Source organism: Leptodactylus fuscus, chromosome 7, assembly GCF_031893055.1.
Source record: "Leptodactylus fuscus isolate aLepFus1 chromosome 7, aLepFus1.hap2, whole genome shotgun sequence".
NCBI lineage: Eukaryota > Metazoa > Chordata > Amphibia > Anura > Leptodactylidae > Leptodactylus > Leptodactylus fuscus.
Window position 1 is genome coordinate 112,628,745 of NC_134271.1, and position 64,593 is coordinate 112,693,337.

The following is a 64,593-nucleotide window of genomic DNA, read 5'->3' on the forward strand; positions in this document are numbered from 1 at the left end:
AGTAATTTATTTTAAGTACTACCCAATCATCCAGTTTAGTCTCTATTGTTCCAGGTGGAATTGTACTGTATGTATGAACGATCCTACCGATAATGGTTTGGTCAATCTCTTATGTGTATGGTAGCTTTACTTGTGAGTCATTTTGGATGTGCAAGAACATTGGAAAAACATACACTAGGTTCACACTTGCGTTCAGCTTTCTGTTCTTTGGGTCCACTTGGGAACCCCAAAAATGGAAACCACCCACTCAAAAAGTAATTACCCCCAGAAACCTGGTGACCCCATGGCCTATTATAAGGTTAGGGGTTTCCATTCAGGACTTTTCTCAACGCATTTTTCAGGCAGAAACCTGGTGGATACCGTTATAGCCTATGGGGTCTGCAGGATTCCAAGAGTAAATGCTTTTTAAGCAGATTAGGTTTCCGTTATTTGGATACCTAAGTGGATTTTATACATCTGTGAAGGAGCCACTGTGGGACTTTATATTGTGAGCCCTATGGGACAATAGCCTTAAAGGGTCGGTACAGGAATTGGACAACCACTGGCTGTACCTGAGGCAGGAGGTGGCCTAACATGACTAGCATTTATGGGGGCCTGTAAAGGGGACACTGAGTGAATGGGGGTACTATACTATGTGGGAGATAAAAAAAAAAAATAAAAAAAATAGACAATTACTGTGTTGAGTCTATTAAAAGAAACAGCAAAATGTACAGGGGCCAATAAGGAGGCAATATACAGTGTTGGGGTAATAGGAGTTTATGCGATGTGGAGCAAAAAAGGGGATGTTGTATCATATGGGGACAAGTAAATGGGGTGTTATACCATGTAGGGACAAGTAAAGGGAGCATTTTAGCATGTAGAGGCTACTAAAGAGAGCGTTTTAGTGTATGGGCGACTATGCCATGTAGGGGTGGGGGTCCTGTCTTTGCTAGTTACATCTCTGGTCTCTGATTGTAATCGTTTACATTTATTTTCTCTTCCATCTGGACTGCCATGCTTACCTTCTTCCAGGTGGCTTGTCTCCATAAAGTTTGCGACACCACAACATCTTTGGCTCCTCACTTTTCGAGACACCAATATAATTGAAAGTACTCTATGTGTGCTTCTGGTGGCTCCGGGATGGGCCACTTTGCCCCCTGCCCAGCTACCTACACCTCTGAAAACAAGGTTTCTGGTTGCTGCAGAATTTAGGACAAGTCTCAAAAGCTTGGGGACTTTTGGGTACCTCCTTTTCTGTGGGATTCAGACTATGGCTAGGAAATATTTCTTCCTCTGGCATTGGGAGAACCACCTGCCAGTAAGAAAGAAATACACGGATACATAGGTGTGGTCAATGAAGATGGTGTCTATGGGACAGGAGACCTTGACATGCTTTATTTATAGTAAAGTTCTTGTCCCTTTAAGAGTATAGTTTTTGATCAACCAATCACATTCATACTTCATTGGAAATTAAAGGAATTCTAAATAACATACAGTGTTGGCCAAAAGTATTGGCACCCCTGCAATTCTGTCAGATAATACTCATTTTGTTCCTGAAAATGATTGCAATCACAAATTCTTTGGTATTATTATCTTCATTTAATTTGGCATCAATGGAAAATCACAAAAAGAATTGTCAAAAAGCCAAATTGGATATAATTCCACACCAAACATAAAAAAGGGGGTGGACAAAAATATTGGCAAAGTTTGAAAAATCTTGTGATGCTTCTCTAATTTGTGTAATTAACAGCACCTGTTACTTACCTGAGGCACCTAACAGGTGGTGACAATAACTAAATCACACTTGCAGCCAGTTGAAATGGATTAAAGTTGACTCAACCTCTGTCCTGTGTCCTTGTGTGCACCACATTGAGCATGGAGAAAAGAAAGAAGACCAAAGAACTGTCTGAGGACTTGAGAAGCAAAATTGTGAGGAAGCATGAGCAATCTCAAGGCTACAAGTCCATCTCCAATGACCTGAATGTTCCTGTGTCTACCGTGCGCAGTGTCATCAAGAAGTTTAAAGCCCATGGCACTGTGGCTAACCTCCCTAGATGTGGACGGAAAAGAAAAATTGATGAGAGATTTCAATGCAAGATTGTGCGGATGGTAGATAAAGAACGTCAACTAACATCCAAACAAGTTCAAGCTGCCCTGCAGTCCACGGGTACAAGAGTGTAAACCCGTACTATCCGTCGGCGTCTGAATGAAAAGGGACTGTATGGTAGGATACCCAGGAAGACCCCACTTCTTACCCAGAGACATAAAAAAGCCAGGCTGGAGTTTGCCAAAACTTACTTGAGAAAGCCAAAAACGTTTTGGAAGAATGTTCTCTGGCCAGATGAGACAAAAGTAGAGCTTTTTGGGAAAAGGCATCAACATAGAGTTTACAGGAGACAAAAAAGAGGCCTTCAAAGAAAAGAACACAGTCTCTACAGTCAAACATGGCGGAGGTTCCCTGATGTTTTGGGGTTGCTTTGCTGCCTCTGGCACTGGACTGCTTGACTGTGTGCATGGCATTATGAAGTCTGAAGACTACCAACAAATTTTGCAGCATAATGTAGGGCCCAGTGTGAGAAAGCTGGGTCTCCTTCAGAGGTCATGGGTCTTCCAGCAGGACAATGACCCAAAACACACTTCAAAAAGCACTAGAAAATGGTTTGAGAGAAAGCACTGGAGACTTCTAAAGTGGCCAGCAATGAGTCCAGACCTGAATCCCATAGAACACCTGTGGAGAGATCTCAACATGGCAGTTTGGAGAAGGCCCCCTTCACATCTCAGGGACCTGGAGCAGTTTGTCAAAGAAGAATGGTCTAAAATTCCAGCAGAGCATTGTAAGAAACTCATTGATGGTTACCTGAAGCGGTTGGTCGCAGTTATTGTGTCTAAAGGTTGTGCTACCAAGTATAAGGCTGAGGGTGCCAATACTTTTGTCCGGTCCATTTTTGGAGTTTTGTGTAAAATGATCAATGATTTGACTTTTTTTTTCATTCTCTTTTGTGTTTTTTTTCATTGCAAGCAAAATAAATGAAGATATTAATACCAAAGAGTTTGTGCTTGCAATCATTTTCTGGAAGAACATGAGTATTATCTGACAGTGGCCAACACTGTATTCTAAAGGAATGTTCTTCACACTAGTGCATAGGACTATGGGATCCTTTTTATCTAAAACATATCCTGCTTATTTATTGAGTTCCCCATTCAGTTTCAGCCAGACAGGATCATGAGTTACAAAGTTGTTCTATTGGGGAACTTAAATCTGACTTATTCATCAGTTTTAAAATCAAAGTCTAGACATAAGATATTTTTATATTGACACACAGTTGACATATCAAAAATATCACAATATAATAGATTAGATATCGTAAAATGATCTCCAGTCAATATCCATTCAATCAACCCTAAAACATGATTTCTCACACAGTTACTACCTACGTTAGGCTGGGAATCATAAATTTCATAACAATAACACTACTAAACAAATTTAGAAATCAGCACCAAAGTTGTATGAAATGTTGATTTTCATTGTGTAATTGCATTAATTAAATATGCGCAAATATCTGCAACATGTGTCATATTTTAGGCAGGCATGCAGAATTTCTGCCACCAAAATTTCATTTTTAAATGTAGATTGTGAGCCCCACATAGAGCTCACAATGTACATTTTTTTCCCTATTAGTATGTCTTTGGAATATGGGATGGAAATCCATGCAAAACACGGGGAGAGTATACAAACTCCTTGCAGATGGTTTTTTGCCCTTGGCGGGATTTGAACAGCAGGACTCCAGCACTGCAAGGCTGCAGTGCTAACCACTGAGCCACCGTGTCAGAGCCTAAGATTTATCCTAGCTGACATCATGCTTCCAACCATCATCGTAACCCGCACTTCCTTCTTTATCCCTCATACTTTGCAGAGATATGGCTGACTGAATATGGGCCCAGCAGTTCTATTGTACAAAGCTCAGAGCAGTGCATTCTAGAATTTACTTACTGAGATACTGGTTCCATAAATCTACATCAATGATCTTTTATCAATTTGGATGCTACACACATAAAATAATGCATGTGAGCTGTTATACAATAACAAATGAATAGAACATGGCCAGTGGGCAGGCTTGACATTGTAGTTCAGCTGAAGACAGTGATGTAGAAAGTTACTGTGGGGAGAGGATTTAGGCTCTGGGTTTAGAGTTTTCTATAAATAGCTAAGTGCACATTAGAGAACACATTATATAAAAAATTAAGCTTATGACAAGTCTAAATCCAGCCAACAGCTCTTTATCCTGTGTACACCATATTTTATCATGGAATATGCAGAATTATTAATGGGAGAGGAGAATACGTTGTTTCCAGACCCATCTGGCAGTGGTTTATCTTCTGTGGGACAAAGCCACTTTTCCCTGCCATCATAGGAAATCTCTAAAACACATAAGATAATATATTTGACCACATTAAAATAATTCCCAACATTATCTCAAAGTTAACATATACATTTCTCTAGTGTCTTGATTTTTTTCTATTCTATGTTATCTATGTAGATCAATATTATGCAATTCATGTGGCTTTTCAGGCATTTTTGACATTTCTTGCTGAATTACAATTTAGTAATTCCCCATTCTTAAACTATACAAAAGTAGCTTTGTTTGAAATGAAAAACACAATTTAAGACATAATTTTAATCACACAGTATAATATAAGCCATGATTTGGGTGTAATGACAATGAGAAATGAAGATTATAGGAAAAAACCTTTGTAAAAAAGAAAATGGATATATAAAATAAAAATGCGGTAATGGATAAAAATGTCTGTCCAAATTAACTCTCCCAGGAAGACCAAAAACTACTTAGACAAAGGGGACGGTCATTATGAATAGAAGACAAATCTAGATTTCTAGTAGTAAGCATCAGTGGACAAAGCTTAGTCGTTTCGTCTTTAGAGAGCACCATTTGCGTTAAACTGACAGTCATGAAAATTCATTAATCTTTGCTCATGTTCAGATGTCTCAGTAGTTGAAATTCTGACACCTATAAAAGTGTCCCAGGTCATGAAGTCATTGTGCAGTTCTTCAGCACTACCAAAGGTATAATCAAGCCTTTCTGTGGGATATGGGATAGACTTCTAGCTCACCCACCATCCACTGTCCATTCATAAAAGGGATTCAAAAAAACCTTGCATCCAGACTAGAATATTTCACATTTCATGGAATGGAAGGGTTAGCTATAAGCAGAACTGGACCATAATCATGTTGCATTCTTCTCATCTTCAGCCACTTCACAGACCCTTAAATTCACCCCAGGGACATCCACTTACTTATTAACATTGGGGTAATTACCATCTTGTAGGTATTTTAGTTCCTTAGAGCTGTCTGCTTAGTTTCTGAGCTTGCCTCTCCTTGGCCTCAAAGGCAAACTTGGTGTCTTGAAGTTGACCAATAGCTTCCTTGGCCTCCTGCATGTCTTGAATAATTTGAGTGTATTTCTGAGCCATCTCCTTGTTCTCCCTCCGAATTTCTTGCACCAGTTGGTTGACCTCTTCTGTTTGCTTGGTACACTGAACCTTTAGCTGCTCGACCTCAGACAGCATGGCTTCCATGGTCTTCACCAGCGAATCTAGCTTCTCTTTAGACATGGTGTTTTAACAGTTTCAGCAGCTACTGTTGTGCAAGGAACCTGGTGAGCTTGCAGAGTGATGTAAGTCTGACTATTAAATGTCTGTTAAATCCATAATTTATACAGTCTGTGCTCCCTGCGCTTTACATCATCACTAAGCTGCTTTCCTTAGATAATCTCTGTCCTCTACTCACAGTGGAATAATCCATTAAGATTTGAGCCTTATGCTGACTGCTACACATGTAGTTCAGTATGGAGATGCAAAAGACATAACATTAGTAATCTTCGCACTATAATAATTATTCTTTTAAGATGTATGAGGCCAAACAACACAAATCCTAAAATATTATATTTCAGGACTACTCTTGAAATACCATCAAAAGTCAAGACCATACAAGATCGTTGAAGGAATATTTCTTTAATCAGCATCATTTATAATCAAACCATAGAACCTTGGGGTTATGTTTGACTCAGATCTTTCCTTTACACCCCATATCCAATAACTTGCATACTTACGTCACCTGTACCTCAATAACATCTCGAGAATCTACCCATTCTTTACCATGGAAACATCAAACACACTTATTGTAGCATCCTCGCCTTGACTACTGTAACTCCTTACTAATCGGTCTTCCCCTTACCAAACTCTCCCCTCTACAATCTATTCTGAATAGAGCGGCAGCCAGGATCATCTATCAGTCTAAATGCTATATTAATGCCTTTGTTCTGTGCCAGTGACTTAAATGGCAGTGTATTCAATATAGAATACAATATAAACTTTTCATCCACACCACAAAGCTCTCCATGGCTCTGCACCATCCTAATTTTCCTTCCTCGTCTCTAACATTCAACCACGTTTGGCCAATAACCTAAAGGCTAATATTATTACCAGAACTTCCCACTCCAGTCTCCAAGATTTCTCTTTGGTTGCACCACTTCTTTGGAGTGTACTACCCTGTAAGTTAACTCTTCACATCTCTTCGGGCAAGTATATCACATTTCCCAATCTAAACACTGCAGTTATTCTCCCTCCTCTGTTCATGCCTCCCTCCCCACATTACCCAATACAACATGATGCCTATATCCAAGTGTAACCCTAAATGCACAAGTACTTGGATCTGTTTATAAAGGGATGATAGTTGGTGATGGCTCATACAGATTTATTTGTATAATTATAATAACCTTTTTCCATAAAAATAAATGGCTGGTGCACTGTATAAGCACTTCTACCTTTCGTGTTACTCTGGTCTATACATCGTAAGCTCTTGTGAGAAGGACCCTCACTCCTATTTGATGAATTGACTTGTTAACCTGTAATGTCTCACTTTGTCTGTACATGAAACCGATGATTTGTAAAATGCTGCAGAATATGTTGATGATATTTAGTTAAAATGTATTATTATTGCTGATAAATGTAACACTTGGTCTGGCTGCAATATTAATATCAGTCAAGTACTGCCCTCAAAACACAGACAAACCACATACACATGCCCAGTCCCCAGGCGGTGACATTAAAAAGCAAGATAGTGGGAATCAGTGTGATTTACAAAGACAGCACAGAGCGTAAAAGGCCTCAGACCATAGACCAGTAAGAGCACATATTTCCAGAATATAAGAAAGAGAAGACCCCTAAATACGCCACAATAATTTGGAGACCTTGGAGTCAGGAGACAAAGTTTGTTGCAAGTATTTAAAGGGGTGGAGAGACAGTGTGCAATGGTCAACTATGTCTACAAAGTGAAAGAGTGGACAAGGGATATACCACTGTCGCCAAGAGATTGTCTGGGATAAACAAGTGATAAAGAAACAAAATCCTGGATGATCAGGGGGATGTAAATGGAAGAAGCCACTGGCAGTGGATCCAAATAATTTTGGTGAATTGCGCTGGACCTAGCAAGGGCTGAGACAGAGGGGGTGGACAGGGGCCATCCATGGCTTTTTAATAACGTTTCATTTACCGTAAATTTTGTGTGGCAACCACACTGGTAAATATTGATGAGTAGCCCAATAATAGTTTAGTAAGTTAGGAACAGCCGAGCCCGCCTTGTACCCTGCAAACCATCAGGGTAGATTTTGCCACCCTGTCACTTATAAAGCAATATAAATGTTATTATCGCTGCCTGTGGGGACCTTCATTCACTCAGGACAGGGAAGACCTTAAAGTGATATAGCAGCTTTAGCAAAAATGACATCCTGACTGTAGATGTACGACCAAGAAAAAAAATAGCGTGGGAACCCCATTTATTCAGTATAGTCTTCAGTTCTCTAAGGGTCCATTCACACAGAGTTTTTTGGCTCTGATCTTGACGCTGAATCCGTGCCAGAATTCAAGTGGAAAAAAAAAAGCCTCCCATTGACTTCAATGAAGTCAATGTGAGGCTTTTTTTCAATATGGATTCTGACGCAGACTCAGCATCAAGATCAGAGCCAAAAAACTCTTTGTGAATGGACCGGGGGTAACATGAAGGTAGAATGGAAAGCATACAAGCTGTTCCATTGTGACCACTAGGATCAACTTCTGTCCTCTCGGAGACCAGATCCTGGCCATAATTCTAGGAATTTACATAGTCTCCAACACAAAGAATTCAATTCTCTAAAGATCAATTCTTGTGCCAGTTCCCACCACTTCAATTGAGTACATGGTAATGTATTAAGCTCTCAAATTCGACTTGTGGTCTATTACTTCCATAATCCTAGTTCCCTCTCTGCACAGGATCAACTCTGCTGACATGCTCCATTTTCTGTGTGTTACAATTACAATCTTGGAGCTGCAATATCTAGCATATTCATATGTATGCTCCACTTACTGCTAAGGTCTAAAAGAAGGATTCCTTATTTCTTCAGACATGTACTACATCACAGGGTACAGCCTTATGGGATGTTCACACTACTGTTGGTGTCAGACAGCTATTGTCCGATGCTAATGTCTGCGCAAAATCTTGCGCAGACATTACCATCGGACACTAGCTGTGCCCGTTATATTTTGCATTGATTTAATGGGACATCGGGTGCGTTTTTTTTTTTTTTTTTTTTTTTACAGTCAGTGTCTGTCCTTAAGTGTCCATTCACAAAGATGTCCGATTTTTCAACGGACAATTAAGGACAGACACAGACTGTAAAAGAACGCACCCGATGTCCCATTAAATCAAAGCAAAATGTAACAGACACAGCTAGTGTCCGATGCTAATGTCCGCGCAAGATTTTGTGCGGACATTAGCATTGGACACTAGCTGCCGGACACCGACGGTAGTGTGAACGCACCCTTACAAGTGTGAGAAGGTGACAGGTAGAATGCTGGAGTCCAGATATATCATCAGCAGGTTTCGTGTGGTGTATCTGGAGTAGGCCTCAGCCCAGGTGTAGATCCTGGGCTCATTACTGGGCTAGAAAAGGCTGCAGATCCTGCAGTGCAGTGCAGTTCCATGATGTGAAAGGAGGTGTATGGTTCTGTCCTGTAACCCTGAGTCCGGTGAGACTATATTGCTCCTGCTTTGTTCATGTGGCTGGAAGTAAGCCACAAGTATAGTTAGGTTATCTGTTCTATTTAGTGGCTCAGACAAGCAGGTATTTATTTTGTTTTTGCCGAAGTTAAGGCTGTGTTTTGTTTTATCTATTTTGAGCCTGAAGTTAAGGTTTATTCTGGGTTTTTTTTTTTTGTTGGTTTTTTTTTTTTCATATACCAGTTTGCTGAACATTTTGTGTACCCGTCTTGACTGTTTGGGTCCGTACCACTGATTCTTCCAAGCTAACTTCCCCATACAGTAAAGAGTAATATCTAAAATTAAATTTCCTTTGTGTATCTCTGTGATACAGAGGAAAGGTAGGCTTGCCCTTGTGTAATACAGATGTCAGGGAGAATTGAATATGGTGACTGTGGGCTGGGACTGTTCTGAAGAATGGTCGTATAGCTACCAGCTTTCCTTTTCTTATTATCAACTGCTTTAGGTATATTTTGTATACGGCAAAGACTCTCTTGAAATGGGCTACATAATTCAACCATTTCCTATACAGAAGTATCTTGTAGAGAAAACTCCAAAAACATTTTGTGAGATCAAGTACCGATTTTCCATCTAAACTAGACAGGCTATTCCACATTACCTGAGATACAATAAACACTTTCATGTTCTTCTATTAGAGACTGTCCCTATATCAGAATTGAATTGAATTAACAATTTGTGACTATCAAGATCGCATGAAATGCAACTCCACCTTTGAATGAAGCATGTATCTTTCTAAGAAGCAGCTCAGTTCCCAGAATACCCTCAAAACTTAACTTTTGGTCTCAGAAAGCTTAAAGCTTTATCACTCAGGCAGGGCCATTTTAACACATTGCTTTCATAAGTGGGACCTGAGGATGCCAATGAGTTGAAGTTGGGGAATGCTGGACCCACTGTCTGGAACAGCAGGACAGAAATGCAGGACTGTACCGCTATCCCAATAGGGTCCCCGCTACCATAAGTCCTGGGGCAAATGCACTGTTGGACCTGTAGTTAAAGTGGACCTGCATTCAGGACTGGCTTTACTGTGTTGACCGTTTCACATTGCTGTGTGAATCAGTAGGACAATCTACCAATCATGTGAACCATTCGGAGGGTCCATTAAAAGTGGTGCGAGTGACGTGAGTGTCCTGTAATAGTGTACAATACAACAAACACTGGGGACTATCCAGGTACTGGAGGGTAAGGTAAGAGTGTAAGAGGTAAAGAGAAGTTACAGCGCAAGTTAAACATTCATTGTATAATAAAAATACTTTTCATTTTCATACATTACCATAAAGACTTCTGATTGAAGTCAGAGAAAACATCCTTGTCGTATAGAGTATAAGGGCACCTTACAAGAGCTCTTTCATTCCTTGGTCTGACAAAGGATACTAGATTATTGCATTTTACTGTAAATCACTTTTAATAAATTTGAACAAATATACTGTATAACAAAATGGCATCGAACACATACAACAAAAAAAACAAAAAACATCAGTTTTGGAGTTAAATGTATGTACTGCTTGAAGTTTAAATGTCCTCTCCAGAGTTAAGATGTTCACGACCACTTGGTCCTTTGCATTTGACTTCAATCTACAGCTAGTGACATCCCAAGGAGGAAGGGACGACTTGGTAAGTATTACACAATTTTTAGGTAGGCAGCCATGCTGGTCAATAGTTCTTTCCCAGAAACTCATTAAATTACGGTCCAGACCAGGGTTTCTAAATAACCAATAATTCAAGTACCCCCTGCTTGAATTACATCAAATCACCCCAAAAGGCTATAATTATATTGAAACTTGACAAACTGGTATTATAGCATTATTTTGGGGATAGGATATGTCTGTGTTATCATTAATGCAGGTGTTATAGTGCAGCAGGAGCACTTGGTTATAAAAGAGCGCTCGTGTGATGAACCGCACAGGGAGGGTCCAAGCCATATGTGGCTCCTGGGCCACTGGCTGTGGATCACTTGCCCAACACATGACATGCATTTCGTGGGGTAAATGTAAAACAGGGCAATATCTTAGGCCGTTAATAAAACTAAAGGGGTTAGAAAACCTCTTTAGGCTGAGGCCCCACGTTGCGGAAACGCAGCTTTTCATTTTCATACATTACCGTAAAGACTTCTGATTGATGTCAGAGAAAACATTCTTGTCGTATAGAATTTAAGGGCACATTACAAGATCTCCTTAGTTCCTTGGTCTGACAAAGGATACTAGATTATTGTATTTTACTGTAAGGGCCACTTCACATGGAGTTTACGCTCCATGTATTCTGTACATTTTACACGTGTAAAATGTAGTTAGCCGTTGAGTTCAATGGCTTTTTCGTATAACGCGTGTCTTTTTGCATGTGCGCAAAAAGATGCGCGTTATACGAACATGCCATTGAACTCAATGGCTAACTACATTTTACACATGTATTTTTACATGTGTAAAATGTACAGAATACACAGCGCGTAGACAGAATACAGTTAGCGTAAACTCCGTGTGAAGGGGCCCTAAATCACTTTTTTGTTGCAGATTTCGTTGCGTTTTTTGAGCTAAAGCCAAGAGTGGCTACAAAAGGAATGGGTAATATATAGGAAGCTCTTATACTTCTCCCTTCAGTTCAATCCACTCCTAGATTTGGTTCAAAAAAACGCAACAAAAAAAAAAAAGCTGCGTTTCCACAACATGGGGCTTTAGCCTTAGGGTTTTTTTTTTTTTTAGATTACTGCTCTGCTACCCCCAATTTTTTAAATTTGTTTTGTTAGCAGCCCCTATTCCAAAGGTATCCGTATTCTTGGCTACCAAAGCAATTGTAGAGGACATGACAGATCCTATTTATATCAACCACCAAACTCAAATACATTAGGGCTGTTAGGTAAAGGGGCTGTAAATGTCACTTGCTTTTGAGTAATGGGGTGAGGGGAGTTTTGAGCTAGTAGGAATAACAAGACTTAGCAGACCAGTAAGAATACTGGTGGATTTTTCTCCGTTTAACTCTTTAATACTGTAACCTGAACTTTTTACAGTGAATCTCATGAAAACAGACCAAAAATCTTTTTTTATCAACGTATTCCCTTTATAAAAATCATATTTAATGGCAGTCATTCATAGTTTCCAGTGTGACACTTAAAGCAAGCAAATATAAAAAAAACAAAAAAAAAACCCAACTAAAAAGACACAAAAACCAACAGTAGTTTTGGGAGGCTAGAGAGTGAAGTAAGCATGGCATCATCCTCCTCAGTCTGCATAAGAACAGTAGGCATCTGCGATAGGATGGGATGATCTGAGATTTGGGTCAACATTTACAGACTCCATCTTTATCATCCTATGTATAGAGTTCAGCATAACCTCTGTCAAAAATTTTCAGTAGTGCCTATGAGCCAAAGAATAGTAATAACCCCCCCCCCCCCAAAAAAAAAACCCCAAAAGATTCAAAACTTGTAGTTATAGCATAGAAAAGAAAGCAAGATTATACAATTACCCCCTGCTGTGCTGTAGGGTATCTCCCTTTTAGGAAAGGAGGATAAAGTCTATTTCTACAGTATCTTACTGTAGGCAGTCAGTATATTGATATTTTGTGAAAAAATGGCAAGAGTTAACATTAAAGCCTTGGTGTTTTCCAATAGTGTTTTATTATAGGAAGATCATATTTGTTCTAAAGAGTATTGCTTTAAATGAAAGTATCTGCACCACAAAGTTTTTGGGAATTCCAGCCACAAATGCTCACTCCTATTGACCCTTTGTAGTTGCGATTGAAAAAAAGGAAAATACTCCTAATGGTATTCACACCATTTTAGCATCCTTTGGTCTTCCCTTTTAATCTTGCTGCTGAAGTTTCTCAGTTTTTTGCAAACGGCACACATTTTATGGGAAAGGATTTTTTGTGTCACCTTTGAAAACGTGTTGAAAACTTTTATTTTTTTTTGCGCTGGTAAAAAGGAATGCCATCGTTCTGAAAACCTTTGGCCATCAAAAGATCTAGGTTGGATAACTGCATGGAAACTGTCCAGAAGCAACTTATACAAACAGTACACAGGTTTAATGTCTTCTCAGCACTAAGGGAGTAATTACTCAAACCTTTCGACTTGGGAAAAGAAAATCAGAAGAGTAAAATACTCCTCTTCTCTGCGTCCATAAACAGTCACGTTTAAGGAAATTGTCCAAAACATACAAGTCCAGAAGTTAAACATAAAACTGATGGAATGCCAACTGATCCATAAAAGGCCGCACTAAGTTGTCTGTAGCAAAGTAGAATACAAGTCCAAATGTGATGGAGATGGGAAGTGCTGGCAATGCCTTCTTGAAGATAGCAAGAAGTAAGAGGGTAAGGCACAGGCCCTGCGAAAACAGCCAATTAAACAGTTATATAAACCAAACATTAATAGTCATCTACATCATCTAGTGAATATATTTAGCGGTGTCCTGCAGTTCAGAGTGGAGTAATCTGGAGCACAGAAGTATGAAATGAATTAAAGAGGAGTTTTCATGTCCTCTAACAGTATGAACCCAATTCGGTTTTGCCTGTTACCTTCCCCAGTTGCAGTGATATCGGTACCAAACCCCTGTAACTGGGGTAGAAACTGAAGTCACACGCACAATGTTCGAGAATATGAAAAGTTCTCTTTAAGTTGTTGGATAGGGAGGAGTATTGGCCATATAATAATATGCGACTATATGTCCAATCATTATACACTATAAATTTAAAGGGAGACTGTCAGCTTTAAATACACTTTCCTTGAGCTGCCCTCTATGCTTTAGATTTCAGGGAAAAACAGTTTTCCCATCATTTTCTTATGAATATAATGGCATTTTTCCAGGGAATTTATAGCGGAGATAGAATGGGCTGCAAAGCTTAACAATAGCAGTAATTTGGAAACGGAAGAAATACCTGTACAAGGTACTGCGATTAGGTTTATAACCAATTTACTGCTGACAGACTCCCTTTAAATTCCCATGCTATCTGACGTCCTCCAAAAAGCTTCCCAAAATTTAAAGGGGTCTGCTCTGCCATTTCTATATCTCCCACTTGTGCAGACCCTTTCCATTAATTTTACAAAACAGATAGTGCTGCTATTTTCAAGAAATATGTAGATCCTATAGCTAGGGCCTGCATCCATCATTTATAGCATACTAGCTTTTACCCGCGACTTCATCTGCGGTGATTTGAGAATTGGGCGGACACAGACGTGTGAAACTGGAAAAGTGCTTTAAAAAGTTTGGTGGGCTAGCAAATGTGATGTGTTATATTGTGTATGTAGTGATATAGACAATGATGTGTTGTATTGTGTATGTCGTGATACAGACAATGTGATCTGTTATATTGTGTATGTAGTGATACAGACAATGTGATGTGTTGTATTGTGTATGTAGTGATACAGACAATGTGATGTGTTGTACTGTGTATGTAGTGATACAGACAATGTGATGTGTTGTACTGTGTATGTAGTGATACAGACAATGTGATGTGTTGTATTGTGTATGTAGTGATACAGACAATGTGATCTGTTGGGACAATGTGATCTGTTGTATTGTGGGTAGTGATACAGACAATGTGATCTGTTGTATTGTGTAAGTAGTGATACAGACAATGTGATCTGTTATGTGAGTGAGTAGAGTGAGGGCTACTCCTGAGGTGACAGTAAGGAGTGTGCAGGCAGGTTGAGGCAGGAAATGCCAGGCAGTGTGTGTGAGTCTATAGCTGGGGCTAGGAGTCCTGCTTTTGTGAGTCTCCTGCTAGGAAGTCATGTTGTTTAGTGGCACCAAAAGTAGCCTGTGACTCAATCCTAAGGGAAAACTATGTTTGTGGAAAATTGCACGCAAATCCGTCCAAGTGTTTTAGCGTGATTGAGGAACAAACTCACAAACATCCAAACACACAAACTTTCACACTTATAATATTAGTAGGATTCTATGGGCATAAACACAAATACTGAGATGGGAGTACCCTTTTTAAAGGGTATTTTAAAAGAAAACATGGAAACATAGTAGAATATGTCTCATAGCAAACCAGGTTCCCATGATCATATCACACCATGGAGACTGAAGACTGAGACTTACCTAATACTACATACTGTGGAGCAGAGGCATAATGTCAAGCTCCTGGGCGCCTATGCAAAATCTATTTCTTTCCCCCTGCATCTACTATTACTACTTTCTAATATAGTATATAATATATAACCAAAAGACGTTTAGAGCTACTCCCCTTTCTGTTTGCAATCACTGTGGTCCCTGATGAAGCACAGCACTACACAAGGTAATTTCACAGATGGAGAAGTGGGACAGGACCAGCCCGAGTTAGGACTTGATACTCTATGGGTCCCTTAAAACACAAAACAGCTTTGAGAATTGGAGGGGATAGGACTTATACGAGTTACTCACAATCAGTATGGCAACAAAACAAGCCAGGGTCGTATTCCAGTCTCCACTGGCTGTGGCTGAAGCTTTTCCTACAAGGACACTGTAGAAGATAAAGTCACCAAGTCCAAGTTTTACTCCCCCTACAGAAGAAATAAAGAAAAAGTGGAATATTTATCAACTTTGTGGTTTTAAAAAGCACTTTCATAGAAAACATTGTAACGGTAAAGAAAAGCAGTGTAAAAAAAATTCCCTCTTACAGTATTTGCTTTATATTTCCTAAGAAAACATTTTACATTCACAAATGTCCTTTATTACAACAATGCCAAGTAAATCTACAGCTGCACATTCACACCAAACTCAGAAATTGTAGAAAGACAGTCCACATTAAGCAGATGTCACTGTATGACCCGCCAGAAAACAGAGGTAAGCATGAAGCCAAGAGCATTCGAAGGTCAAGAGACAAGGATAAAGTAAAGTATTGGAGGACCCACAGGTGAAACTACTAAGGCTTGGTTCACATCTGTGTTCTGTATTCCGTTCGGGGAGTCCACTTGTGACCCCCCCCCCCCAACAGAATACCGAACGTATTAACAAGCGTTGAGCTTATGAAAGCACACGGACCCTATAGACTATAATGGGGTCCGTGTGTTTTCCGTACAAATCATACTTCATGAGCTACTTTCCTCTCCGCATGACTCATGCAGACACTGCACGGAAAACACACGGACCCCATTACAGTCTATGGGGTCCGTGTGCTTTCGTTGCTCTTGGCTTGTCAATGCGTTTAGTATTCTGTTTGGGGACCTCCTGAACGGAATACCGAATGCAGATGTGAGCCAGGCCTAAGTTTTATGAGGACAAGGGACATCACTAGAGCAAAAGAACATTTTTTGCCTGATGGAAGAGTCTTCAGATTTGCGGCAAAACCGTAGTAGGAATCTAACCTGGCGCCGCCCCCTGAGTGGCTGGCTGCCTGATACAGGGCTCCAAGCTGGGAGCAACCTTTATCTTTCCTTTTTCACTCTTTTTCTCTGTATCTTCAAGAATCCTGTAACCAAGCAAACTAGCACTATGAATTAGCAACTATAAATCGAATGGAAGATCCTGTGGAGTATTTTGTTCCTTTTGTTTCTATTGTTAAGCATGGACAATGACTCAAGACCTGGACATGTGCCTGCTACCATCCCCCCCACGAGCTAAGGACAGCATGGACACCATGAGGCAGAGAAAGCTGGAGGAGAGACCTGCAGTAAAGTATGGACTTCTTCTTTCAAGGAGATGATTTTTGGAGTCTATTGCTGATGTGTGAAGATGCTACAGCTGACTGGTATTTCCTTCTTTTACTGCGGACACGAGGGAATCTGTTACAACGTGGGAACCTACCATCACCCACCTACCCATGTGTTTATGGAAGCTTGGCAAGAGAGCAGCACCCTGTCTACCTGGATGGCTTCAGACCTCTCTGGGCAGTAGAACACAGTGGTAAGAAGAAAGGAAGAGGAGGGCTTGTGATGAGGGTTATTTGGGGGCATTTTTATTGTGGTTAATGGACAATAGCGCTGATGCAAGATACCGAACTATCAGCTGTGAGCATGAGATCTCACCACCTACCAAAGGAACTGCCACATGTTATCATGATAGCTGCATATGTCCCCCACCTCTGCAAAAAAACGGGGTTTTTTTGCCTGTTATATCTACATGCTGTGACCCCCCCCCTCATGTCCTCCAACCACGGTCGGGCTGTATTATTAACATCACTTCACACAGAGAACTAAATGATTTCTTTTTAGTTGCTATGATTCCTAGGATTTCTCTATCTGCCATGAGCTTGTATGTGTTTCTCTCTTATTATATACTACTGTACCATCTATGAAACTGTATCACTGAAATTTCCCCATTGTGGGACTATTAAAGGATTATCTTAATGTACTAAATTCTACTTGCATTTGATCTACTTTTGTGTCATACTATAATATCCTTCATATCATTACTAACATAACATTTTAAATGTAAGTTATAATTCAGGAAGTTTTGATCCTTCTGGAACTTAGTGAACAGCATTGAAACACTGGCTCGAGCTCAACCTACAATAGTGCTGACTAAGGTCCAGGAGGCTCAAAACATCAAGAGGTACAATACTAGAAGTTACCAAAAGGGTTAACAATCATTTCAGGAATTTGCAGAGTGTCAGGTATATATTCATGTAGAAATAAGAGTAAGAAGACAGGTGTATTTCCTTCAGTTCCCTCTCTATCTTCAGATAAAGAATGACTAAGAGGCAGGATTTAGCTTGTTGGGCCTATACTGGGAAAGTGTCTACAATGAGTTGTCTCACAAGCAGATACATAGTAGCCTCAAGTCATTCCATTTCATCACATATATTGTTTTACAAGCACATGCATTATGAAGGCCGATTTAGGGGAACATTAGATGAATGCCAGACTGAATAAATATACAGGGCAGACGTTTTGCACTATAAGGCAGAACAGTCTGGAGGGACTCTTCGTAATAATGCTAGAATGTCTTTAAGGGGGTCTCCTGAACCTTTTATATTCAGCATAAGTCATCAATATCAGAATGGTGGGGGTGCCAGGAATCGGACCCCATTTACTTTATAGGGAGAGAGCTGCAGAACTATGCTTTACTACTACATAGTGGACAGAGCCTTGCCACAGCCCCTTCAGTCAGCTGACAGCTTGTGGTATGAGGTCTCAGACACCTATCATTCTGATACCAATGACCTTGGGCTGGGCAATTAACTTAAAAAAAAAAAAAAAAAAAAGCAAAGTCAGCTCAATTAACCGTTTAATTAACTTACTGGCATTGACTATTTCAATTATTTTGGATCCATACCATCCCTGCATTAGCTAAAGGACAAGTCACTAACTGTAAACTATCCAATAGGGATTGCTGATACATGAAGAACCAAAACCAAAATTCTGTGGCATAGCATATAAATAGGGGATGTGGCAAGTAAATCAAGGTAAAATGCTCAATTAATCGTGACTTTGATTTGGGTCATAATCTCTCAGCCCTCCTAGAAGTTTAGTTTCTTTACACTTAAAAGGGAATCTGTCAGCAATAAATCCTACTAATATTATAAATGTGAAAGTATGGATGTTTGTTAGGGAGCATTCACATGATGTTACGCTCTGCTCATTCTGAACGTAAAATTCATTCAGAATGAGTGCGTAACAAGCAGCTCCCATTGATTTGAATGGGTGCCGGCATACGCGCGATACCCATTGAAATCAATGGGAGGCTTTCTTCCCTATTGCTTTCAATGTAATACGCGCGTATTACAACAGAGCTACCGAAACACCGGAGCAGGCGGATAATTGATGGCAGTAATTTACTGAATATAGGTGGATCATCAACACCAACAACACGCAGAAGTAGTTACGGGCAGAGGCTAGTTGATTATAAACCTAATCCCAGTACCTTATAAAAGTGATTCTACAGTTTCTAACTATGTGTCTGATATTCAACTTAGAGACTTTTGATTTTTACAACTCTCAAATATGGTCTTTAAAATGGCTCCGTAACTGGTGCTTAAACTCCTCAGCTGTATGTACATGTGTCTACATTAAGATTTAGAATGATAAGGGTTATGCAGGGAAAAATAACGCTTAGCAGTGCATTCTCTGTACTAGATGAGCTTTATTACTAACACAGCCCTGCGGCAGTGAGGATTACATTGGCAGTGTAATCCATCTGGGAAGGCCAGAGGTCTTGTTCCTATGCCTCTCCTGATGACACTCTGTCCTCCGATTATATGACAGACTCTGCTCTATTCTATGTACTTGGAGTAGGAATGCAGCAGAGTAAGGGATGTCACACAAAGTCATAGCGGCACATGGGCAGCACGCACTGATTTCTGGTAACCCCGCTGCACTATGAATAGGTAGTCACTGGTGCTCCAGAGGACCAGCTTATACGTTAGTAATAAAACTTATCCAGTATAGGGATTGAATTTGCAAGTTTTATTTTTCCCTGCATAACCCCTTTAAGGTCATAGCCCCTGGAAAAAATTGCCACATAAGTGCAGCCTAGGGAAAACAGACAATATACTGAATACACTGGGCGTAATACTGGAGAATTTATGCAGTATAGCCCTTAAGCTGTTCTTCAGTCATAAAGTCATAAGACATCTGCACAGTAACATAGAATAGGTATGTGTCTATCCTTCTCATGAAGAGTTGCGCTGCGTTCACTCAGACCTTCTACACATTCCTGTGAAATGAGCTGGGGGTCATGAGACAGCCCATAAAGAATCTCATTACATGGCCTATAGGGAAAAGTTGTGATAAAAATGTGTCCTGTAACAGCAGCACACGCCTGGGAGCACTAATCATATTAGACAGTTCTGCTTCGTAGCAAAGTTGAGTGTGGGATACTTGTCTGAAGACATGCTATATAAGCAATTCCCACAGCGCTTGACCCAGCAATATTACCACTTTGATAGTATAACATAGTTACAATATCTAACAGGAAGATAAAGTATTGCATTTCTTTGTATAACAGACTATAGAAACAGTTAGATTTCTAATATACCATCATGATTTCTCAATGACGTTCTATGACAAAACTGATAATGATGATGTCGCCTATAACAGATCCCATACAACACAACCTACCATTTCTGCTGTCTCTCTGCACAACGATGCCCTGACAGGAAAGCTCCATGTACAGTATATGTGACTTAAATCCAGTTTCCTACACAGTTGGGTGGACAGGACCACCACTGTGCAGGAAAAAGGAAACCGTGAATGGGCTGCAGGTCTGAGTCAATTGCTGGGTGTCCTAGAGGATAGCCCTCTATCGATCATAAAGTAAAGGTATATTCTAGCAATTTACCGTCTTAAGGGGGAATAACTAAACTATTAATAACTAAATTATTAAGCATATAAATATATACTCTCACTATATATGCATTATATATTTTCCCCATGGTGGGACTATTATAGCATTATCTTATCTTATAGGTGTGATTCCAAACTCAAGGACCACCACACCTATTTGAAGACTGAGGCCAAAGAAACCTGTGGGTAAAGCAGGTTAGTATTATTTACATAGAGCGCTACATCCCAGAGAAGACTTCTGAGCTATATATTCATGAAGAAACCACAGTTTGCATTGCCATGTCAATGCGAAAGGGGAAAGTCAGAGAAACAAACAGGCTAGACCACAGAGATGGAAGAAAAAGAAAGAATATACTCCATACAGAATGCCCATTGAGATCTGAAACTGCAACTCCACAAGCACAGGCATGTCCAAGAAGGCAGGTCTTAAGAATAAAATAAGCAATACAGAAGTCTAACTGACAATGTATTGCAACATAAGGCAAACAGATACGGATTTTTACAACCTATACTTTATTATGGAGTGTTACGTAATGCTTTTGGCTTTTTTTTTTTAATTTCTCAATGATTTTCACTGATAACACAGCTAAACACTTACGTTCTTCAGGGTCTTCACTCGGAGGTGCGTTACTAGGCAGAGCTTGCACAGCTGCTCGTGACTCAGCAGTAGAGTTTATTGGGCCAATTCTGTTATCTCTTTGTTCTTCCCAATCAGCATCAAAACCTCCATTATCATCTGGCGTAGCGGCATTACCACCCGACTCTACTGGCACTTTATGGGGAAGAGAAAAAAAAATTGCTATGGACACCAGCTACTAAAATAGCTATAATGCAAAAATAGACACAGTTTACAATAAAATTACAGCCTGTGTAGGAACCAGACCTCTATCCATGGGAAATATAATTAAAATTAAGCTTTACCTATCACCTTTATGACATGAATGCTTTAATGCATACGTGTCTATATATTTATCTGGAAATAAGTGTGTATCTATTAATGTCTAATGACAAATAAGACCACAGACCTGGTTAAACCCAAATAGATTCTGTCAAACCAATTTTCTTCTCCAATATCTTTAGGATAAGGCCCCACAGGGCGTCCCGCAGCAAGAAAAAAGCTGCAGGAAAAACCACGGCGGCAATGCTGCTTTAGACAGAAAGTTCGCAGAGGTTTCCTATACCTATGGCGAAACCGCCAGCATGTCTGTAGGTATAATTGACATACTGCGATTTCCAAAAATGTAGTGATGTGACAATTCTGGAAACTAGGAAATGGATCGTCCCCAGATAATCAGAAAATGTCCCTGGGGTGGTCAAATGACCTCCCCAGGGATATGGGTAAATATGCATTTTCACTTACCGTATATACTCGAGTATAAGCCGAGTGCGCCTCGGCTTATACTCGCGTCAATACGTTAATTGAAAACGTCACATGACTGGTCCGCAGTGAAAGACATCTGTGGGAGGCCATTGGAGCAGCAATAGGTGAGTGGTGAGGCAGCGCTGCCACACCCCAAGATGTTTCCAGAGCATCTTCTCCGCCTTGGAAACATCTTAAGGCAGCCCTGGAGACAGCCCTGCCTCACCGACCACCTATCAGCAGTAGCGCTGTTCCAGCGGCCTCCCACAGATGTCTTTTACTGCGGACCAGTGAAATTACCACTTGAGTCAATACGGTAATTGACTCGACCGTATTGACTCGCTGCAGCAGGCCTCCGCTCCAGTCCCGGCCCCCTCATCCGGCTACAACACATGCCGGGTGACGTGGCTACGTTAGCTCAGGCCCGCATCCGGCGCGTCAATGACGTCTTACTGCGTATCAGCACAGGCGGCGTCATCACGCCCCCTACGCTGAGACGCAGGAGCAGCTGTGGGAGAAGATGAGCAGTGGCGGCAGTGGGAGCAGCAGCGCGAGGTCGGTAAGTATGAGAACTTAATGTTTGTTTGTTCCCGGGCCTGCTCACTGCCGACCCCCGCGTCACCTTATACTATAGGCCGCAGAGGCCGGCAGTGAGTAGGCCCGAGCCCCAGCCGCGATCCCACTGCCGCTATTATTATACTCGGGGGTCTTTTCAGACCCCGAGTATAATAATCGGAGCCCCAGGGGAGGTGAGAGAAAATAATAAACTGTTTTACTCACCTCTCCGGGATCCGATGCTAATCCTAGCCGGCTTCAGGCCTATATGGTAAAATCCCAGACCACGTGACATGTGGGATATTACCATATAGGCCTGAAGCTGGCTAGGATTAACATGAGCACAAACAGAATGTCATACATTTAACCCCCTCGGCTTATACTCCAGTCAATAAGTTTTCCCAGTTTTTTGTGGTAAAATAAGGAGGGGGGGGTCGGCTTATATTCGGGTCGACTTATACTCGAGTATATACGGTACTTGTGTAATTTAGAAAGTAGAAGTAGGAATTCAATTTTATTTCGGATAACCTCCAAGTCTATGGACAGCTTTTTATAATACATCAGTACAGAAAGTGGTCACTGCATCCAGTATTTTTTTTTTTTTTTTTAGATTTTATATAAAGCATTCTATGACTACAGGCTAATTCCTTTCAAAGGAGAGAACTTAAAAAAAAAAAAAAAAAAAATCAATTGATAATTCTTAGAAAATGCAAATAGTAAGGAGTGTATTTCATTGACAGGTATGTAAGACAAGTAACTGTTTACATGTTCTTGCCTTTCTGAATCATAATGAGTCTTTGTTTGTACTGCTAGAGGCTGCTGATATATCTACATATTTGGCGTTCAATAGAGGTGGTGTGTGTGTGTATCTATATATATCTATATATGTTATTTGCAAGCTTACACTAAATGCCAGATTTATCACAGTAGCTGATGTTGGATGATAGATCTGGCTATTTATACTCCCAAGTAGTTGGCTATTGCACCCGAATTTTTGATATGTTGGGGCAGATTTATTAAGAATGGTGCATCATACACCAGTTTTAATATAGGCCCGACTGGTGGAGGCCACACTGACATCTTAACTCATGCTAGAAAACTAGTGTGAGTTAGTGCTTACATTCGCTTGCTTACATTAGTGCTTAATGTCGCAAACAAAGAGCAAAATGGGGGCTGTGGCGCACAAAAGGGCATTGTGCTAGATGCACATCCCAATATCATTACAAAACCAAGCCTCCCTACCTTGTGAATTAAATGATGGTTTCTTTGACCCACTCTGTGCAAATCCTGGATCTCCATCTGCCATCTTCACTAGCCAGATCATTGTAGCTGAAGGCAACATAAAAAACAAAACAAAACAAAATAAACACACAATTAATTAGCAGACTAATGCATTCTGAAGCTTATAAAAAAGTAAATTAAATCACTAAATACTTCCCACTCCTCTAACTTTACCTATAAACTCACAAAACATGACAAACTGACAGTAGGGGTGCATAAAGCATATAAAGGTTACGCTCTAAACACATACACAAATGTATATATGCCAGGACTGTGGCGTCAGCAGGCCAAACCTCCAATTACAATTTTTCCTCCTATTTTTCCACTGCCTGACTCCTTCATAAGTGTCTAACATCCATAGCCAAACACTTTTTTTAATTCATGAAAAAAAAAAAAAAAAGTAATGACGGAATTCCAATGAAAGTAAATGTTAAACTACTTATACCAATAATTGTAAAATTAAAAATGAATGATTTTATTTTGAAGAGGAGTCTAACTTTGTCACATTTAAAGCGGCAATGTTTGTGTTTCAAGTGCCAGTGGAGGCATTATTTGGGGTTTATGCGTATATACTAACCATTCCTAGTAGAGATGAGTGAATACTATTCGAAACAGCTGTTTCGAATAGCACGCACCCATAGGAATGCACGCAGACTTTGTCGGCGGCCGGCCGCTTAACCCCCTGCGTCCATTTATTCCTATGGGTGCGTGCTATTCGAAACGGGAGTTTCAAATAGTACTCGCTCATCTCTAATTCCTAGGCAATACTACTACACACTAATGCAGAATGCCAATTGTTGCACCTCTAAAGTCTTGGCACATTGTTAAAAATAACGCTTGCATTATAAGATGTGAGATTTCATATTAAAAAAACGTTAATGGCAGTCGTAGGGGTTATAATGCCCCTTCCATAGGCCTTGAACGGCAGAAAAGTAAGAGTAATTTGTCATATGAGCTAAATACATGGTGTAGTACATTGTTCTGTGAAGAGCTACACAGTATCATCATCTATAAGCAATGATACAGTCAGAATCATTGTCTGACACAAAGATGACCACAAAATGATTTTCTTCCAGACTTGTAAGTAAGGATTTTTTTTTTTTTTTTTTTTACAGCAGGAAATAACCAGTGTAATCCTTGTTAATACAGCATACATACAAGAGTAGATTAAGGCTGGGAAGAGGGTTTCATTTCTCTCTTGAGCAGTTTCCACAAGCATACGGAGGGGTCCCTTCGGACACAAAACAGCTATAAGATCTAAAAAGAAAATAAGATAAGATTTTGTAAAAATTAAGATGTTCAAATATTTTACAATTTTTTGTATAAATGTGATCACTTTACTCAGCCCTGACGGACGCTACTGTACCTCTTGGCCTTTTAAGGTGCCATTAATATAGCTATATAGACATGATTGGCCATTTAGACACCACTGTATTGATAGTTACAGGATATATTATTGAGAAAGTTATTAACCTCCAGATATAAAAAAAAGTTTTCAGAAATGAATACATGTGAATATAAGAAACCAATATATCTTTAAGGATATTTGTTCCTTTCACTACTTATAAAAGGTGGTCTCCATCTCCTTATCTACAATCTGACTGGTGGTTTACATAGAGATCCATCTCTGTATTCAGAATCACACACAGACCTCTATGGAGAAGAAAGAGTTGGAGTAGGAGGATGCTGGCTTGTTAAGTTATTTTTTTGCCTCATTTTGTGCACTGGTAGCCTCTCATCTACAAACCTAGCAGTGTTAAAGAGCACAGAATAGAAGAGTAACAGCAGCAATCATATATATGTGTTCTCCCAGCCAGAAAAAAGGGGAGAAGAAAATATATTAATTTAATAAAATATATTACAAACTTTCTTGTAATACTGTGTAATTACTTGTAACACAGTTGTTTATAACAGAAGATACACTTTAAGGACAAAGGGAGAGCACGCTATGGACTGTAGTGAAAACCACAGTTTAGTGAAGTATTGGAGGCTATCCCTAAATTGCCCCTTAGTGAGGGCCACAGATTATCACATTTATATCTGGTCTATCATGCATATCAGACATCACAGTTCCTCTTTAAAATTGTGATGTGCAACTTACCACTCTGTACTCACAGACAGAGCAGAGCTTCTGATGTGCTACGATCTAAACGGTTACATTACTGGAAAGATGTCCATCCATAATATAGCTCACCATGTTTTGGTTTGTTCATTACGTTATTTAGAGGATTGAGTGACCAACCTATATAATCAGACAAATGCTCTATATGGCAAGAAAGTCCATTTTCTGACATTGGTTCATTAATTCCCAGTGATTATTACAGACTGCATTTCTAAAATAACCAGTTGGCCACTATTTAGTATGGTATTTATATTAAAAGTGTCAAGATATGTAGGCTATGTGGCTGGATGGGGTTGGCACAGGTTTCCTCAGAGGATAAGCTGTTTACGATAAACAATTGGCATACTCCATGTAGGCACTGTGAATGGGGCTATCCAAACTCTACTTGCAGAAACTCTTTGGATTCTATATATTTATAACGATTTTCTATGTAATGCAAAAAAACCCCCCCAAAACTAATAGTACACCATGGTGCTGAAATGGAATTTTTATACTAAACTTACCATAAACTGATATAACAGCAAGAATAAGCCAGGCTGTCCATTCTGGAAGGTATTTAATAAACACCAAAGCCATCAATGCACTGATCATAATGAGATAAGCCTGCTGTAGAAGGAGCGGTCCCTTCCAATGAATGCAGATCATACCGACTACTCCAAAATTCCAGATCATCAGGGCAAGAGTGATGTAATCCATAGCCACATTGTACGTCTTGAATACTTCACTGGAAAGTAGATTATTAAAAGTTATGGAATTTAATTGAAGTGTAACTTCACCCAAGGTTTAAAATTAATCTTTGATCAAAGCCAAGTTCACCATCTTGCTAAGAGTTCATCAAAGGTCAAAAAAGCAGAGATTTGGGCTCTTGTATGTAGGGTCCTGCTACTAATGGACTGATGGGACCTGTCATTTTAACATTGTGTCTGATCTTTAGGCAACAGGTTATAGAACAGGTTACAGAAATTATTGCTCAGGAATAGTGGGGGCTAGGCAAAAAATTCCACCTGTTGAATTTAATGGAGTGTTGTCAATGAACGATGCCAAGAGTTGGAGGAGGTGGTGAAATGTCCTCTGTAAATCTCTACTTATTCTGGGCTTGAGAGTTCTATACGCATTTTTAAATAGTGACTGACATCCTTCCCAATCCCCAAATAGGACCACCTACTCAACTGTTTACTGTGTTGTTCACAGACAAAACAGTTGTCCCGTCAAGATGGCGCTTGGTATAAGATTCCAACTACAAGCTGCTCACATCTATAATATGGCTGCAAATGGAAGGGTATGTTATAGGACGTATCAATCTGTATTCTCCATTAAAAGAAAAGTAATAGTTCCCTGGATATCATAGATGTGGAGTGGCCATGTTATGGATAGAAGCAGTGTGCAGTTGGGAAATATAGCTTTCATAACAAAAGGGTGTAGCTTCACAAGGAGAGAAAATTGTGCCAAAGCAAAGATATTAGTTTTAGACAAAATTCATATTTCAAAAACATTTTTTTAGGTTTTCCTAAAGTTGCCAAAATCATTATGTCTTCATTCAAATTATTAAAATTTTCAATTTATTTTTTCTATATTCTATTTATTTCAGTCACTGGTCACCAAAAATGATCATTAACGGCTGCTGCAAGTATTATAGTAAGCAGTTGCCTCCTCACAACTACCTATTGATATAGGTAGTGTGAGAAGGTGACAGGCAGAATGCTAGAGTCACAGTCTATCTCCCCCAGATTCCTGACATATGTGTGGTCCAGGGCAGATTTTGAATAAGCTGCAGCCCAGATGTGGGTCCTGAGGCGCATTACTGGCCCATAGTTCCCAGTTCATCGGGGAGAGATATGTAGGCTATGTGGCTGGATGGGGTTGGCACAGGTTTCCTCAAACACCCAACACCCTGTTATCTGGTCAGAGATTGATCATAGCCTCAGTTTTCTTTTGACCATGTGGCTGGTAGTAAGCCACACGTACAGTTAGAGTACCTTTATTTAGTTAGCGCTCAGATGAGCAGGTTTTGTTATGTTTTTACCTGAAGTTAAGGTTGTATTTTGTTTTGCTCATTTTGCGCCTGAAGTCAAGGTTTAATTATTTTCTTATTTTTTTTTCTTTTCTAAATAAACCATTTGCTGCATATTTTGTGTCCCTGTCTTGACTGTTTGGGTCTTTACCACTGCTTCTTCCAAACTACATTCCCCACAGTAGGTAAATATATTGCTGAAAAACTACCAAAAATTACCATTAAGGGGGGATAAGAAAGCACAGTGAGGACCTGTCATACCACTAGTACTGCTTCTATAGGGGTTGTCATCCCGATAATACAGAGATTTTAGAGAGTTGATTTTCAACTTCTCTACAGAATACTACTCAAGAGATGATGATGTTAATCCATGTCACTTTGTGGTCTTCTTCAATCATCAGGACATTTAAGTCCAATAACACTAGGAATGATATAATGCAAGACAAGGTGACAAGGTCATTGCAACTGAGTAATATCTACTTACCCCAAGTAGATGAAAGAGAAGAAAAAGAGTAGCAGCAAGGAGGAAATGATGAGCCAGCCATGAATGACCTGCACAGACAAAACGCATGTATAAGTAAGCCACATAAACTGCATAGTGAGAATTAGCCCTGTAAAAAAGATCAAGGTACTAACACATATTAGCTAAGTGGAAGAAAGGGCATATAGCTACAGATGAGCGAGTACTATTCGAAGCGGTAGTTTTGAATAGCACGCTCCCTTAGGAATGAATGGGAGTGGCCAACACGCAAGGGGTTAAGCGGCAGGATGCCGGCTCCAGCTGCGTCCATTCATTCCTATGGGAGCGTGCTGTTCGAAACTACTGTTTCAAATAGTACTCGCTCATCTGTACATATGGCAGTTTTCTCATAAGACGTTTTCCACCATTACAGCATAACTAAATGTTATAAGGTGAAAAGAGTGCTGTCCCTTCCATTCTCAGGAGTGGCGGGGGTCCCAGAGGTTAAATCCCTTCCCCACCAATCTTGTTAGGTCATATCCTAGCAATCTGCTGTATCACTGAAAATTTGGAATTCCCCATTTAAATACCCTGTAATACAGACCCTGGTTGTTTTGACATAATTGAAATTCTACTTTAAGCAATTTCTGTGTTTTTTTTTTTTTTTTTAAAGAGAAGTCAGCAAGGTGAGAAATTGAACTTATCAGGCACTTAGGTATATCTATTCCAAGTTCAAAGCCTATTCCATAAACCTCAATTGTGGGCCTATTGTATCCAATCTTATTTGCAGCACTAAAGGCTTCGGTGCCTAAATACCCAGTTTAACAATGCTTGGGCCTACAGCGTCATCCGCGTGTAATAGCTGTCAGCTCCTCCCAACTCCTCTATGCCTATGCATGCTTGGATTGGGTAAGTAGATGTGTTCTGCATAGTGAAAGGAAAAAAACACTGTAGACAACTTGGAGACAGCTTATCTCCTGTAAGAAACAAAGAATTAGATGAGATCAGGACACCAATATACACTGGACTTAAGTTCAGATCTTTGCTAGAGTCTGCTTTGGAAACTCTGCCAGAGAAACTGCCAGAAATCAGTGAAGAAAAAAGTCCTGCACAGAGGATTTTTCTCTCCGCCATTTTCATTCTGAAATCAGCAGACCCCATTATAGTAAATGGGATCCACGGGTAACCCCTATTTTAGTGATCTGGCTCTCCTTCATATGGGTCCACTGGCAGACCTAAATGATGGAGAGTCCAGTGCAGTTGTGAACTTAGCCTGAGATAGTTTGGACAGTCCTGCCAAAAATTGGCAAGTTCGATCAATGCCGCCCCTTTGGGCATCTTATCACAATCAGTTCTTGTCCCTTTTCTTCAGTATAACAATGGTTATCAGGTATATGACTAGTAAACATGGCTTCTAAGCATATTCGGCGCTATGCTACGTGACATTACTAATTGTTACACAAGAGCATATTTGTGATGATTGTTGAATAAAGTATCTGGAACATCTGATGTTCAATACCTGGAGTAACAGGTGTCCAAGGTCTAACAAATTACAAAAAACAAACAAGAGGATGCTTGGCATTTTTACCGTGAGCTCTGTCAGGTTTTTCACATGTCAAAATTAAATTATTGGCAGATTTCAGAGATACAGATAAGACCTCTGAAATGTAAGCGAAAATCCAAAAAATGTCTATTGCTGGGGTCACATGTGGGACACATTATATCCCAATATATGATCAGACCTTTCTTCCATGCTCAGAGTCGTAGACATTTCTTTCTGGTAGGATCCAAACATAAATTTGTCAAAACTCCTAAGGGTGTCTGGCAGCAGGGCTAGTGCCAAACTGTGACATCTTTGGTCATGTTGCCAGGCCATAATTTCTTTTTACAATATTCCCATTGGAATCTTAGTAGAGGAAACATGGTGGGATGTATCTACTTAGTAGTTAGGACTCTAGCACCAGGTTCTGTCCTCATATGGACAACCAAGGACAGACCTGATCCAGTGTGTCTATAGTGATAACATTTCAGGATTGGAGTATCCTGCGTCTTTCCTTTTTTAGGATAACATGGATTAGAGACAGATTTGTACAGGGATTGGAAGGCTTATAGAAACCTTAGTGGCCTAGTCCATCTTTTCACAACAGGGGGTGGGGAGATGTTTATTACACTGTATTCTAAGCATACTACCTGTGAAGCCTTCCTATACACATACCAATTATAATAGAGTTGGTCATAGTACTGCCACCACTTGTTGGCTATGGCTATCCTCATAGTGGACCATACCTTTATCACAGAATACCCTGTATAGGAGATTTATGTCATCTTTTTTAAGGGGGACAGGTAGCTACACTGTACCTTAGACATACCACCTGTGTAGGTCTCCTAAATCCATACTAATTTAAAGGAGTTGGCCACATTCAAACCAATGTTATGCTTTTTGGCTTTTTTTTTTTTTTTCCAATAATAAAAAGTTGTACAGTTTTCCCATATACTTTCTGTCTCAATCCCTCATGGTTTCCTAGATCTGCTTGCATTCATTCATTCTGCTTACTCCCAGTGGCTACAAATCAGTTCATGGACATGTGTCAACCCGTTCAATTGAAGTGACCACAGCAGGACTACCACGTGTTACCGTTGGTTAGGCTCACAGTGCGTTGGTGAACTATACTCTTCTTACATAATACCCTGTATAGCGTGACAATTTTGGGCTAGGAGCTCCCTCCTTAGATTTCAAATAGATTTAGTCCATGGTGGGACTTAGGGTGCTGAGTCACAATTTGGCCCTTTTGTCTTTTTCCCCATTTATTAGTATGGACTAAATGTTTTAGTAAGCCATCTTTTTTTGCTGTGAATCAATGTTTGATCTTGGATTTTTTTTTTTATTGGTTAGGGGGTAACCCATTTTGCTCTTAGAACTATAAACGACACCCTAATCCAGTGAATTCACAAACAAGATATGCCTGTGCCCAAAGGGTTTGATGTGCACAGGGCCTTTTTTGGGTTAATATGTTCTACACCCGTCACACACTAGGCCTATGTGTAAATGTGACAAAGTACGCCAAAAGTTGTACAGTTATGTCTAGGAACTATCCCCATCTTACACATCTATGGCATGCGTGAAGGTCTGTGAGATATAGGTTCCATCTCAGAGTTCATTTCCCATTTCCAGAACAGGGATCCACTGTCCAATATCCTGACAGGTGCTACAGCAACTGAGAACGGACAGGTGGTCGTGCATGCACAACTCTTTCTGTTCATTTATTTGGGAGTTCCAATAACACATGTGTGCCCTTGTTCGGCTGTATTTGAAACCGAGCGAGATGAACATGTGCAGCCACCTCAACATTCACAGCAGGAGTGGCACCTTTAGGGATCTATCTGGAGATGGGTACAGCTTACAGGAAGTGAAAACCAAATCTTTCAGACATTTACAACAGATCTTATGGATATGCCATAAAGATGGGAAAATACTCAACAGCTTTATCCTTCCCCAAAAACAGGCATGCTTAGATTCGCCTACTGTGTATGGTTATTTCAATTAGTAGTATAGAGTCAGTAGGCCATACCCTCAACTCAGACTCCTATTTTTCCACAGCCTGACTTTTACTGCTGCTTTAAAGGGGTTGTCCAGACAAAAATGGACAACCCTTTTAGATTTTAAATCAGCTGCGGGCATTGGAAAAAAAAAAAATGCATACTTACTTGTCCCCGATGCTCTGGGTCTCTTCTGGAGTTCCACTGAAGCCACTGATTGGCCTCAGTGGTCACATGACCGTTGAGGCCAGGCCAATCAGCGGAACTCCGGAAGAAACCCGGGAGAAGCTGCCGGAGCAGAAGAACAGGGATACTTTTTTTTTTTTTTTTTTAATGCCCCCGACTGATTCAAATGTTAAAAGGGTGGTCTATTTTTGCCTGGACAACTCCGTTAAAGCAGCAGTAAAAGTCAGGTAGATTCCATCATAAAAGGTTAACAGCTGTGGTTAGACAGAAGCAGTAATGATTTTACAATATGATTAAAAATTTTGTAGTCTGAGTCAGTAACTTTATTCCGTCTCAAACAAAACTTTGCTCCGACCCCCACTGCCTTGACTTCTATAAGAAGATAGGGTGTTAGCTAGAGATGAGCGAGTACTGTTCGGATCAGCCGATCCAAACAGCACGCTCCATAGAAATGAATGGATGCACCTGGTACTTCCGCTTTGACGGCGGCCGGCCGCTTAACCCCCCGCGTGCCGGCTACGTCCATTCATTTCTATGCGAGCATGCTGTTCAGATCGGCTGATCCGAACAGTACTCACTCATCTCTAGTTGCTAGCCTGACACTGGCTCATCTCCTGCAGAAACAAGGAATTGGGAATATTTAAATCCAACAAGCCTGATCCTTGAACTGTCAGGGGACACTAACCCTTATTCATACTAGAATAAGTGACAGTCTACAGTAGCTGGCAGGTTCAGATATTTGAGGCTGTACAGTGATGTATGAAAGGACCAGCAAACCAATTATTGCATAGCAACAGAAATAGCAAACCCCAACCCACAACGCCACATTAGATCATTACAACTGACTAAAAAGAGGAAAATGAATGGAAATTCATAAAAGGTGACCTGGGTCATTCTTGGACTTTATATTAACTTGTTGTCACTGTCATTTCCAAGCACAGAGATAGACTGCTCCGAGCCAGCGCCCTACTCAGCACCCCACATGGCAGTCTAAGGCCGAGCACACACTGCATTTTTCCTGTAGGCTCATTTCTGTGTGCTCACATTTGTTATATGCTGCATTCAACTTTGAAAAAGGGTTTTTCCTCCATAAAGTGGTTTTACAGCATTTTTACATAACAAGTCTTTAAGATCTTGTGAAGCCCTAAGGGGGAAGGCAGGACTCCAAATTTTTGATGAAAATGCTGTAAGGTTTCAAGATAATTTATATGCAGCTATACTCCACTAAGCCTGCTACAACCTGAAAATGCTAAATACTTAGTACAAAATTCCTGTTCAATTAAAATTATGGAGACCCCTTACAAGCGTACCCGCATAGTGGTACACAGGGCAGCTCTAGATCCAGAAATCTGATACTAGGTTGTTCAGATATAAATATTTCCATAACTGTCCCACTTTCCCCCCAAAGCCCACCTTAATGCCTATACAAAGCAGTAGGGCTGCAGTCAGTGAATAGTTTCCTTCACCGATTACCATTGGACAAAGATTTGTCCTGGTCATGTGAGGACAGTACGGTCACCATCACATGGCCAGGATAGATTTCTAACCCTTAGAAGTATTCAAAGGTTTCCAATCAAGGAATGCCAGTGGAGATCTTGGAAACTATGAGGAATGCAGAGAGAAACATTTATACCCATTTATATCTGTACTACTAAGACAGAAACACATGGATTAAATGGCTTGCTCATTTTCTAGATAAAATTCCAGGAAGGCCATGCATGGTCATATTATAAGATAAGGAGCCGGTTAGTGACTTCAGTGCTTACCTTTGCACAGAGTCCATGGGTCTCGGCACAGACACAGAAAGTCTATAGCTCCCTTGAATCTCATGTTTGCGCCTGTGCAGTAGACAGTAGTAGGACATAGCTGTTAACTCAGGAAGCAATGAACGCCACCGCTTGTTTACATTGGTACCCATGGAACCCAAGGGAAGCACTGAAGTGATCTAGTGGTTTCTTCTCATTACATGGCAGTGTATGGCTTACCCAGGGGATTGGTAGGAAAGGGAGTACTTGTAGACTAAGACGCACCACCGATGCACTAAAATTTTGGTGCAGTTTTTGGCAGAATCTAAACCAACTCATGGGTGGTGTAAACTTAGTTTAGACTTGGTCTGATGATTGGTCAATTTAAAAAAAAAAAAAAAAAGCATGAGTTGCTGACAAATCTGCCACAGTTTAACCCTTTCCTGCCATAGCCACCATGGACGCCACCTTACGTCATGTTTATTTACTTTTGTAATGGAAGGTAAAGTTGTGCATTCCGTCATGTTGTTTACATTGCTCTCAATGGGAATGGAAACAGAAACAGTCTGTGACAGTTTGATGTCCGTTGCTGTCATCATATGATGGAAGACAGTAACAGACCTTAGTAACAGTTCTCAAACCAGTGTGCAACCTTTAAACGCCATTTGTAGAAAATTTCAGTGCCATTCACTCCCTTGTCAACACTTTCTGAAACGTGTCATGGCATGGCAGTAATGTGGGCAGTTCCATTGGCCATTTATTTATATTTAAAGATAACCTACAGTACTACCATGTTTTCCCCAAAAAAATTTTTTATTTTTTGCTCCGAAAGATGGGTTAGGGCTTATTTTCCGGGGAATATAATATATATATATATATATATTTATATATATATATATATATATATATATATATATATATATATATATATATATATATATATATTTTTTACATGAACAAACCACTCACCAGACTCCCCAAAAAACTAGAGTTGGCAAATATCAATGGTGAATGGGCTCTCCCACACAGATCTGAGTCACTCCTGTTAAAGGTGTATCATTTTCAAGTCCTTTGCTTTTGCACCAGCATTTCACTGCAGACAAGTGTAGCAGTTGGCTCTACTGAGTAACTGGAAAACTGGAAACAGCCACAATGCTTGGGCGTGGAGTGATGCCAGCAGCCAAATCTGTGTGTGAGAGCCCACCACTACCAGTAGTCAATCCTTATGGTTGTGGAGAACTCTCTCACTAGTGCCATCTTGCACAGATAACTCCCTTAAGGACTACGTCCGATTCTTTTCGGGGGAGTCTGCTTTCCTTGATGAAGGTTCTATTGTATTTGTCCTGCTGTATTCCATTTACTTTTTTACATGTATAGCTGTCGGGACCCTTTTAATGAACTGTAAATAGGGCATTATATGCAGACACAGTACATATCATGCGGCTGCATCACTAACACTATTAATATTCTGTTTTATAATATAGAATATTTTTCTACACCACTACTTATTACCAGTACATGACCCTACAATGCCAATTTGCATTCTGTAGCTAACAAGCAAATAACAGAACTGGGAATGGAATGTATTCATAGCTGCAACCTGTATTCTGTGGATGCTATACCCGGTAAATAAAATAGAGGGACCTTACTGTACATTCAAGTAGCTGCAACAGAGAACATACATGTACACAGTAGCAAATGGCGGCCAGTCACCTTATAACATCTGTACTTGTAAAGTACCACCAGCAGGATGGTCATGACAATGATAACGCTGATCATAATCGCAGTATTGAGGATAGAGTTCAGGGCTCTTTGTCCAACTGTTTCTGTATCTTCTGTAAAGGGGGTGTAGATACTGGAAGAAAATAAGCAGAAAGTTTGAAAAAAATGACATATCAATGTGTCAAAATGACAGCAAAGACCGACCACACCCAAAATTCTAGAAATGTTCATGTTTGAAACCATTGCGTAACATAAATGCAACATACATAGCACTGCTCATTATTAAAAAAACATTGCAACATGTCTGAAGGGTCAAACACTATGTAATCGCTTAGTCTTGTATAACTGCTGGCAATTGTTAATCCCTTTAAAGGACCTGGCCAATTCTCGTTTCCATTGACATACCTTCATAGGGCTTACATGTTTTAATGACACCATTTAATGTTTTTTGGGGGTTTTTTTAGTTGTAGTGTCCCACTGCAAAGCACTACAAAAGGGTTACATACATGATAGTCATCATGTTGACAAGCATGTATGCCTCTTAATGGTGCAAGCCATTAAAGAATGGGTATTGAGTTGATGGTATGACCATAAATTCAGAGCTCTAGGTGGAGAAGGGGAGGAGGCAATTGGTCTCTTCCTTCCTCAACTGCAAGTAGTGTGTGTGAAGTAGAAGCTGGGAGACTGAGCTACAGCGCTGTATTAGGTTTGAATATACCAGCTATAACAGCGTTCTGCAGTCAGGAGATGGGATATATCCTTGCTCACCTTGTGATCAGTACATGATGATAAAGTTATATGGGCCTCAAAGCTACGACCCTGCTTGTAGCCTCAAATCAGAAAAGAAAACCCTCAGACTCTACACCCTGCAGTTTGGAAACTGTAGAAAAGTTGTGCAGTAGGAAGAGTATAGCACACTATATAAAGAGGAAGACTGCTACAGCAAGTGAGATTCTGTCCATCATCGGGAAGTGACATCAACCAGTTTCATTACCTCTATTTTTCAATAACCAATGAGCTACTTTGCTCTACAAACTTCTGCACAACCACCATGGGTACACAACCGCCATCAAGCTAGAGAGGTTTACAACTACTTGGATATGCCCCAGTAAAAAGAAACCCTACCATCATTACCAGGTACCCTGCAGGCCACCTCAGAACTGTACCAGCCTACAGAGGTGAAGGATGTTGTATAAATCGGTGCCAATGTAATGACTACTACTCCCAACTTCCTTAGCGCCCCCAACTGGCTGCTCTATATATAAATCTAGTATCAGTGATGGGGGAAGGGGAGGATTCTGCACACCTCTCCACCAAACTGGCAGGACAGCGGACCATCTGTCCTACCAAGTTTTCATTAAATTATGGTGAAAAACTAAAAGGATCTGCCAACAAAGCACTAATGTATGTGGATAACTTTATACTTTTCCAGCTACTCGGATTATACAGTTGCGTCTAAACATACATCTTGCTAAGTAGATCCACCTTAAAAGCTTGACATGAGAAGATGTAAATCAAAGAAATCCTCAGCTTGTAAATCACTCTAGATACATTAAAAGCTATATCAGCATGTAACAGAGAGATTAATGTGTTATTTGGCACAAGCCCATGAGAACACATACTGTACTTTGTATAACCAAATCTTGACAAGGAAGTCATATAGCTGTCAAACTGAACATATAGATACTGTATATAACTTTGTTTAACCACCTCATGTGCTCTGTGCATGGAGAGGAAAGGTTTCTTTGCAAACAAACCCAAAACACTGGTACGTCCCACCCGGATGTCTCCCTAGTGACACTAGTTGTGGTAACCATACTATCAGAGTTACCAATCACCAATGCAAAAGGAGGGGGGGGGGGGTTCTCCACTTGTACATCGCCATACGTATACAGTACTCTAGTAACAAGCTCAGCAAAACAGGTTTGAGCGAGGCCCTAAAGAGGTAAATGCTGGGATCAGTTTTCCCTGAAGTCGCACAGTCTTGCAGATGTGCAGTACAACTGTGATCCATTTGGTTGCCACTTGGGCACCATTATAGAGCCAGCATGAACTTGTCCTTTCCTTTACATATTAGTTCCTTGTTGTCATTTGAAGGTACTCAAGGGGAGGATTAAGTGTCTTCTTTAGCAAAAGACAGATTTAGCAACTAAGTCTAGGAGGTTACGTACAACAAATACATGCAGGGACAGCACAAAGAATTTTCTAATGGTCTTTTTACTCCTAGGCCAGTGACAGTGATAAGAGGACATCCTCTACGTCTGGAGGAGAGAAAGTTTCAGAAGCAACAGTAAAGATCAACGAGGCTATGGGACTGTCTGCCCCAGGAAGAGGTGATGGTGGATTCACTGTGCCAGTAGAAAGAGGTCCTGGATGCCTTTCTCAAACAGAAAAACATTATGGGTTCTAGATGTTTTTCTTAAGGATACATTGATGCAGGGTTTTATATTGATTGCCAGATTGGAGTCTGAAAGTAATTTTTTCCCGACATGGGGAATTTGGTATAAGCCTAAAAGGTTTTTTTTGCCTTCCTCTGGATTAACACTGAAGGGTTATAGGTTGCGCTTGATGAATCTGTGTTTTCATCCAACCTCATCTACTATGTAACATGGGTATACTGTTTATGGTGTGCTAGTAAATAAAATCTGACTATCTGCGACATCTAGTGGCAAAAGTGAGAACTACATAGATTTCATACATCACAGAGAGAGTGGTTAAAGAGGACCTTTAAAGTCCTCATTAATGCAGTATAATATACAGCTAAAAAGCTGACTGAATTCAGCGCACTGTCAGCTTTCTGGTATGCCCCCTGGTTCTAGAGATATCTGTTCTGTTAATTTTGGCACTAATATCTCCCCATGTGTCAGAAGGGCAGGCCTTACAACCTAGCGTCATCACTGAGCTGTGAGGAACGCCCCCCTGACTGTACTCTCTTAGCCTTGTACTGTTAGAGGGGGCATTTCTTACTGCCCAGTAATGATGCTGAACTGTAAGGAACACCCCCCCTAACAGTATCAGGCTATGGAAGAGTACACTCAGGGGAGGGGATGCCTCACAGTCCAGTGATGATGCTAAGCCAGGGGTCCTCAAACTGCGGCCCGCGGGCCACATGCGGCCCACCAAGCACTTCTGTGTGGCCCCGCCGGCAGGCATGCATTTATAATGAAGCTCCTGGGGAGCTCGGGCCAGGCCATGGAGCGCACGTCACTTTACCTATTGAAGGGCACCGCTCCCGATGTCTGTGCGACCTGCTCTGCCTCCGGCCCACTGTTTAAAATGTTTGAGGACCCCTGTGCTAAGCTGTAAGGCCTGCCCTTCTGACAGTAAGGAGACATCGGTGCCAAAATGAAAAGGGATTCTATCATTAGAATAGAAAATGGCCGACAGACGTGCACAGTTGGCGCTTTTGGACCAAGAGAAGATGAGTGAAAGAAGAAGGCGGAGGCAGAGAAAAAGACAGAGGCCGTCGCTGGAGAGTTTTCAAGCAGCACTAGGGATGCCGCCAGTACTGCGAGAAAACTAATTTACATAAGGAAGAAAGAAGATATTTCTCAGGAACGGCAGCACGGATCAGAATAATAAAGGTAAGAGAAGAATATCCTTTCTTAAGGCTATTCCTATGTGTATTTAGTTTAAAGGAAATCTATCTTCCCTTTTTAAAGGCACCGATATCTCTGGTATTGGGGCACATCCCAAGAGAGCCCACAGTGTGCTGAATTTAGCACACAGTTCGTATTCTAGCGGTATATAATACCACACATCGATGAGGACACGAAAGGTCCTCTTTAAAAAGTCTGCAACCAAAATAACTACTAGCACCCTGCACGTATTTTCAATTAGTATGTATACACATGGAAAAATCATTGGACTACAATTACTTGAAAAATTTTACACTGCAGTCTGTAGTCGATCAGTGGGCTCCATCAAAGGGCAACTGAGGGGAATATAATTTCCAGATACCTGTCCTTTAGTTTTGGAACACTTTTGCTACTTGTAGGTAAAAATTTATAAGCAACAATGTGGGCAAAAACTGATACAATGAGGCGGATTTACTATTGCCTAAGTTTCAAGGCTGTCACTGACGAGTGTTTGAGTGTCCATATTATGGCTCTGCATCATTGTCTGACCATGGGCGAAGGCACTCTAATAAACCAGACAGAGTTTAATACTATCTAATGCAATGTTTCCCAACCTGTTTAGAGATGGAGAAAGCCCTTGGAGAAAAAAAAAAATCCTCAGGGTACTGCTGCCAAATATACTTTACCAAAAGACAAAATAATGGCAGTTGCAATATTGATTGATGCAATATTTAGAACAGTTTTTGCATTTACAGCTCAATCAAGTTAAATAAATTTGTTTCACTTGTAAAATAAGAAATCCTCAGCAAAAACTGCATCAAAACTGCATGTATTTTTCTGATGCAGATATAACTGCACCAAATGAATGCATGTGCTTCATGCTTGCCACTGCATTCAACTATATTGATGTCCTAAGGAAGGCAGATATAGCTGAATGATGGTATTTAGCTGGTACCCACTGTTGCATCTTAAAGCTTAAGTGAACCATTTATATTTGTTTTTTTTTTTTCCTCAATTTTCCAGTGCAAGTGAAGGGAACAATCTGTGCTATGTACATCAGTAATACGTCTGTCTTCAGCACTGATCTAAGTGACTTTGTCCAAACTCCGTACACAAGCAGATTACCGTAGTTTACAATGACAGTGTAATTGGAATTATCCATCTGCGGCAAACTAAGTAATTCTCTTCAATAAAAGAAATAATTCAGCACAATCCAGGCCATACATGAAGCAATACTCACAGCTGTCCATCCTTCCTTGTGTAGAAGCTGACCGATTTTATTGTTGCTACCACAACCACCATACAGAGCGTTACTGGCACAAAAAGCATAATCACATGCTTGGCACCATATCTCAAGGTAAGCTCTTCGTCTTCTTCCTCGTCTTGCTCCAGTACTTGTTGCGAACTGTTCTGCGTCTGTCCATTGCTCTGTGATTCAGTGCGCTCATTGTTTCTCCGCTCACTATTGTCATTCTGGAAAGTCCAAAATAATATTAAAAATATTAGCAATAAGCAATGTTTGGTTTTTATGATATGAAACATTTACAACACATCATATATACTGTAGCTTCATTCTGTCATCTGACACTTAATCTTACAACCATAGATTGCACTTTCACCATGCTACATTGTAGCACAATGGAAGTGAGTGGGGATGTGTTGCATAGTACAGGTTGCTGCAATTGTAACACTAGAGCAGGGATGGATTTCTTCCAGCTGTAGTGTTGTGTTCAGAGCAATCTGAGTCGCAACATGGCTCCATTCACTTTCATTATACTATGGTTTGGCATCTTCATAGTGCCATTATTGGTTGCATGATGGGTATCGTGGCCACAATCAACATGTAGCCTGAGTCTTATTTGTGTAAACCTAAACCAAGATTAGTTTTCAGAGGAAAGAGGTCTCTCTAGTTGTCAGTGGCAGACTATGGCTCACTCAACTGCACTATGATTCCATGCAACATGTGAGTTGTGTGGGACTATAAAATGGTTCCCATAGAAGTCTATGGTGATAAAGTGTATGTCTGTGTACCTATAGTTTCATATAAAGGCAAATGAGGAGAATTTACTTAACCATTTATACCAGTTTTTTTGTGCATGTTTTTTTTTTATGTAGCTTGTGAGCCCCATATAGGGCTCACAATGCACATTTTTTTCCCCTATCAGTAGGTCTTTGGAGTATGGGAGGAAAACCATGCAAACATGGGGAGAACATACAAACTCCTTGCAGATGTTTTCCTTGGCCAGATTCAAACCCAGCACTCCAGGCTGCAGTGCTAACCAAAGAGCCACCATGTTGTCCCTAGTGCATGGTCCTTTTTTTTTCTTTTTTTGTATCAAAGATGCACCCATTTTGTGCTCCATTTTCCACGTTTTTTTTTTTCTTTTTTTTACGAAAGTAGGTGAGATGGGCAGATACCAAGAAGAGTGTGTGTGTGGGCTTGAGTTATGCCAGAAATCTATTGGAGTCCCTGACTATTATACTCAATTCAGGCACATGGAGGTGCACCCCGAATACTAAGTGGCTACAGCCACTTAAATAACTCAATCGCATCTTGTGCTGGAATTGATCAGAAATTCATAGGAAATGCTAGTCTTATTAAATTTACACCATGGGTTTTGTTTTGTTTTCTTTTTCAGATGACATATCAGGCAAAAAATTTTTTTTTATAATTTTCTCAAGTTCTATAGGGGCAGACTATGGAGAGGCAGGGATTATGCAGAACTCTGCTGTATACATGAAGTCTTGCTGAACGCAATAACATTACAATGTGGCAATGGCAATGTGTACATAGGCCTTCTGCTAGTATTCACATCTACAGTTTATCTCCAATAACAAGAATCTAGATTAATGTGCAGAGAGTTAATCATAAGAATGCAGTTGTGCAAGGACCACCTACACTAATATATTAAGTGACAACGGATGACCTGAATACATTAATATATCCAGTGACAATACGCAATCTTACATACACGACAGACTAATATACTAATTTAAAAAAAAAAAAAAAAAAAAAAAAGCTATTAAGCCATTAAACAGCTTGAAAGCCTTGGGCAGATGGTTGACTAACAGACATGTGGATGTAATACTTCCTGTTGTTTCTAGCATTCATTACATAATATCCTCTGGAGATTAGGACGCCCAACAGCCAAAATCATCAGTGCATGAGAACTGCGGAGATGGGGGAGTGTAAATTATTACAGGATATCACAAATCAAAAGAGGAAATGCTGAACCAAAACGGTTTCTTGTATCTATAGAAGGGAGCCACAAATTATACTTAAATCATGAAAGTGTACTTCCAGTTATAAACACCTTTTCACAAAGGAATAGTACAGGTGCATATAAGAAACTTTGTAAACTGTTTCCTTCACCACTTATTAAGCTGCTCTTCTTATCTTCAGTTTTACGGCTAGCTTACATTATATTTGGTTCAATATTTAGCCTCATATAATATTCTATGGAGAAAGGAGGGGTTGAGTGCCGGTTAATTGATTTATTGCCTTGTTCTGTGTATTATCAGCTTCTTATCTACAACCTAGCAGAGTTAAACTTTGTTCACTTCTGTGCAGGGTATCTGCCTGTTGTGAATCAGTCCAAAAAAAACCCAAAAAGCAGATTTGTCTAAAAAAAAATCCTGGAAACAACAATTACCCAACGCATACCATAATCCGTCATTATTGACGGATCTGCCAAAGTCGGACACTTTTTAACGGATACCAGTTGATGGTATCCATTTTATTTTCTCTCTCTCCTCATTTATTCTGAGCATGCGCAGAGAGGAATGAAGAGGGAAAACAGATTGCAAAAAGAGACAAACAGATTAGAATCCATTGGTAATCTGATTATATCTGCCTCCCATAGGCCTCAATGTTAAAAAAAAAATAAAAGACAGATTTGTTACTGTCTGTCGTGTATCCTTATTTTTTTGGACAAAGCGAAAGTGCTGCTAGTTCAGCTATTACTTCCATCCAAAAGGGCAGATACATGGTGAAAATGTTCCAAACGCATACTTGCAGATGCTATTAAAAACCCATTGAAAAGAGTTTATTAAATAAAACATTCTAATCAGTTTTTATGATCTTTCGACAGATCACAAAAACCGATTACCTCGTGGGGGCACAGGTGTGTACCCAGCTGAAAAGGGGTTTTCCGGGTAAAAAAAAAATATATATATATAAATTTTTTTAAAGGTCTGTTGGTGCTATTAATGGGTTAATAAATGCACCCATATACCTTTCTCAGTGGTTTTGAGTAAATTATGGATGTCTCTGGGAGCTCCTGGTATCTTCTGCATTTGTATACATCAGTGATACTTAACCTTGTTTGAGGTACCGAACCCACCAGTTTCATATGCACATTCACCGAACACTTCTTTAGTGATAAATCAAATATGATTTTTTTTTCCAAATTCAAGACATAGGTATATATTTTTTTTACTGGTACACAAAATGAACCGTACATACGGCCTAGGGTTCGATCAAACCCCGGTTAAGAACCACTGGTATACATGGTTCAGCTTTCTGCTATGTAACTTCCACACTAGCCTCTCACTCCCCCTCCCATACACCACCTTCCCTGTCTCTGTAGCTATCACACCACTCTTCCTCCTGCAGAACGGCCCCTCCTTCTTCTCTGATTCTGTCGGTGCATTCTGTAGTCCCAGCGTTGCTCTGTGCTCTGAAGCTGATGATCCACATCTAATGTGCAGGGGTGGGAGCTGCGCAGTAGAGGTGGATTATCAGCTGCAGAGCACAGAGCAGCGTTGGGACTATAGTGCGTTCCGGCAATCAAAAGAAGGAGGAGATGTCCCGCAGGAAGAAGCCTGGAAGGAAGATAGGCAAGTATGGTGGAGTCGATGGGGGGAGTAGTAGTGATGTGCTCCATAGATATATTATGTTATTTAGAAAGTAGTCAGGGGGAGGGGAGGGTGCTTACATTAGTATAGGGATTAGTTTTTATCCCGGACAACCCCTTTAACAATAAGCAAAGAATAGCAGAGTGTAACAGCAGCAATTATTTCAGTATCTTTTCTATCCCCCTCCCCACTTCACAGACTAATACGGAGAAAGTAACTGCCTGAAAAGTGGAGAAGAAAACATATTTCTTTAATAAAGATATTTTAACCTGTACTATTTATTTATGAAAAGTTGAGGAAAATCCAACAATAAGGGGGCGTTCACACTACCGTCGGTGTCCGACATGTAGTGTCCGCTCCTAGTGTCTGCATGCAGGGTTCCTCTGTCCGCTTGAGAAGTCGGACATCTTCTCTTGCGGACAGGGAAGGACGGGCACGGAGTGCAAAAGAACGCACCCGATGCCCATTCAAGTGAATGACAGGTGTCACGGACACATCTAGTGTCCGCTCCTAGTGTCCGTGACAGATTTTGAGCGGACACTAGGAGCGGACACCGACGGTAGTGTGAACGCTCCCTAAGTGAGAGCACCACTCTTCCAACTTCTCGAGGGTTCTAGCATTCGGACCTCTAGTGATCAGACACTTATCTTTCATCTGCAGAATAGGAGATTATTCCTATTTATGGGAGAACCCCTTTGACAATCACAATTAATGGCCATGTAGTTTTGCAGGCAGGTATAAGGGCAAACATGCTTTCTTCACTGTGGTGTGCTCCATCTGATACAGTGAATACCAGCATTTAATATATCACCTACTGCTGTACAAATCAGACATTGGGGGAATGTATCAACTCTAGCATTTAATTTTTCAGATTTTAAAAAAAAAATGTTTTATGCAGTTTGTGCAAGATTTATCACAGTCACAACTACTTTAAAGGCTTTTACACAAGGCTCGTCACTTTGTGGACGTGGTTTATTTGTAGTAACATTAGAACTAGTAGGATTTTTTTTCTATGTTTCTTTAAAAAAAAAAAATTTTATATTTAGAAAGGGACATGTAACATTATAACAAGTAGTGATTAGAAACAAATGACAGCATGAATAAAGAAATGTGTTCCGTTAACATTTTGACTACAGTATTATAGAATATGGTTTTGCACAGAAGAAGGTACAGCATGAGCAAAATGTTCCTTTTACAATCCACAAGTGTTTTCGGTTCAAAAAGCTTTAAAAAAGCTCCTGAACAAAACCTGCATGTGTGAATATCAATTAAACGTGGTAATGTAGTAAACACAGTTTTCAATAGAATCCAGTACATGTAAAATTGAGGATAAATGAGACATATTTCCTACAAATGGTTATAAGCAAGGCTCTCTCTCTCTGACAAAGTGAAATGTTACTAAAACATATTTCCTAGGTCTTCTTAAAGAAAATGCGCTTTCGTATTACTCACAGGCTGGAGCACAAGCAGAGGTACGGACTCCTCGTCCTCCGACATATCTGTACATGTGGTTTGTGAGGAAGTTACAGCCCCAGTCTAGTGCATAACACCCTGACAACCACCCTGATAACAGAGCGCTGGGATATTGCTCTCTAGTTATGTATTAACCACAGCACAAGTCTATGAAAGCTACACTCCAGAAGAGATAATAGAATAAGAAGGGTAACCACCTGTTATAATACAGACTGCTACACAAATATATCAATTATTAAATGGACATAGATCTAATAGCTTTAGCAAGGGTTACTTACAGCATGAGTTTCCTAGCACACAACCTGTAGACAAAAATATACTTGTCAGTGTTGATACAAGTTAGGGAATACTAGCCAAGTGTGCAGTAACACTGTGTTTTTTTTCTGCGGCCGTAGTCTCTGTGTACTGTAGGTTGTGCAGCTTTACAACTCACATAGCTAGTATATTCTAATTTGTATCAACTCTAACAGGGCTTATATCTTTGGAATGGCTGAACCAATCTGAACAAAACAACTCTAAAAGGCACAGGGTGACATCACATCTCACATAATTGAGCGTAGGGCTATTCAGACCTGGTAACGGGTTCTCTTTAAGAGGTAGTCATAATAGCGCTGTATTCCACAGAATCCTTGTATAGAAAAAATGTAAAAGCAGGATCTGTGAAAGGCCTCACTACAGTAATGCAGCAGGGCTGTCTTCCATATAGCAATTGATTTAATTTACTGATAAATGGTAGTTTTTTATGAATTGTTTTGTGCTCTTAAACACAATTCTCATTACATCACCACAAGGCATTTCCATAGGTGGCCATATACATGTGGCTGTACATTAGGACTTTGTCACTTGGTACGGCATGTTAACCTTGTATCTAAGAATATGCTGCATTTCTTAAGCATGGTAAAGAACCACAGCGCCCTCTAACGATTGTAGTGAATCATAGCAGGAATGATGGTAATCGCAAACGGTAGAATGCTAACATATTTTACAAGTCAATATTACAGTGGTGGGTTTTTGATTTTCCATGGTCAGACAATACATTTCTTGAAGACAATACAATATGTATGTCTCTGGAGGAAAAGAATTAAGGGAAAGTAGATAGATATGTATTGTTCTTATGTAAGGGGAAGCACTACGGTGCTCCTGGACATCTGCGGTGTGGAGAAGCACAACACAGCCCTATTCTACTGCAGTTTCCAGAAAAGTGGGTGGCAGGGAGAGTCAAAGTCCTACTTAACAAAGCCTTATTCACACAAGACACGACCTGTTCAATGCTATATCTGAAGTAAGAAGTCAGCTTTGCCGTTCAGCAGAATATGAAAAAAAAGGAAGCCTACAGTATGTTTGTCCTTTTGGATAAAACCAATTTAATAGGTCTGTCAAAATCAGTCAGCACCTGGATGCCATCTGCACACAGTCCATTAGTATTACCAGGGGGAAATTTCAGAAAACTGCACAAATGCATTATCATTGGCAAATGAAATATAAAAAGAAAATCCCACTCATGAAAAAAGGAAGCATGTGTGAATAAGACCTAAGGCAGATGCACAAAAAAACAACAACAACAAAAAAAAAAAGTCATGGTCAAGTCTTGTTAACTTGTTGATACAGAACCTGCTCAGCTATGCAGCAGTGGCAACTCAAACTTTGTGTTGTGGTTGCTTGGCACTGGAGGATCCTTTGTGAAGGGTCACACTGGGAACTGCCAAGGAGATTTAATGATCTCTTGCAATGTTGTTTTCAGCTGTGTGACAAGTACAGGTCAAGCCCACAGACCCTGTGCACAACTGCAGCAATTCACAGAAAACCAAAGTTCTCAGCCACAAAGCAACAAAAATATGTGATCAGACACAACAAGGAAACAATTTCTTTATACTGACACCTGGAAGCCCCATAAAAGCAGGTCAACCCATTTAACTGAAAGGTGCTAAGCTAATCTGTATTACCACTTAGGTTCCATTTACAGAACTTTTTTTTTTTTTTACATCTGTTTAGCACATTTATTTAATAGATGCAAAACACGGACGCAAACGGAAGTCCATCTGTTTACACAGACATCAATGTTTTTTAAAAAAAAATTGATCACATTTAGGGGGCATTCACACTTGCGCCCATTGTCCGCCCTGTGTCACCCCATTGGGTTTCCGTCCTCAGCCCCCACAAAACTAGACAGGGGACAGCTAACCGGTTTTCAGTTTTAAAGCCCATTCATTTGAATGGATTTTAAAAGCAAACTGCCGTTGTCCACCTTCGGCCTGCATGTCCAGTTGAAAAAATGGACACAAAGTCAGACATGCAGGACTTTGTGTCAGGCCAAAAAAAAACCCGTTTCCTCGCGGAGAGGCTGCAGATGGACAACGGCGGTTTGAATGGGTTTTAAAACTGTTTTGTGGGGGCTGAGGACGGAAACCCAAAGGAGTGACACAGGGCGGATACGGGCGAATGTGTGAACACCCCCTCAGCCAGTAATTTTTAAAGGATACCAAAAATAGTACACCATACTTGTGTTCGTCCATATATTTTTAATTTTTTTTTTTTAAACATTTATGCTTATGTAAACGGATGGCTGTTTGCATCTGTTAAACAGATGTTTAAAAACAAAAACACAAAACAAAAGGCTTTATCTGAATAGAGCCTTACAAACACGGAGGGCACCATATTGGTTACTGCAGTAAGGGGTGTGATCCCAAATTCTGCTCACCTGTGTTCAGGTTCCTTGGTGTCAGAAGCCCACAAACACACATATGCTTTGGTATCCCAAAATACCACTTTAACAGGGATGTGCTGCTATAGTTGAGGATACATTAAACTATATTCTCATAAAGCAAGCAAAGTAATGTAGCATTAAATGAATTAGTGCATATAATTATAGTAATTTAAGTTACATTATAATAGATATAAATTTGCTAAAATAATGATAGAGTAAAAAAAAAATATATATATATATATATATATATATATATTGATACCATAGTTGCAGTGTGACTGTCAGCAAAGTCTTCCGGCACCTGTCCTTGCTGCAGCTGAGTAAGTGATGCAGATAATTCAGTCATTCGGACTCAGGGCAGAGTAATACTATTCAAACCTGACTGAGGCTGTGAAGAAAAATACAAAAAAAAGTTACAAAATCAAGAAAACCAAAAAAGAAAAAACAAAAACAAACATAAGACTACATTCAAAGAATTTTAGGATAGTACAGGAGAAAGTATATAGATCAAGTCAGCAACCTCTTAAGGGAAAAATCCAGCAAATCATTTTCTAATATGAGAGGCTAGCACATTAGTGAACTTTCTTGCAGACCATCAAAATGAATGTAATCTGAAGGTCAATTGAACCCCCATTAGCACACGCACTATTGCAGGTGAAAAATGTAAGGATTAACCCTATTGTATCAAAAGTGGGCCAGTTCTCAAGTGAGTCCATGGCAGTGCATGCATTCAAATCCATCATATGAACATAGCCTTAAGCTATACATTATGTATATTTAATTATTTATTTTAAAGAAAAAAAAAAAAAGTCCTTCCTTAGGCTGGGCCCCCACGGGTCAGAAACTCTGCGGAAAAAAAAAATTGCAGCGTTTTACAGTAATTGCAAAGTGGATACGATCCAAGTGAATCCCATGCCCATCTTGCGGTAAAAACCGCAGCCGTGACGCAAAACCGGCGCAGTTTCGGAAATTACAGTACAGCATGTCAATTATATCTATGGAAACGCAGGCGGCTTCCCCGTAGATATAATGGTAACAGAAAGTCTGCGGAGGAAAACTTTAGTGCTTTAGATCGTCCTGTGGGGCCTTAACCTTAAGCATATTCAATTGCTAAGGACATTATAGTGATAAACAGCATTCAGACCCCTATCATCTCTTGTCTGTGCCACTCCATGCAGCAAGAGTTGTTCCTCTCACTGCTGGGACATCACCCATCCTACTTGAGTAGCAGAGAGTTCATCCTATTACTTAGGGCCCACCCCAAGTGCACAAATTGCCTTAATTGCATAAAACATTAAAATCGGTTTTCTCCAAATCTACAAAAGTAACACTCAGAACAAGGGTATGTTTATCACTGTAATGTGCTCTGTAACATGGAGGTGGTGGACTCCCTTTAATGAATATATCCAAGATGCAAATGACTGTAAAGAAGCTGCACCACAAACTAAAGATATAATGTTTATGATCAGTGAGGGTCTGACCAATGACCAAGGTTTCGGAGGTCTATATTGGGCTACCGAAAAGCACTCAGCATCTCTCAGTGATCTATGGATATTTATCCCTTATTCTGTAGATACAGAATTCATGGTACAACCCACATCTATAGTAACTACAGCATACCCATGTTATACCACTTTTTAAAGTTTTCAGTGTGTCCATAACTTCAAACAGCTGCTGGAAATACTGAAATAAGTACACACCAGGTTCCCAATAGCGAGCTCTAGAATTTGTTGGTTACATAAGTAGGGCTACTGCTGCTCTGCTTTCCTTGCAACTACCCCAATAAATGCTAATCGGGGTCCTATCAGAGAAATGTATTGTGATATTATGGGTTACACAGAAAGTCCAATTCCATACATTGCTTCTTTGCACATGAGAACCTCGAAAAAAGTCTTCTTAGCAATAGTCTTAAAGGGGCTCTATCAGCAAAATCATGCTGATGAGCCCCACATATGCCTGAATAGCCTTTAAAAAGGCACCGTAAATGTTATATTAAACTACCCCCCCTCCCCCGTTTTAAAATTAAACCCTAAAAAAGAATGTTATCTACTTACGCATCGTGCACGCTGGGCGGGCATTCAGGGTGCGCCGTCTTCTTCATCCACGCCTCTTCTTCCTCCAATGTCCTCCGGTCCCGTCCTCCTCCGGCGCTCGCGAACTGACACTGATAAAATAAAATGGCCTGGGCGCCTGCGCAGTAGCCATAGTAGAAGCCGCATGCTACTGCACATGCGCCCAGGCCATTTTTTTTTATATCAGTGTCAGTTCGCGAGCGCCGGAGGAGGACGGGACCGGAGGACATCGGAGGAAGAAGAGGCGTGGATGAAGAAGACGACACACCCTGAATGCCCGCCCAGCGTGCACGATCCGTAAGTAGATAACATTCTTTTTTAGGGTTTTAATTTAAAACTGGGGGGTAGTTTAATATAACATTTACGGTGCCTGAATAGCCGTTTTAAAGGCTATTCACGCATATGTGGGGCTCTATCAGCATGATTTTGCTGATAGAACCCCTTTAAGTAGGTAAAACACTGATTAATTACAACCATTTTTCCATTACTGGTCACAGAACAGCAAAACTGCACTGCCAGTAATGAGTAATAGCCTAGAATTAATTTTACTTACAAAGAAAGCACCTTTGGCCTCAGCTACGACTGCAATGTGAAGCCTGCATGTTGCAGCAGCCTCATTCAGATTAGCTCGCCTCTATGCAATAGAGTAGGAGTAGGCAACATTCAGCACTCCAGCTGCTGTGAAACTACAACTCCCAACATGCTCCATTCACTTCCATGGCCACAGGAAAATGGCCGACTGTGTATGTCCGTCGGCCTCTCCTGTTCGGCACACAAGAAAATGGCTGACGGACATGCAGAGTCGGCGCTTTTCGACCCAGAGAAGAGGCCCCACATTGCGGAAACGCAGCTTTTTTGTTGCATTTTTTTGAGCCAAAGCCAAATGGCTACTATAGGAATGGGAAATATAGAAGTAGTTCTTATACTTCTCCCTTCTGCTCAATCCACTCCTGGCTTTGGCTCAAAAAATGCAATAAAATCTGCAACAAAAAAAGCTGCGTTTCCACAACCTGGGGCCTTGGCATTAAGGCTATTCTTACGTGTATTTACTGTAAAAAGGGTTTCTAATGATAGAATCCCTTTAATAACTGGCACATCTGATGCTGGCAGACAACATATTAATTGAAATCACAGCTAAAGGCAGAAGATGGGTTAAAAAAAACCTAATGTGAGGTACTCATCTCCTGAAGTATATCACGTTTATTATTGTCACAAATACCAACAAAAAAATCAAAAGTTGTTGGAAAGCTCAGGCTAAGTTCACACTTGTGTGGTTTAGCAGACTATAGACTATAATGGGGTCCGCCAGTGTCATTTTTTCACTAAGGGTTGGTTCACACTAGCGCTTGTATTCCGTCCGCAAGGAGTCCACAATTCATTCGTGTGGGCAGTGTGCGTCAAGCACACGCAGCCCATTATAGTCTATGGGCTTGCAATTGCGATTGCATTCCGTCCGGGGGGAAGGGGGGGGGTTCACCATGCGGACGGAATACAAGCGCTAGTGTGAACCAAGGGTAAACCCGACAGAGAGAAAAGTTCTCTGTGCAGGACTTTTCTCTGCACCGATTTTCGGAGACTACGACGCAGATGTGAACATAGCATCAGTTATGCTTTAAAAGGTGTCTTCCTACCCCAAATGGATTTTTCATACTGATGACCGGAACACAGACCCTGCACAGATTAACTGTACAATCAGCCTCCAGGCAGCATCCCCTGTTCTCTGCAAAGCCAAGGTTCCTGGAACTTATTTATATAAAAGAGCAGCTTGCATGCGCTCCATGTCCACTGCACCAATGCCTGGAGGCTGCTGGAGCAGATGATCTGTGTAGGATCCAGGTATCAGACCCCCCATAGATCACATTCTGATGCTCTATGGGGATGAAAGAATGTGTGTAATGGATAATGCAATTCATATTTTACTGTGTAATGAAAATTATGCAACCTCTGTAACATATTTTTGGTTTCAACTCCCTACAATTTTCAAGATTCTTGCTTGTTTTATGTGAAACATTTACCTTTTATAAGCACAGGCTGAAAACATAACCTGAGCATTTCCTGCTGACATGGCAGCACAGCTCAATACTGGAGAGCTACAGCACACAGCAATACACTCGAGTCAGTAAAGTATATATTTGGCCTCTGTATGTAAACTAGAAGGTTTTTAGTCACTGACTGCAAGCAGAAAAAAAAAAAAAAAAAGGATCACACAGATCTGCAGATGAACATTGGAATCGAAAGCGGATAGAGTACAGGGAATTCCTTCCATATATGCTGTGCCTACAAAGCTGTGTTCACAGGTTACAGATTTGGTGCATTTTTATCTCATATATATATATATATATATATATATATATATATATATATATATATATATATATCTATATATATATATGTAAAGTTTTTAGTTTACACTTATACTTTTGTCTTGAATCCACTGGGTCCTGGCTGCAAAAAAATTACAAGAATAAAAAAAAAAAATGCATTCAACCTACTTTGTGTGAACAAGGCCTAAAATTGCAACAATGGCGAGTCCCTGGCATTGTCTCCATTCAGTTTGTGGGTAAAGTTACAAAGAATTGATGATACTTACAAACTTTTAGTGATGAGTTCAGCGGTCCCCTTTAGGGTTCCTCTTCTAGATCATTAGGTTTGGCTGTACAACATAACAGCAAGAAGCCACGTAAAGAACACGAGTAAAGTAAATCTAAAAAACATAAGAAAACAAGATTGACCAACACCAGGACTATAAAACAACATAACAATTAGTCATACTATTAGGCTTGAGATACGTTAACCTTCGACAACCAGACATAGCACTAGGTGTACACATGAATACATTATAGATTTGATGGCTTGTTATTCCCTATTGCAAAACACACACAAGCTTAGACTTGCACACACACTTTTGAAATGCAGCAATGATATCACAAAAGATATCATATTATATTAACCAGCTTCCTTGTTCTCATCATTCTGTAATAGAAATATCCATTGTGCGTTTGTGTGTACAAATGTACACATGACAGCTATGAAAGAGTTAGGTTTTTTTGTATATTGTGATAGGCCAGTTGATGTTATGTCAGTGCGGGGGCTTAGTTTGACAGTTTAAGTGCCCAACAATCTCTAGAATGGAACAAGCCTGTATACAGCCAATGAGGTGAGGGGTCCATTAAGCAGTGGCTGCACAAATTCAGGGAGATGCGCAAACAGTTGAGCATTTTCGTATGTTTGTCATCTTCAGCAGTACAATTGTCAGTATTTAGCATCAGTAATTGTAAGTAAAACCAGAAGTGGAATCTAGAGTAAACCATCATAGTAAGTGACCTGTTTGAGCATTGACTATGTAAATGGATAGTTTACATCTGTTATTCGCATTATTTTTTGTCTCTGCAAAACTGATCATTTAAACTGCTGATCAAAACGTGATGTGAACGGCACCATAGAAAGATTTGCTCTTTCATATTTTGGACCCACTCCTGGTTTTAGTTTACAAATATGACAAGAATACAACTATGTGAGAGTGGCCTATCGTGCAGTCCAGAGATAAACTGTGACATCATGGCAAGCTCTGCCAAATGACTAACCAAGCTCTGTAAAGGCCTGATTCACATGAGTGGATGGAAATTCATCCCAGCTGCATCTACAGGAAACCAGGCAGTATGTCCATATGTAGGATCCTCGTGTGATCCAAAGTTGATGGACTGTCTTATAGATGGGTCATCAATTGTATGAAAGCATCTATCGCCTTTAAACATATGAAGGTGTTAGGTTTTATCAATCAATGACAACTACTTATCAAAACATCGTCAGCTATATATGGAGTCTGAGACAAAATTTGTCCCTCTAGCACTAGCTCTGCACAGACAGCATCAACAACCACAGTATTGCTCTCTGCAGATGGGTGTCCGTTCCTTACCGACAAGACTGTGGTTCTGTATATATCCCAAAGTCATGCACCGTGGCCTGTTAAAGGGTTAAATGCTGATTTAATGGGTTGTCTGGGATAAAAGCTAATTCCTAAACTAATCTAAACACCCTCCCCCACCTACTTTCTAAATTACATAATTTATCAAAAATGTATATTTACCCATATCCCTGGGGCGGTCATATGACCACCCCAGGGACATTTGCTGGTTATCCTGTGACAATGTGTTTCCCCATTTCCGAGAATTCACTACTACTCCCCCCACAACCCTCCATCATACTTACCTTTCCTCCTCATGCGGGGCAGCTCCTCCCTATATTCTGACGGCCGGCGCATGCAATATTCCAGGCTCTGTGCTCTGTTGCTGATAATCCACATCTACTGATCAGCTCCCACGCCTGTGCAGTAGAGGTGGATCGTCGCTACAGAGTACAGAGCAGCACTGGGGCTAATGAGTGCGCCTATCAGAATCAGGAAAGAGAGAAGGGCCACCCCGCATGAGGAATTCTGGAAGGAAGAGAAGTAAGAGTGATGTGGTGGGGGGTGAGCAGAGTTAGTTGGAAAGAGTTAATAGTGGGCACGATAGCTAGAGAGACAGGGAGGGGGAAAGAGGGAGCTACTGTGGAAGTTACATAGCAGGAAGCTGAACCATCTAAACAAATGAAGCAAATACCAGGAGCTCCCAGAGACACCCAAACAGGTTGGCTGCTTTCAATAGGTGGCACTAGAGAGCAACTTCTGTCCTCCTGGATGACAGCTAATTTCCAGGACTATTATTAATTAAGCAGGGTGTATAGACCCTTACAACTAAACAATAACTTAAAAAGTATCAGGTTGGGACAAATACTCTTCTATGTAAAAATCAATACATGGTTCTTGGTAGTGACAAAAGGATTAGAATTGCTGCTCCCCAAATTTTTTTTTAGAAAGTTATTTAGTGGGAAAATTACATATTATTATTATTATTTATTTATATAGCACCTTTAATTCCATGGTGCTTTACATTTGTATAAAAACAAAACAAAACAAAAAAAACATCTACAAGTGAAAGGGTGCTGTAATAAGGCAGTTGGTTCAACATTTTAGGGGAAATGCAATCAGCAATAAACCTATAGGAAGTTGAAATTTAAAGGGATGTTTCAGGATAAATACTAATGACCTAACAACTAGGACCACTATAAATGAATTTCTCAAAGCGGCAGTGGCGACGTGATATGGCCTGTGAAGCCGAAGTGGCACAAGTGCATCGGTCACAAGGCCATTCTGTAGCTTAGTCCCATTAAAGAAGGTGGGACAAGCTGCAATACCAAGCATAGTCACTATATCACATACAGCACTTTACTTGGTAAATAGTAAAGAAGGTGAAACTCGTCCAATTGGTGTGGTCTGTTCTCACAGTTAATAGTGGGAGTGCATGAGTAAGATCCTAGCACTATGGGTAAAAGCAGACGCAGGTGATGGAGGTCAACACAACATTTAATCTGCCGGTGTAGCAGAACGAGTCATTGCACTTTACTATTGTGCCTGGAATATTCATGTTATTTATGTTTATGGATGGATTATTACAAGTATATTCTAGCAAAATTGTTTCTCGAAATTGAGGAAAGAAATTAACCAATAAAAAGTAAAAGAAGATATCCAAAATCTGCTCACCTTAAGTTAAAAAACACAGATGTAGGAAATGTAGCTGAGGCTTCAGCAGGCCCAGAATGAGAAATGCTTCTACTGCTGAATTCGTTGTGGGTGCAAAGCGGTGCTTTACAATTTCAGTAAGAGCAATATAAGTATACCAGACACACTAAGGAAGAATAAGTAACATAGCAAGCCCGTGGGGCAAGTGACAAAGTCCACAAAAACAAGCACTCCCTGGATAGTCGGAGGAGTTATTAAGAAATCAAACAATTGTCTGTAGAATAAGACATGACTGTAATGGAGGTCTTTAGTTTATATTTCCAGTGGAAAGATCTCCCTACCTCTGGCTATTGGGACCTGTCTCTCAAACACCCGAAAATGTTATGGTAGCAGCCACCCAACATCTATATATCGTAGACAGGGTGGTCCGGCTTATAAGACTGTAAGACTACTCTCCTTTATACATTATAAAAATTGATTTTGAACGTTTCGTTTTAAGACCCATCTATTTCAATGGGTTGTATAAACCATCTGCTGATGTGCGTTTGGAGCATTTCCGTCTGGCATCTGCTCTTTTGAGTGGAGAAAAAAGTTGGACTTGCAGGATACCAGACAGACCGGAACAAATCTGTTTTATAAAAAAAAAAAAAAAAAAAAAAAGACAACAAAAAGTAACATGAACACAAATGAATAGTAATCAGTTTGTGTCTGTTTTGCAATCCGTCTTTCCCTTTGAGCATGCTCAGAATGAAGAAGGGGGGGGGGGGGCACCCAAAATGGATCTGTCAAAAATGGACTGATTTTTGACACCCATTCACTAATCCATCAAAAAAGACAGATTTGGGTATCTACTGTGTAACTGTTTGGAATCCTTTTTGAACCAATACGCTTTTTTTTTTTTTTTTAACCAGTTTGCCAATAGACAGATACCAGGCGCAAGTGTGAACCTGGTGTTACAAAGAACATACAGCTCATTTTACACATAGGTGGACTCTACAAAAGGAAAAGGGGCAATCGTTCAAGTAACACTGTATATGGCTGTCTGTATAGAAATGTGCAAGCAGCCGAAAGATCAACTACTACTTTTACCTCCAACATGATACAGGTACACACAGCTGATACGGTCAGGGTAAGCACCAGTCAGATAGATAATGTAGTAGTGCACTGCACCCATTTAAAGAGGGCTGTCCACCACCTCTAACAAGTCCAGCTCATTATATCTATTAATAGATGATGCTCCACTGATTCCACCACAGTTAGAATTTTTCCTCTAACCCCCACCATTCCTGAGCAATAATATGCTATTTAAGATCTGTATTTTCAGGCAGGAGTGCGATTCTGAACTCTGAATCACAACCCCTGCCTGAATCTGCTCTTCTGACATTACAGAGCTTAAATAGCACATCAGGCACCAAAACTAACTGCACTTGTTGCTCAGTAAAAGTGGACGCTAGAGAGGAAACTCCAATCAGTGGAGTGGCAACTATTAACAGATGCTTAGAACTCGAATTGTTGACAGTGGTGAAATGTCCCCTTTAAAAAGGGCCTTTCATGCCTTTATGAATGTGCAGTTTTATATGTGCTGAATCCAGAACACTGTTGACTTTTCCTGTAGGTGCCCCAGGGCTGGAAATATCAGTGATGTAATTTTGGGTACCAATATCTACCAACTGTCAGAAGGGCATTCTTCATAGCTTCAAGCCTATAGACGAGTACTGTCAGGGGGCATTTCTCACAGTCCAGCAATGATGCTGAGCTATGAGGAACCCCCTTCTGACAATGGAAGGGGGGGGGTGTCGATGCCAAAATTAACGGCACTGATCTAAACTACTGGGGCACATAGCGGGAAAGCCAACACTGTGTTGAATTTAGTGCGCTGTCGGCTTTCTAGCAGTATATAAAAACACACACTCATGAGGACATGAAAGGTCCTCTTTAAAAGGGGTTATCCAGCTTCCAAAAATTATCTAAAAAGACATCCACAGCAGTACTAAATACTCACAGTTCCCTTGTGCAGCCTTTGTTTGGCTTTACTTTACTTGCTGCTCCTTGCATAACTGTTGTTTTTTTTTTTTTGCAGTGAATCTGTGGAAAAACTACAGTTCCCATGATTGTATCAGTAAGCCATTTGTAATCACCAATCTGGATAGAGACTTGTAGGATCCCCCAGACTTGTATAGGAGAATCTGTGCCACAAGTATGAACAGAAATTGCACCTGCTCCATATTTTGCAGATGGTTTCTACAGCCTGTACATAGATCTATAAAAACTATGGACACATATGAGGCCATAGAATTGATTGGGTTCATATACTATTCTCAATTGTGGATCCATAATTTTTGGATACTCAAAACAACTAGAGTTTTGTGTATTGTGCCTATGGGATGACATCCTGTATTAAATATATGGCTTACAAACTAATAGGCTACAAATGTACAGAAAAAAAAAGCAAAAACAACAACAAAAAACACCCTCTCTGATCCCACACCAATCCAACACAGAAGAATAGGTCCTTCCTGGTCTTTGTTTATCGGCAGCTTGCACATGATCACGGCAGCCAATGAGGATCATATGACATATTACTAGCATTACCACTCTGCAATGGTGATGCATACTTTGATATATGGCACAACTTGGCAACACACCAAAAAGATGCCAGGGATAGATGGGTTTGTGAAAATATACGCACAAAGCACACCTGTACCAGTAGCCACTATGTCAATGCCTCTTCTAAGACACATTGGAGGGAGAAGAAAGAAGGTTGATTGTTAAAGGAGTTTTCAGGCAAAAAATGTTCTAAAAAAATGCCTCTTAGTGCTAATAATGGGTTAATAAATGCATCCAAATACCTTTAGCTGTGTTGTGAGTGATTTCTGGGTGTCTTTGGGAACTCCTGGTACCTCCTGCATTTGTTTACGAGGTTCAGCTTCAACAATAACCACTCTCCATTTAGGCTGGCCTTACACAAACATAAGTTAAATCCGCAAATGGTCTGCAATTGTGGGTTCTCAATTGCGGACCATTTGCAGACACATTGTATTCAGTACGGTCTCTTACACCACCAGATATTTTATCCGTGTTGTGTCGTGTCGTGCCGTGACCGGGGTCGGCACTGAATACCACAGGTCCGCAAAGTCATGGACATCACGGCACTTTGCAGATGGACACGGTCGTCCGTGAAATGTGAAATTAGTGTTGTTGATCAGCAAATTGCGGACCGCAAAAACCACTACTGTCGTGTAAGACCAGCCATACTTCCTATCCTTCCCATACACCCCCTCCCTGTCTCTCTAGCTATCCCACCCACTACTAGCCCTTCTCTACCTACTCAATCCAACTCCATTACATACTTACCTCTCTTCCTTCCAGGCTTCTTCCTGCAGGACGGCCCCTCCGTCCTTACTGATTCTGCAGGTTTGTGCTCTTCTCCCAACGCTGCTCTGTTCTCTGCAGCAACGACCCTTCTACTGCACAGGCGCGGGAGTTGGATTATCAGCAGCAGTGCACAGAGCAGAGCTTAAAGAAGTAGCGGCAGTCAGAAAAGAAGGAGGAGCCATCCCACAAGGAGAAACCTAGAAGGTAAGTATAGTACGGTGGATTGGAGGGGAAGAGGAATAATAGTGACGATACGTTTCCAGAAACAGGAAAACGGATAGTCACTAGAGATGAGCGAATAGTATTCGATCAAATACCTCGCTCTCATAGGAATGCGTGTAAGCGGCCGAACACCAAGGGGTTAAGCGCAGTGAATATTCAACGTGGTTAACTCCTTGGTGTTTGGCCGCTTACACGCATTCCTATGGGAGCGAGGTATTCGATCGAATACTATTTGCTCATCTCTAATCATCACCGGATAATCAGAAAATCTCCCTGGGGCAGTCACATGACCACCCCGGGGATATGGGTAAATGTACATTTTTGATTATTTTTGTTATTTAGAAAGTCAGAGGGTATTTAGTGTAGGGAGTTAGATTTATTCTGAACAACCCCTTTAAATGCTACAGTTTCTGCTGTACTTTGTGCTAGTGTGTGTAATATATATATATATATACGGTAATATATATATATATATATATATATATATATATATATTTACTTCTCACTTTCTCTATATCCATATATATTACACATACTTATGCGGCCACCACTATCAGGGGACAGAGTCTGTCATACACCGCAGGTAGCCAGTCACCTGTGGTGTCACCATATCCTGTCACAAAGCCTTATTTATTTATTTCCCTTACTTATATAGCGCCATCAGATTCCGCAGCGCTGTACAGACATTGTCAGTCACATACATTGCTCACAATATCCACTCCCTAGCAGTAAGTGTTTGGAGTGTGGGAGGAAATTCCCTCAAACACGGGGAGAACATGCTCTTATAGCAGGACTCTACTTGCCACAGATCAGTACACAGTGGGCAGAGCTGCTCAGGCTGGGCACTACATGGCTAGTAAGGACTAGGTTATCCCCCACAGGAACAATAGGATTCTACTAATAAATATTTGGGAGCAGAGAGCAGCGCTGGCCGCCGGGGAGGCACAGCTTCCGGTGTATGGCTGCTGAGACAATAAAAGGGGATGTCACCGAGAACCATGGAGGCGCCATGTGCTCCGCTCGGTGTATACAGTGTAACGAGCCGGGCTCACCACTCACCTCCCGCAGTGTCCGTACGCCCCGCCTTTCCCGGTAATAACCTCCCTTTAACGACTGCGGGAATCTGTAATCAGGTGTCTCGGTGTCCAGCACACACTTCCGGGTCATGACCCTCCCACACAGACGTCACATGTCCACATCTCGGCGCCATCTTGGGATGGGAATAAGCGGGAAGTACACAAGCTGTAATACTCGGAAACGTGTGTAGTCTCGATAGTTGCTTTAGATAACAAACCTTCAGGAACCATCACATTTATGGCTAAGACTAGCAGCTCTCCCTGTACCAGTCTGATACATATAAGATATACATTTTAGTGTACATTGTCCATATTGGTACTTGAAGGGGTGTTCCCACAATAACACTCCCCCCCCCATAGGATACATGTTGGATGCCCCACAGAACAGAACTAGGGTCCCCAGGTCTCTGTGTGAATGAAGTAGTGCATTACCTTTACACTAGAGCTATAGCCTGATTTTGGGTGCAAAGATCATTGTCTCACCCTGTAATTCCTTCACAAATGCAAAAAGTGTCACATTGTAACCTACGGAAAGTTTGGTCCATAACTTCAAGTCAAAAGAAAAACACAATTTGTTTGCAAGCAGATTTTACAGTAACAATAATCTGTGGGTCACAACATGGCTATTTACTTACACTGACGAAGGAGTCGCAACCGAAGTTGCTGTGTAGTCCTAGCCTTGTGGGACATCCGGAACTGTTCCCATATGAACAGTGATCAAGCATGTCCCACTGCACTGTCCATATGGGGAGCATAGTTCGAACTGGACAGGAGTCCCAGTGATCACACACTTATCTACTAACTGTTAACTAACTACTAGCGGTTTCAGAAATCGCAGCATGTCAATTATATCTACAGAAACGCCGGCGGCTTTCCCGTAGATATAATGCTAACAAAGTCTGCGGAGGAAAACTCAGTGAACTTTCTGTTTAAAGCGCTGTCGGAGGAACCGCTGCAGATCCTCCGCTGTGGATGTATTAGCCTCAGGCTAAGTCCCCATGTTGCAGAAACGCAGTTTGTTTGCTTTTGTTGTTGCGGTTTTTAAAGCCAAAAATGGCTACAAAAGGAATAGGAAATATAAAGAAAGTTGTTATACTCCTACCTTTTGCTCAATCCACTCCAGGCTTTGGCTCCCAAAAAAAAAAAAAAAGCTATATTTCCACAATTCTGGGCCTTAAAGGGGCTCTATCAGCAAAATCATGTTGATAGAGCCCCACATATGCGTGCATAGCCTTTAAAAAGGCTATTCAGGCACTGTAAAAGTTAAATTAAACTACCCCCCCCCCCATTTTAAAATAATAACTTATATAAGAATGTTCTCTACTTACGGAACGTGCACGCTGGGCGGGCATTCAGGGTGTGTCTTCATCTTCTTCCACGCCTCTTCTTCCTCCAATGTCTTCAGGTCCCGTCCTCCTCCGGCGCTTGCTCGCGGACACTGATAAAAAAAAAAAAAAATAGCCCGGGCGCATGCGCAGTAGCCGTAGTAGAAGCCGCGTGCTACTGCGCATGCGCCCGGGCTATTTTTTTTTATCAGTGTCCGCGAGCAAGCGCCGGAGGAGGAAGGGACGCGAAGACGTCAGAGGAAGAAGAGGCGGGGAAGAAGAAGACGGCGCACCCTGAATGCCCGCCCAGGGTGCACGTTCCGTAAGTAGAGAACATTCTTATATAAGTTATTATTTTAAAACGGGGGGGGTAGTTTAATTTAACTTTTACAGTGCCTGAATAGCCTTTTTAAAGGCTATGCACGCATATGTGGGGCTCTATCAGCACGATTTTGCTGATAGAGCCCCTTTAACCTTAACTTGAATGAGGTAAAGCTGCAATACTAGATATAGCCAAAGAACCGGAATGGCCCAGTCTTAGGCCCCTTGCAGCCCGGTTGTCTGCAATCGTCTTTACAGTGAAAGGTGGCAGACTTCAATAATTCCTGCCTCAGTGTGATAGGCAGGATTGCTTTGAATGGGGCTGTGCTGCAGTTCTCGGCACAGATCAGTATTACTGGGAAGTCCAGAGGCCAAAAGATGATCATACACCATTTACAAGTACCAGTGAATAGTTATGGGTGGATAGAGACATCACATGGAATTTTTTCAAGTGTGTTAACATACCCACAGAGAAATGTGAGCAGATTGTGTACTGATGCAGGCATAGAATCCACACCAAAATCCTTACTGAATTCTTGGGTATTATGGGCATTTTAATGCAATTATAAAGGGAGGGTGAGCAAAGAGAAAAAAAAAAAAAAGTACAGCTGAAACATTTTTCAGGGTTTTTGGGTAAACATTGATGACCGATCCTTAATATCAGATGGAACCAGACACCTAGGACCCTCCAAACAGCGGTTCCTCATAGAACAAAGCCATAAGCAGATAGTTCTGCTCTGTGTAGCAGCTGTGCTGAGTTACTGCTTTTCACTTCCCATTCACTTGTACAAGAGTTGAGCAACAGTAATTCAGCAACACACCACAGAGATCTCTGCTTCCAGCTCTGTTCTCTGTATATTACATGACTGGTGGGGGTCCTGGCTGTCAGATTGTCACCTATCTGATATTGATGGTCTGTTAAAAGGGTAGGTCATCAATATCATTTGCACAAAAAAACCCTTTAATGTGCAAAGATAGTAAATGCATATTAAAGGGACTCTACCACTAAAACACTGTTTTGTGTGCTTTAGACGTCAGAATAGCCTTTAGAAAGGCTATTCGTCTCTTATAGAGATGAGCGAGTAGTGTTCGGATCAGCCGATCCGAACAGCACGCTCGCATAGAAATGAATGGACGTAGCCGGCACACGTGGGGGGTTAAGCGGCCGGCGTCAAAGCGGAAGTACCAGGTGCATCCATTCATTTCTATGGAGTGTGCTGTTCGGATCAGCTGGTCCGAACAGTACTCGCTCATCTCTAGTCTCTTACCTTTAGACGTAGTCTCTGTCGCGCCGTTCCTTAGAAATACCGGTTTTTACCGGTATGCTAATGAGTTCTCCGCAGCAATGAGGGCAGGCCTCAGCACTCAAATGGCGATGGGGGCGTCCCCACTGCTGCCCTAAAACCTGCTCCAGCGACGCCTTCTTCAGCTGCATCCTCCCCTTCTCTGTCGTCTTCCTTCTTCGTTAGCTCTGACACCTGCGCAGTCTTGCCTTGCGGCCTTGAAAATATGGCCGTCAGCCGGCATGCGCAGTCGGCTCTACCAGTGTCTCGCTGGCAGAGCCAACTGTGCAGGCGTCACAGATGACGAAGACGTCAGAAAAGCATTTTTTTTTTTACAATGCTTTCCGTATGGGATACATCAGGGGTCCTCAAACTGCGGCCCGCATGTGGCCCGCCAAGCACTTCTGTCTTGCCCCGCCGACAACGCCGGCAGGCGTGCATTTATAATGAAGCTCCTGGGGAGCTCGGGCCAGGCCATGGAGCGCACTTCACTTTACCAATTGGAGGGCACCGCTCCTGATGTCTGTGCGACCTGCTCTGCCTCCGGCCCACTGTTTGAAAAGTTTGAGGACCCCTGGGATACATAATACTGTTTTGGATAATGTGGATTAATACAGAGATACCTAACATGTTTAGTTTATTTTGTTTCCATTAGTTTAAAAAATAAAAACATTTTTTCTTCAACTTTTTTCAACTTCAATTTTTTTTTCCTGTGCCACAAAAAAAAAAAAAAGGACTTGAACCTGGGATCTCTTGCTCCCCAGTGCACTGTTCTGCGATACATTGTATTTGCAGTGCATTGTACATAGTATCCCTATTCACTTGTACTATTGATTTATGCTCCATGTAATATCTATTTATATGAGTGAATTAGAACTGTAAGGAGAAAACATGCCATGTTTGTTACACAATGTCAATTTCTGAAACCTATATGACCCTGTAAGTCACTGCCTCACCACAGGACTACTGTCCCCTACGGAAAGCATGACTGCAGAATGTAATCCCTCAGTGAAGCACTAAGACCGGGTCCCTGGACAGTGTCTTGTCAGGAAAATACAGTCCATATTTCACAGGTTGAATATGCCAGTCTGAGTCTAGTACAGGCACATTTCTCTACCATTTTAGGCATTTTTGTAGCAGATATTGCAGCGATATTTTGAGGCAAAGCCAAGAAAGGCTACAAAAAGAATGGGAAATATATAGGAAGAACATATACCGTATATACTCGAGTATAAGCCGAATTTTTCAGCCCAGTTTTTGTGCTGAAAAAGCCCCCCTCGGCTTATACCTGAGTCAGCAAAAAAAAAAAAAAAAATTTTTTTTTTTTCCAGGAGTGGGGGTCTATGACCAGCCACAATATGAATGTATAGAATCTCCCATAAAATAGTGAAAAAAAAAAAAAAAAAATTTAAATAAAAAAATAAAAGTTCTAAATCACTCCTTTCCCTAGAATACACATAAAAGTAGAAAATGACTGTGAAACACATACACA

General features: G+C 40.7%; 1 protein-coding gene across 1 annotated transcript; it reads right to left on the reverse strand.

Moving 5' to 3' along the window:
- Positions 1-12,490: 12,490 nt before the first annotated feature.
- PSEN1 (presenilin 1) lies at positions 12,491-60,246 on the reverse strand. The gene is made up of 12 exons (XM_075282840.1): positions 60,156-60,246; positions 52,533-52,646; positions 48,133-48,258; positions 40,077-40,309; positions 35,250-35,391; positions 28,093-28,160; positions 26,101-26,321; positions 24,634-24,732; positions 23,437-23,523; positions 20,878-21,051; positions 15,439-15,557; positions 12,491-13,398 (listed from the first exon to the last, which is right to left on the reverse strand). Exons 3-12 carry the CDS (start codon positions 48,214-48,216, stop codon positions 13,243-13,245), a joined length of 1,383 nt encoding a protein of 460 aa, XP_075138941.1. The 5' UTR covers positions 48,217-48,258; positions 52,533-52,646; positions 60,156-60,246; the 3' UTR covers positions 12,491-13,242.
- Positions 60,247-64,593: the final 4,347 nt, after the last annotated feature.

Bases quoted from the DNA above. Each gene is read 5' to 3' on its own strand.
- PSEN1 (XM_075282840.1), bottom strand. From the start codon at position 48,216: ATGACTGAATTATCTGCATCACTTACTCAGCTGCAGCAAGGACAGGTG. The intron at 40,310-48,132 runs GTATCAATATAT...TGGACTTTCCAG, and splicing joins ACAGTCACACTGCAACTATG to AATGACAATAGTGAGCGGAG. The intron at 26,322-28,092 runs GTAAGTAGATAT...TCTACTTTCCAG, and splicing joins TTCTCTTTCATCTACTTGGG to TGAAGTATTCAAGACGTACA.